This window comes from Gracilinanus agilis, chromosome 4 (assembly GCF_016433145.1).
Source record: "Gracilinanus agilis isolate LMUSP501 chromosome 4, AgileGrace, whole genome shotgun sequence".
NCBI classification, from domain to species: domain Eukaryota; kingdom Metazoa; phylum Chordata; class Mammalia; order Didelphimorphia; family Didelphidae; genus Gracilinanus; species Gracilinanus agilis.
In genome coordinates, this window is record NC_058133.1 from 230747464 (window position 1) to 230819552 (window position 72089).

The 72089-nt window shown below is 39.3% G+C and overlaps 2 protein-coding genes across 2 annotated transcripts in view; both read right to left on the reverse strand.

Moving 5' to 3' along the window:
* Positions 1-13729: 13729 nt before the first annotated feature.
* GAA (alpha glucosidase) lies at positions 13730-42187 on the reverse strand. Its single transcript, XM_044673405.1, is given in 19 exon segments — positions 13730-13789; positions 15325-15477; positions 15984-16148; positions 18530-18679; positions 19041-19182; positions 20409-20557; positions 21459-21610; positions 26595-26728; positions 27437-27554; positions 28804-28888; positions 29048-29161; positions 30209-30319; positions 35168-35299; positions 35466-35584; positions 37091-37210; positions 38246-38342; positions 40768-40933; positions 41331-41476; positions 41633-42187. Coding segments are annotated over 19 exon segments (2868 nt in total).
* Positions 42188-64112: 21925 nt separating this feature from the next.
* CCDC40 (coiled-coil domain containing 40) overlaps positions 64113-72089 on the reverse strand; it is a 101355-nt gene continuing 93378 nt past the window's right edge. Inside the window, exons 19-20 of the mRNA XM_044674330.1 lie at positions 67678-67836; positions 64113-64361 (exon numbers count right to left, since the gene is read on the reverse strand). Coding sequence (XP_044530265.1) covers positions 64113-64361; positions 67678-67836 — 408 coding nt within the window. The remainder of the gene's footprint in view (positions 64362-67677; positions 67837-72089) is intronic.

A 72089-nucleotide genomic window follows, 5' to 3' on the forward strand; every position in this document is an offset into this window, starting at 1 on the left:
GTATGAAAAATCAAGCCATTCCCCAATTGATAAATGGGCAAGAGATATGAATAGGCAATTTTCAGGCAAAGGAACCAAAAGTATCAATAAGCACATGAGAAAGTGTTCTAAATCTCTAATAATTAGAGAAATGCAAATCAAAACAACTCTGAGGTATCACCTCACACCTAGCAGATTGGCTAAAATGAAAGAAGGGGAGCGTAATGAATGCTGGAAGGGATGTGGCAAAATTGGGACATTAATGCATTGCTGGTGGAGTTGTGAACTGATTCAACCATTCTGGCTGGCAATTTGGAACTATGCTCAAAGGGCTATAAAAAAATGCCTGCCCTTTGATCCAGCCATACCATTGCTGGGTTTGTACCCCAAAGAGATCATAAACAGACTTGTATGAAAATATTTATAGCTGTGCTTTTTGTGGTGGCAAAGAACTGGAAAAGGAGGATATGTCCTTCAATTGGGGAATGGCTGAACAAATTGTGGTATATGCTGGTGATGGAATATTATTGTGCTCAAAGGAATAATAAACTGGAGGAATTCCATGTGAACTGGAAAGACCTCCAGGAACTGATGCAGAGCGAAAGGAGTAGAGCCAGAAGAACACTGTACACAGAGACTGATATACTATGGTAAAATCCAATGTAATGGACTTCTGTACCAGCAGAAAGCAATGACACAGGACAGCTCTGAGGGATTTATGGTAAAGAACGCTACCCACATTCAGAGGAAGTACTGCAGGAGAGGAAACATAGAAGTAAAACAACTGCTTGAACGCATGGGTTGAGGTGGACTTAATTGGGGATGTAGACTCGAAACTACCACACCAATGCAACTAACAACAATTTGGAAATAGGTCTTGATCAATGACACATATTAAAATCAGTGGAAATGTGCATCAGCCATGGGTAGGGGGAGTGCGGGGGGGGTGAAGGGAAAAGTAGGAGCATGAATCATGTAACCATGTTAAAAATGAATATTAATAAATGTTTAAAAAAGAGAATATTCATTTAATATCAGGAAAGAATAAATACAAAAGAAATGGAGGCACCATCAGACTGCTTTCCCTAGCATCTCCAAACAGTTCTTCCCACTTGTGAATCACCAGGGAAATGAGTGAGAGATCATCCCCTCAAGCCTCCCTGTTAGGCAGATATCTGAGGGCACAAATGTTTGGGCATTGTTCCCTCTAAGTCAGAAAAATGTTTGAATTAGAATTATGTCATAGAATATATTAATGATTAATATTAGTTAGAATTAATAAAATTGGTTTTCTGACACATTTGTGCCTATATTACAGAGTATGGCATTATTCTTTTTTCTTTGACACTATTAAATGATTAAAGTTAAAGCACAGGGGCAGCCAAGTGATTCAGTGGATAAAAGGCAGGCCCAGAAAAGGGAGGTCCTGGGCTCAAATGTGGCCTCAGATACTTCCTAGCTGTGTGACCCTGGGAAAATCACTTAACCTCAACTTTTGCTTAACCCTTACCACTCTTCTGCTTTGGAGCAGATTCTTTGTATTGATTCAAAGACAGAAGGTAAGGGTGAAAAAAAGGTTCTCTTTAGTAGGGGTAAACAAAAGTGGAAAAGGATAAGTGTTAAGGGCTATAATCACTTGTCTGATTGGGCCTTACTGTTTTGGGGAAATGTATTTTGTGGAGTGTAATGCAGGGTTGCTGCAAGAATCCCTTGCATTTGCAAAACTACCAGAAGCAACCCTGACAGTTAGGGAGATGGAGTGTTGACCCAGCCAGCCAGTAGTCTCACTGCAAAAAATCGTTGGAGCCTGGGACTATAAATATTCCTGGAGTATCATCCTAGGGGCTGATTTCCTTTGACCTGACCCAGACATCCTGCTATCCCCTGCATCTCCCCATTGGGCTCTGGGAGGAAGGAAATTTGGGGGGAGGAGAAAGTGGGAAATTAGTTTCCTTAGGCAGGCAGGGACAACCTTAAACCAAACCACCACCCTCATCTGTTAATCTGCTCAACCCTTCTACATCAGGACAGTGAAATTTATCCCTGGCTGAGGGCCTGGTTCCCTCAGCTAGACCCTACCTTCTGTGACCCTCCCCCAGCACTGGCTTCACCCTTAGCAATTAGTTTCCCTGACCTTAATCCTCTTCCCTCAGTTTACCCTTGGCTTAATAAACCCTAGGCCTTTATTCAAAGAGCTTCTGTTGATTTATTATACCATCAACTAGGGTCAAGGTTGAAGGGGAAAGATAACTTTCCTTTGTTTCCTGAGGGCTAAACCAGACATCCTTCTTGGCCAGGAAGGGAATCGGGTTCATTTCCTGTGGGCTTGAAGTTTCTCTCCTGAAGGGAGGGGCTTCTTACTCCTCCCTCAAGGGAGCCTAGTATCAGCAGGGAGGCGGACTAAACATCTCAGCCAGACCCACACAATCTCTGGCTGACCCAAATCTCCCTGTACAGGGGCAGCTGGGTAGCTCAGTGGAGTGAGAGTCAGGCCTAGAGACAGGAGGTCCTAGGTTCAAACCCGGCCTCAGCCACTTCCCAGCTGTGTGACCCTGGGCAAGTCACTTGACCCCCATTGCCCACCCTTACCAATCATCCACCTATGAGATAATACACCGAAGTACAAGGGTTTAAAAAAAAAAATTAAAAAAGAAAACAAAACAAATCTCCCTGTACAAAGTTATAGTCTCCTTGTTTAGAAAACCCAGCTGATACCACTCAGGCCCTCAAATACAAGCCTCTTATTAGCCTATTAACCATCTTTTTATTCCTTTATAACAGGAGGAACCGCTTAAGTATTTCTTGAGTAGAATCTGTCAATACAAAATACATTAATAAAAAAATATTTTTTAAACCCTTACCTTCTGTCCTAGAATTAATACCATGTATTGGTTTCAAGGTAGAAGAGTGGTAAGGGGTAGGCAATGGGGGTTAAGTGACTTGCTCAAGGTTACACATCTAGGAAGTTTCTGAGGCCACATTTGAACCCAGGACATCCTGTCTCTGGGCCTGGTTCTGTAAGGGGAAGAATATAAAGGGTTAAGATTAAAAGGGTTGGACTAAATTTATCATAGCATGGTTGCCAGGAATGATTATTTAATTCCAAATGACTTTTTAGTAATTTATTTATAAAATAGATGGAAAGAGTAAAAGCAGAGAAATGAGAGAGAGGGCAGAGTAAGAAATCTAGCTTAACAAGCTAGACCAGGGATGGGCAAACAAGGAAAGGAAATGCTCATCTGTCAGACTGTTTCTAAGGCAACTCTTTGGAAGTTTCATTGTATTGTATCCTACTCATTGTATTTGTCAGATTAGGAATAATGTCGAGAGGCCAGAAAGAACATTTCAGGGGGCTGCATCTGCCTGTGGGCTGTAGTTTGCCCATCACTGAGCTAGATTTTTGCTCAAGCCCTAGCTTCACTTCGGCAAGGCTCCAGAAGCCCCAGTAGGAAGGCCTAATGGTCAATCAATAAGGATTTTAGCCATGAGGCCTCCTCCCCGACAAGGCTAGTACCTCCAGGAAAGCCAAATGGTAGTCCTAATAGAAAGCAATCCTCAGCCAGAGTTCCTTCAGGGTCAAGTTCCAGGTGAAAGCCCTCTCACAGGAAGTTCTTGCCATCTAGACTGGAATGGGGAAAGAGACTGGAAGCACAATTTTGTGTACAAAAATGGTCAGATAGAAGTGAAAATTTCTCTGAATTATTGAATGTAGAGGAATAAATCTGAAGTTTGAAGAACTTTAATGGAAAACGAATAGAAATTGGAGGGAGCTATACAAACTGATTTGGAAGAAAATCCTTAAAAAATTATAGATACAGTATATTTTATTAGAAACATTTCTTTTTATGACAGTAATAGTTCAAGCAGTGATAGTAATGAGACCAAATGTCCGTAGAAATATTTAATAAATGTCCTTCCACTGTTTATTTTGTTCAGTGATGTTTATTATTGCATTTCTAAATCAATAATCTGAAGCAAAGAAAATAAATTTGTTTTAAAATTTAAAAATATGAATTGACAATTGGCAATAATCTAAGTGAAATGTGATGAATCCTTGAACCAAGGTGGCAGCTGTGTGATGGGAGAGAAAAGGTCAGTTGGGAGAAATATTGTGAAATAGCAAGAATTGACAGATTAGGTATATGAATGACAGGAATCCAGGACAATGATAAGCTTAGGAACCTGCTTGACTAGAAGGATTGGTAGTTGATAAAAATAAGGAAGTTTGGCAAAGGGAAGGGTTAAGGGAAAGAGAATGAGTTCAGTTTTGGATGTTGAGTTTGAGTTGTCTCTGGGATATCTAGTTTGAAATGTCCAATAAACTGTGGGTAATGTGGGACTGGAGCATGGGATCACACAGGGTTTGGATACATAGAGGATCCAGAGAGAACATGTAGGAGAAAAGAAGAAGGCCTAAGGAAAAGAACTTTGGAGGAGGCCCAGCTAGGAGGGGTTGATTTGGATGATGAGCCAGCAGAAACACCTGAGGAGGACCAGTCAGACAGGTATGATAAGAACCAGGAGAGAATAGTGTCAGGAAAATCCAGAGAAGAGAATATCCAGGAGGAGAAGGTGGAGAGCAATATCAAATGAAGCAGATGGTCAGGAAAAATGAGGACTGATAAAAGACTATCAGAGTTGGCAGTTAAGAGATCACTGGGGAAGGGGGGAGTTAGGTGACTCAGTGGATTGAATAGGCATAGAGAGATGAGAGGTCCCGGGTTCAAATCTGACTTCAGACACTTCCTAGCTGGGTGACCCTGGCCAAGGGTGATCCTCATTGACTAGCCCTTACCACTCTTGTACCTTGGAATCAACCTACTGTATTGATTCTAAGATAGAGGTAAGGGTTTAAAACAAGAGAGAGAGAGAGATCATTGGTCCCCATCTGAAAAAGGACCTGGAGAAGGAAATGGCAAACCACTCTAGTATCTTTGCCAAAAAAAATTCCAAATGGGATCACAAAGAGTTGGTCACAACTGAAATGACTGAAAAACAACAAACTCAACAAGGAATAAGGGTTGTAGAACTTCTTTTCAAAGGCATGAGGTAAAAAAAAAAAGATCATTAGTAATTTTCAAGAGAAAAGCTTCAGATGAATGATGAAGTCAGAAGCAGGATTTCAAGCAGGAACATGAGGAAGCAGATGTAGCAAGTGTAAACAGCTTTTTCTATGAGTTTGACTGGAAGAAGGGGAGATAGGACAATAGCTTGAGAAAATATTGGAGTCTAAAGAAGATTTTTTGTTTTTTAGGATAAAGCCAGTCAGGAAGGCATGAGGAGATGGAGAAGTCCAAGATTATTAAAGGCAATGACTGCAGATGAAACCTAAAGGTGAGAGAGAATGGGACCATGGGTATATGTAAAGGAGTGTACCTTGGCAAAGACAAGGAAGCAAAAATGGAAAGGAATTTTGAAATGAAAGAGAATGAGAGGAGAGGGAACTCAAATTGAATACTCTCAATTTTGATGGGGGAGGGTAATAAAAGGCAAGGTTCTCAGCTGAGAGGCGATTAGGGAGGTTTGGGGAAGTGTGAGAGACTTGAGGAGGGAAGAGAAAGTTTGTAATAGCTTTAGTGGAAAGTGAGGTAGCGAATCAATTAGGGAAGAATCAAAGGACTACTTTGCTGCAGAGGTTGGAAACATGATTGTAATGTGCTCAGACAGCACAGTTGTGTTTTCCTTTGTGTTCAGCAGCTTATGAGTAAAAATGGAAGATGTGGAAAGATGCTAGGAGTAATCAAGGGTTGAGGTTTGGCAAGAGAGGATTTGTAATAGGAAGAATCAGTAATAGGAAGAACCAGAGAAGAGATCAATGTAGGGCTAAAATAGCTAGCTCTTAGGTTAATATTAGAGAGGAGAGCAAATTAAGAGTAGGGGTATTGACATGAGAAAATACTGAAGGGTAGAGGGATTGGAGATCTTGATAAAGGTGGAAATTTAACACGTATACTATACCCTTTTGGGGCATGGCACCCCGAGACAACCTTTTGATTTTTTTTCATTTAATAATTTTTATTTTTTAGAAAAGTTAACATGGTTACATGATTCATGCTCTTACTTTCCCCTTCACTCCCAGACTTCCCCCCCCCCACCATAGCTGATGCACATTTCCACTGGTTTTAACATGTGTCATTGATCAAGACCTATTTCCAAATTGTCGATAGTTGCATTGGAGTGTTAGTTTCGAGTCTACATCCCCAATCATGTCCGCCTCAACCCATGTGTTCAAGCAGTTGCTTTTCTTCTGTGTTTCCACTCCTGCAGTTCTTCCTCTGAATGTAGGTGGCGTTCTTTACCATAAGTTCCTCAGAATTGTCCTGGGTCATTGCATTGCTGCTAGTACAGAAGTCCATTACATTCGATTTTACCACAATGTATTGGTCTCTGTGTACAAAGTTCTTCTGGCTCTGCTCCTTTTGCTCTGCATCAATTCCTGGAGGTCTTTCCAGTTCACATGGAATTCCTCCAGTTTATTATTCCTTTGAGCACAATAGTATTCCATCACCAGCATATACCACAATTTGTTAAGCCATTCCCCAATTGAAGGGCATACCCTCATTTTCCAGTTTTTTGCCACCACAAAAAGCGCAGCTATAAATATTTTCATACAAGTCTGTCTATCTATGATCTCTTTGGGGTACAGACCTAACAATGGTATGGTTGGATCAAAGGGCAGGCAATCTTTTATAGCCCTTTGAGCATAGTTCCAAATTGCCAGGGCTGGATGGATTCACAAATGAATTCATTAGACATTCAAAGAACAACTAATCCCAATACTATACAAATTATTTGGTATAATAAGCAAAGAAGGAGTCCTACCAGACTCCTTTTATGACACAAATATGGTACTGATTCCAAAGCCAGGTAGATCAAAAACAGAGAAAGAAAACTACAGACCAATTTCCCTAATGAACATAGATGCAAAAATCTTAAATAGAATACTAGCAAAGAGACTCCAGCAAGTAATTAAGATCATCCACCATGATCAGGTGGGATTTATACCAGGAATGCAAGGATGGTTCAACATTAGGAAAACCATCCACATAATTGACCATATCAACAGTCTAACAAACAAAAATCACATGATCATCTCAATAGATGCTGAAAAAGCCTTTGACAAAATACAACATCCATTCCTATTGAAAACACTGAAAAGTATAGGAATAGAAGGTCCTTTCCTTAAAATAATAAACAGTATATATCTAAAACCATCAACAAGCATCATATGCAATGGGGATAAATTAGAAGCCTTCCCAATAAGATCAGGAGTGAAACAAGGATGTCCATTATCACCTCTACTATTCAACATTGTACTAGAAACACTAGCAATAACAATTAGAGAAGAAAAAGAAATTGAAGGTATCAAAATAGGCAATGAGGAGACTAAGCTATCACTATTTGCAGATGATATGATGGTCTACTTAAAAAATCCCAGAGAATCAATTAAGAAGCTTGTAGAAATAATCAACAACTTTAGCAAAGTGGCAGGATACAACCTTTTGATTTTAAAGCCCATGAACCGTATCTCTCTGAAGTAATAAGTGGAGTCTTCCCTTATATGTTGAGAGACATTGTCCTGATGCTATGCAGTCATTCTAAGGATCACATAGTAACTCCTGGAATCTGGAAGATCCACCTCTTGTTGGGACTGAAGTCAAAGTCCTCCAAATCAGAGACTCAGAAAAGGGCCATTATAAGGAGCACAGATTGAAATAAGGGCATTTTCCCTTGGAATGACAGAGATGGATAGGTGTGATAAGAGAGTGTCAATATGGATGATGTGGCTTAGGGATGGCTAAGGGACTGCCAGCACATCCAAGTTCTGCCTCATAGCTGGCACAGCTGGCTAGGGAGGAGGCTGCTAAGGGAATGGCTGGCCACTCATGGCTGGTGCCTTTGCTTTCTCTGGCCAGCTTTCTATTATTTAATAATTATAAATTTGGATGTAGTCCTCAGAGAATTTTAATCTTAACAATTATAAACTCTGAACTAAATATTCATTGATGATCCCAGAGAACTGATGAACACTGGTCACCTCCTGACAGAGAGACGATGGACAGCAGAACAGGAAATTCATTTCTGGACATGACAAATGTAGAAATTTTTTTTTTGGCTTGACTATTTTTAGATGATAGAAGAGTTCTGTTTTTCCTCCTTTTCTTCCTCTTTTCTTTTAGAGAATCGGGGGAATTCTGAGAAGATGGTGGTGTAGAAGCAGCAAGGCTCTAGATCTCCGTAAAGCCCTACACCACCAATCAAGGACAAAGGACCCCAAGGGAACAGAAAACTAAATCTGACAACACAACAGAGCTGGGGGATCCTCCAGCTGAACCCAACTTAAAAGGTATGGGGGAGAAGAGAAAAAAAAGTCTGAATTCTTGGAACTCTTGGTTGGAAGGGGAAATAAAGGAGGAAGATCCCAGATCCCCTCCTCCACCTAATGTGCTGAATCTCCTGGAATCTCTGGGTGGGCTGGGCTGCTAGTCCGAGGGAATGCCTTGTTGGTCCAGGTGTGGCAAACTCAAGGCTCTGATCACAGACAGCAGGGAGGCTGCTGGGGGAGAAACCCAGAGAGGGTGAACATACCCCTCCATCTTGTGCTGGCCCCACCTTTTCTCTTGAGGTTTTGACCTCAAGGTACTTGGAGCTGTGCAGATCAACCCCACCTGGCTTAATCCTATCAGTACAGCAGACTAGAAGTCTTCAGAGTGCAGGGAAGCTTCAACACCCCTCCCCCACAGGTTTACAGGGAAAGGAGCCAAATTCACTTCTTTAGCTTTTACCACCAGCTGGGGAATATCTGGAATTAGGTCCCACTAACCTAATTAATCAGCAAGACAGAGAAGCCCTCCCAGGGCTAAATAGCCTAAACCCACAGATTAAAAAAAATGATCAGAGGATCAAGATTACAGCCAGTTACAGGGGAGAAAGAAGGAAAAAATATGAGGAAACAACAGAAAAAGAAAAAAGAAACCACAACTGACAACTACTATCCAGAAATTGAACAAAGAGCAAACGGATCAGAAGAAGATAAAGGAACACCAAGAAAAAACAGAAACTTCAGTGAAATGGACAAAGGCTTTGGAAGAACTTAAAATTCAATTTACTCAAGAACTTAAAATTCAATGAACTCAAGAACTCAAAACTCAAATAAATCAAGAACTCAGAAAACAATCAACAGAGGCTGAAGACAATTGGGAAAAGGAAATACATGACCTAAAACAAGAAAATAATGTCTTAAAAGCCTAAATTGACCAGCTGAAAAATAAAGCAAAGAAGGTGAAAGATGATCTACAAAGAAAATCAGACCAGAAGGAGAAGGATGAGCAAAAAGCCAGGGATGAAATTCAGTCTTTAAAAATTAGAATTCAACAACTAGAAGCAAATTACTTCACAAGGCAGTAAGAATATATAAAACAAAATTTAAAAAATGAAAAATTTGAGGAAACTATGAAACACCTCATTGACACAACCACAGATCTGGAAAACAGATCTCAAAGAGACAACTTCAGGATTTTTGGACTGCCAGAACATCACGACAAAAGGAAAAGTTTGGACATCATCCTGCAGGAAATTATACAAATTATACAAGAAATTATACAAGAATGTCCTGACATTCTAGAACAAGGGGGAAAAGTGGAAATTCAAAGAATCCACAGATCACCGCCTACATTTAATTCACAACTGAAAACTTCCAGGAATATTATAGCCAAATTCAAAAACTACCAGACCAAGGAAAAAATATTACAAGCTGCTAAGAAGAAGTCATTCAGATACCAGGGAACCACAGTTAGGATAACACAGGATCTGGCTGCATCTACAATGAAGGGCCAGAAGGCATGGAATATAATATTCCAGAAAGCAAGAGAGGTAGGTCTACAACCAAGAATTAACTATCCAGCAAAACTGACTATATTCTTGCAGGAGAAAAGTATGGTCATTCAACAAAATCGAAGACTTCCAAACATTCATAAAGAAAAAACTGGACTTAAAAAGAGAGTTTACTGCTCAAACATAGAACTCAAGAGAATCACCATAAGGTAATTGAGAGAGTGGGGAAAAAAAAATAAACACAAAAAACCTTTTTCTTTAAGGAACCCAATAAGCTCAATTGACATATCCCTATAAGAAAAGAAGATATTGATAACACTTAAAAAGTGTTATTATCAACAGGGTAGATAGAAGAATTATACTTAGAGGGAACAGGGACAAACATGAAATGTCAAGATATATGTAAGTATATATGTATATATAAAACTAGAGGTAAAAAAGGAGATAATATTAAGAGAAAGGGGAAAACAGACAAAATGGAGTAAATTTATATTTCATAAAGAAGCTCATGGGGCAAACAGGGGAGAACACCAATACAATGGAAGAGCAAAGAGGTTGGAGAAAGGAAATACTTAATTTTAAGTGCATTGAAATTAACTTAAAGAGGGAAGAACAATAAGAACCATTAGGGCAGAGAATTGATTCATGCCCTATAGAAAAGTAGAAGGGCAACAAAACAGTAGGTGGAGAGGAAAGCAATACAAGGGGGGGGGTGTAGCTTTAAAGAACAATAAAAGGGGAATAAGAAGGGAGGGGGGAGAAAGGGAAGTACAATAAGGGAGAGGATTAGGGGAACTGATTAAAAACAAAACACTGGTATAGAAGGAAATAGTGAAAGAAGAAAGGGCAGGACAGGGAGAGGGAATCAAAATGTCTGGGAACACACAGTTGATAATTATAACTCTGAATGTGAATGGGATGAACTCACCCATAAAAGGGGAAGCAAATAACAGAGAGGATTAGAAACCAAAATTTTACCATATGTTGTCTACAAGAAACACACATGAGAGAGGTAGAGGTACATAGAGTAAAAATAAAAAGTTGGAGCAAAATCTCTTGGGCTTCAACTGAGAAAAAGAAGGCAGGAGTTGCAATCATGATTTCTGACAAAGTCAAAGTAAAAATAGATCTGGTTAAAAGAGATAGGGAAGGTAATTATATCCTGATAAAAGGCAGTATAAGCAATAAAAAAAATAGCAGTACTCAACATGTATGCACCAAATGGTATAGCATCTAAATTTCTAAAGGAGAAACTGGCAGAGCTCAAGGAGGAAATAAATAATAAAACTGTACTAGTAGGAGACCTGAACTTCCCCTATCAGATCTAGATAAATCAAACCAAAAAATAAATAAGAAAGAGATGAGAGGTAAATGAAACCTTTTCTTTTAATTTATTTTTCCCTAACAAGTAGAAAGAGAAAAAAATGTTAGATAATTTAAAAAAAATTTTAAAGAATAGGTTTAGAGGAGGTGAAATAAATTATAATCAGAAAGAGGAATGTCATAATTTCTAATTAGGGAAATGGAAATCTTGTAGGTAATAAGGAAATATAGTATATTCATCCCTATGTATTGCTAAGGTGAAGATGGCTAAGAAATTGGGAGTTCAGGGAATCTGAGGGAGCAGCTTTATGAATATTAAAGTCACCTAATATTACAGAGAACAGATAGGTGGTACAGGATAGAGTGTTGGTCAAGTTAGGAAGCCTGAAATCTTCCTAAGTTCACATCTAATGTCAGGCATTACCCAGCTGTGTGAACCTGGGCAAGTCACTTAATTTTGTTTGCCTCAGTTTCTTCATTTGTAAAATGAACTGGAGAAGAAAATGGCAAACCACTCTATTATTTTTTTAAAACTCTTAACTTATGTGTATTGGCTTATAGGTGGAAGGGGGGTAAGGATGGGCAATGGGGTTCAAGTGACTTGCCCAGGGTTACATAGCTAAGAAGTGTCTGAGGCCAGATTTGAACCAAGACCTCCCGTCTTTAGACCTGACTCTCAATTCACTGAGCTACCCAGCTCCCCCTGCTCTATTATCTTTGCCAAGAAAACCCCCAAATGGGGTCATGAAGAGGCAGATATGATTGAAATGACTGAACAACAACAATCCTATATTATACTTGTCAAACATCAGACCAACTCAGTTATGGAAGCCAACATATTTTGCACTTTTAAACATGGAGAAATAGTCAGATTGCTCTGAGCACTGTTCCAATTTGACTTGGCAATCTTTACATTTTTATGGGTTTAAAGAGGGAATGGATTAAGCAATAAAGTTAAAATGTCATAGGATTTATAACATTTTTAGTTTTTGTGTTTATGTTCTAAAAGTGACATCTGTTTTATGTGCTTAGACATTTTCCCTCATATGTGTATCTTTGTGATTTCATAAAAATGTACCTATAGGGGGCAGCTGGGTAGCTCAGTGGATTGAGAGCCAGGTCTAGAGACAGGAGGTCTTGGTTCAAATCTGGCCTCAGACACTTTTTAGCTGTGTGACCCTGGGCAAGTCACTTAACCCTCATTGCCTAGCCCTTACCACTCTTCTGCCTTGAAGTCAATACACAGTATTGACTCTAAGACGGGATGTAAGGGATTAAAAAAAAACAACAAAACCCAACATACTTATCATATTGGTTCTAATTATCCAGTTGCTCTAAGATGGGGTCAGTCTTAGTTGTCTCATTCATATTTACCTATTTACATGCCTTGTTTCCCTGGTAAACTATAAACTCTTTAAGGGTAGGGGCTGTTTGTTATTTATTTTTTTAAATTTTTGTATCCGCAGAGCTTAACAATCTTGCAAATAGTAGTGCTTACTTTTTGCTGAATGAGCAAATGTTAGAAAAGGCCTACTGCTTTTTGATTATGCCTTATGTGGAACAGGTATGAAACAGTTAATAGGAATCCCCATCCATAATACTAGGATAAAATCTCCCTTCCCTCAGTCACAAATAACAACAGTAGAAATGCAATTCAAAATATCTTTTATTAGAAACAAATAAACTTCAAGACAATTGATTTCCATGATTTTATAAACTAACCTGAATTCCCCGAGCTCCAAGGACTGGATAAAAGCAGCTGTTTAGAGTCAGAGCCCAACTAATAGCTGGAAGAACCACTACCACTACCACTACCACTACCACTGTGGCCAAATTTCACGGCTGTCGTAACCTCTGTGACACTAGAGAATAGTTGGCAAAAGGAATGTCCATCCAACTTATGCCCTTTAGTATATGTAATGGTCAAACTTCTGGCACCACTTCAGATCTGAAGACAAAAACGTGAGATCTCAGAGCACTGCCCTTTCTGCTAATCATGTCTGCTTTAACTATAATATGCTATGCCAAGCTAGTGATGTTGGGTGCAGGATAAGGGATTTACTTATAGGTGGGCAATTCTTTACTCTCAAAGACATTAGTCAAATAGTGTCAAAAAGTAAAACCTGGGATCATGCTACTAAACCACCACATTATAGAAAAAAAACCATTCACAGAGGATGGATGCTGAAGAATGCTACCCACAGCTAGTCAGAGGATGATGGATTGACTTCTTATGCAGAATAGGAGGCATTTTGGACGTGGCCAATATGGGAATTTGTTTTGCTTGACTATGCATATTTGTTATGAAAGCTTTCTTTTCCTTCTTTCTTTCTATGGGAAAGGTGAGGTGGAAGGAAGAGAAAATAAATGCTTTTTAATTGAAAAACACTGATTAAAAGAAAGAAATCTGAGTCATCATCAAAAGGCTAAGCTGAACTTCAAAAATAGAGTAACCTGCCTTATCTCCCTAAGCAGCAACACAACTATCCAAGTACAGGACATCTACTGGTCCAGCTGGAAAAATGGATTTCTTTATGAGTTTTCTTCTGCCTCAAAAAGGGAAAAGATTTAAAACAGACCAGTGTCCTTCTAGTTAGGACCAGCTGATAAGAAACTGCTCTGCCACTGACAATGACACAGGGATGTCCAGGATCTGAAAAAGAATACAATTAAGATCAGAAATAAGGAATCCTAACATAACAATTAAGAGAAGACAGTACTTGGACCCTTTTTGATGAAGACACCAACACTGGGGGACCCCTACTTAAGGCTATTTGGAGGATGGGATAAAAACCAAACTCCTTACTGACCATGGTGCTTCAGTTTCCTCATCAATTCAAAAGGGTATCACTTCTCCTTTTAAAAAACTCCAATAAGAAACAAGTGGTTTCACAGGTGTTGTGATAATGAAATTAAACCTACCCTGCCCATCTTTAAATTTAATCACCAAAGGTGAAAACATCTCCACTTAACTCACAAGTTGGGTGGTCTGTAACCCATGTGTGCTAGAATGAGTGACAAATCAGAATTTACTGCCTCCTGGGCAGTCCTAAGAAAAGTGTTTGTTGTGATTGGACATGTAAACTAAGAAGAAGGCATAGGAAGTGATGCAAAAGAGGCCCCTTTAAAAAGAGAGTTCAGTGAGCTGAGGGTTCTTCTGGTTCTTGCTTGGACATGGAGGAGCTCTGGACCTGGGACCCTGAGATCTTGGTGAGACTGCTCTTAAATCTCTCTCTTAGAACTACACATGGTGAGTGAAGAAGGCTGACTCCTTTAACCTCCCAGGAGGTACTAGCCTCCAGGAGGTTCCCTTGATTGGGAGAAGCCCTTGTGGCTAAAACCTTTGTTAATTGACTTTTAGGCTCTGGCTGAGCCTCTGGAGCCCTGCCAGAGTAAAGCCCAGACTTGAATACAAATTTCTTATTCTATCCTCTTCTCATCTCTCTACTTCCACTCTCTCCTATATTTTGTAAATAGACTTCCATAAGAGTCATTTTGACTTGAGGTTATTCTTTAATTGGGAAATGATATTCAATTCCCTGGTGACCTTTTAAAAATTCAACCAAAAGCTCCCCTTCCCCCCTTACATTGTGCGGGTCTTTTGGTAAGTAAACTTTCTCTACCAATGCAGATTATCACCTTCTCTGCAGCTCTGTGATCTCAGAGTTGCCTGGGCCACCAACAACTGAAGTGACTTGCCCAAGGTCACATGGCTAGTATGTGCCAGAGATGGAATTTTCAGGTCTTCCAGACTTCAAGGTCACCTTTCAAACCACAATGCTAATATGCCTCTAAGAATTTATTACTTTTAACTGTTTTACTGCTTTGAAAAATAAGGTGCTAACCATTTATAATTCTACAAAGAATCAGTGTCCTAATCTTGGGTATATATGGAAGCCTTATTTTCTTCGCTTCACCCCCAGAAGATGCAAATTGAATGTTTGCCCAATGCCTAGCAGGGCTTCTTGGTTGCCTCTTTGATAAAGTTTTAAAACTTTCACAGGCCTAGCTTAGCATATAAGAGTAGACACCCAGGATAACAATTTTCAGCTTTTTTTTAATCCTCCCTGGTCTTTCTGGTCTGATGGGAACTCAGAGCAAAATGTAAGCTTTTCTTCAACCCTTAGAAATCAACCCCTCTACAATTATTCCTTTTCCTGTTACTATTTAGACACTTAATTCTCTTACCTGAGTGTCAGCGTTGTAGGAAAAGTTGAAGATTAGGACACCATTAGAGAAGACCTGCTTGGGGTTGGTGGTCACCCCTAGAACTGTCACTTTTCTCAGTTTCAGACTAGTGCCCTCACTAGTCACTTGTACCAGATCATTCAGAATAACATTCTGTTTTAAGCAAAGGAGGAGGATGAAAGCACTGATGTTAAGGAGAGGTATTTGTAACCAGAGGCTTATGGGATCTGAGATTCAAACTAATGACAGTGGGCAAATCACTTAGTCTGCTTTCTCAACTAGATAAGAGGGATAACAATGTTTGCTGTTGTGGGGAAAATGCTTTGGAAAATATCTCAACCAAATGGTGGGAAAAATCTTCCAGGATGCTCAGCCACAAATCTGAGTATCCCAGGTTACTGGTACTTCCTCTTCTCTTTAGAAAAAGACAGGTTTTATCCTTTAGAAATATTTTCCATTTCCCTTTAGGGTAAACATCCACTGCTGCTACTAGTAAATAAGAAGCCCAATTCCAGACTCCTGAAGTCACTATTATTACGATGGATGGCTTCAGATACATATCACATCTGATCAATCAACCATATCCTAGATTTGAGATTAGTCCCCTACCCCTGGCCTCTATTTTAGCAACTTGCCTGCTCACAGGTTCAAGGACTTACATTGTTAGCTAAGAACATGATTTGGGTATAGTGACCCCATTCCAGTGTCCCAAGGGACTCTCCATCATCCCAGAATAGCTCCCCCTTGGCCATGCCACTTGGAGTTAAGGCCACAATCAAGGTCATTGGTTTACTTCGGGACTCCATGGTGGTGAATCCAGGATCCTGGTTATAGGGAATAAGAAAAAGATAATTCATGAGATGCCTAACACCCAGGGCAATACACCAGGACTCAATAGGGGACATCTAGAGGACATGCAAGTCTGGAAAGATTACTTTTTGTGGTGGCAAAGAACTGGAAACTAAAGGGATGTCCCTCAATTGGGGAATGGCTGAACAAATTGTGGTATAAGATGGTGATGGAATACTATTGTGCTATAAGGAATAATGAAGAGAATGATTCAGAAAGAGCTTGAAAGACCTGTGTGAAATGATGCAAAGTGAAATAAGTGGAACTAGGAAAACACTGTATACAGTAATAGCAATATAGTAGAATGACTGAATGTTAGGCTTTGCTACTAACAGCAACACAATGATCTAGAATGATTCTGAGGGACTTATGAAAAAGAATGCTATCCACTCCCAGAGAAAGAAGTTTTGGGAGTAAGAATGCAGATGGAAGCATACTTGTTTATTTGGGCATATATTCTGGGATTTGGATTTTATAAGATTATTCATTTACAAAAATGTATAACCTGGAAATATGTTTTGTGCAATAATACATATATAACTCAGATTGAATATCTTGCCAGGTCAGGGAGCAGGAAGGGAAGAAGGGAGGAAGAGAATTTGGATCATATAACTTAAGAAAACTTATGTGAAAATTTGTTATCAAAAAATAAATAAATTTTAAAAAAAGACAGGAGAGATTAGACTTGTTCTGACTGAACACAAAAAGCCTAAGTAGGATTAATGGGTAGAGTTATATTAATTTAGGAATAACCTTTCTAACAAGTATAATGGCCTTCTCAAAGTAGAACATGATGCCTTGGGAAACAGTGGGTTCCACTTAACTACCTTCTTAGGAAAATTGTGTATTATAGAGAGGATTCTTCCCTCAGTATTACACAAGATGGCTTCTGAAGTCCTTTTCATTTCTAAGATACTAGCAGAATTAGATATGCAAAATGGGAGGCAGCTGGGTGGCTCAGTGGATTGAGAGCCAGGCCTAAAGACGGGAGGTCCTAGGTTCAAATCTGGCCTCAGACACTTCTTAGCTGTGTGACCATGGGCAAGTCACTTAAGCCCCATTGACTAGCCCATACCACTCTTCTGCCTTGGAACCAATACACAGTATTGACTCCAAGATGGAAGGTAAGGGTTAAAAAAAAAAGATATGCAAAATGCCTGCCTGGCAGATAGTAGATACCTAATGATTTAGTACAGTAATGGGCAGACTTTTTAAAGAAGGGGCCAAAGGAAAAGAAATGCTCACCTGTCAGTCTGTTTCTAAGGCAACTCTTTGGAAGTTTCATTGTATTGTATCCTTCTCATTGTATTCGTCAGATTAGGAATAATGCTGTGGGGCTGGATAGAACATTTGGGGGGGGGGCGCATTTGGCCCTCGGGCTGTAGTTTGCCCATCACTGATTTAGTAGATACATAATGATTTATTATTTTTTTATTTGGTCTTGAGATTTTCCTCATCTCTGCTTCTATCTCCTATCTATGCTTCCTACAAATTAGGTTGGGGAGATTCTAACAGTGTTGGTGAACTTATGGCATGTGCCAAAAAGGGCACACAGAGCCCACCCTGTGAGCATGCCTGCAGTCGCCTACCAGAGTTCTCTACTAGAAAGCCAGAGGGACTTGGGGAAGAACTGTTCCCCTTCCCCTCTCCATGTGCCTGAGGACATTCCTCACTTCTCCTGCCCCTCTGCCCAGCCGCCCTGCGGTAAGGGGATGTTCACATGCTGTGTGAGGGTACAGCACAAATGGCAGTCTGTTCAGTCTGTGGCAAAGGAGATTCCCATGGTGGGGTTGGAGAGGTGCTAGGTTTGAGGGGAGTATGGCTCACAGCAAGGCACATAACTAGAGGGGAGCAATGGGCTGTGGCCACTCTCCTCCCCTTGTGTCTCTCATCAACTGCTTCCCTGCCCAGCAGCCCAGTGGGAGTGCTTCTTCCCTCCCCTGTAAGGGGGGTGGAGGGGAATGAGGGCAGGGCTAGGTACTTGGTCTGGGGGTGGGGCCAGGCACTAAAAGATTCATCATCACTGCTCTATAAGACAAATAGCATCCAAGTACTTGGGCTCCTGCTAGTTCCTTCCTTCTTTCCCATTCCAGAAAAATTCAGTTCTCCTATGACTAAGTGCTGTCTGGTCTAGTCTCACCTTGAATTGGCCATGATATCTTCCACCAGTGAAATTAGCTTGAAATCACATGAAAGACAAGGCCTTACATCATCAGGAGGTGGGGAATAGGGGAAGCACCATTAGCTGAACACAATTCTGAGTTTGATTTCTTGGGCAAGGTGGAGGTGAAAAGTGATTTCATAGAAATTGTGGAGATGGATAAATAGACCCAACCACTTAAAGCTCCTTCTGTACCTGTAGTAGAAGAATGTAACCAGCCCGAAGGTGAATATTGATCACTTCTAGTGGTGCAGACAGGGTGAACCACTCTCCTTTGCTGTGGATGACAGAGCTATGGAGAGCAGGAGATGAAGGTGACAGGTCAATAAGAGGCTCCATTGGTACCTAGGAAAAGAGGGATTAAGTCAACAAGGGATTTAAGCATTGAGAAAGTCCCTAACTCTATCAGGAACCTGTCTGCTTATCTCCCTGCCTCTGTGGGGAGAGACAAAATATATAGTTTCTAAATCCAGAATGGGATGTGAGGACAAAGGATTCTAATAGAAGCTATGTTTACTATAGTATTCTAGGTCAAGACTTCAGTAATGGGGTACAAAGGAACAATATGCCCTTCTAAAAGTAGAGGGAAATGCTAATAACTCATCTTCTCAGGGACCTCATTGCCTATCTGGCAGGTGTGATAGTGTATGCCATCTGAATCCTCTTTCTGATTTGTGAGTATGATACAAGTTTTTAAAGGATTCACCTCCAAAAGGGGGTACCATGTGCCTGAGGGAAAGTAGCCATTCACGTCAATCTTGCCAACTTCAAGTACTGGAGTAATGAGGAGGGCTTCTCCCCAAAGGAACTGACGGTCCAGTGTCCAGGTGTTGCTGTCCAAGGGAAACCTACAAAAACATGTCCTATTGGCATATTGGGGAAAAGAAGTATTATATGAGCCGGGGAAGCTATGAGTTTTGCTCACTGGGTAGTACATGCTTACCAATATTTTACAAATGAGGAAACTGGGTCTCAAACAAGGTTAATTACTTGTCCATATTTGCCTGGTGAGTTAGTGGCAAGCTTGAACATGAATTTCTTGACTCCTAATCTAGGGCTTTTTTTTTACTAAACCATCCTGGGTTTAAGAGTAAATCAATTTGGATTAAATTAGTTTAAAGTCTCCATTAGAGAAAAATTGAGACATGGAATGAGGGAGATGTAGAAATAGGTTTTTATAAGTTTTGGGGGCTGGGATAAAATGGCAGCATTGCATTTTGCTGACTGTAATGAGATGAGGAGAAAGATCCAGGGCCTAGAGGATAATAATCCTAGCTTATGGTAAGCTTCAGTGCACTGAGGGTAAATCCTATTTCTATCTAAGTATAAAAAGTCCTGAAAACAAAGAAACTGGGAAAACTTAAATGAAGGATGAAAAACAGAGAAGCAATCTAATATGATTATAAATATATAAGCAAAAACAATAACCAAATGTAACTGTGCCATACTGAGTGTCTTGACCAATCTTAAATCTTTAGGGAAACACATTTGTCTCCATTTGGTGGAGATATAAGACAGCAGGTGCACTGGTATATGCAATGTTGGATACAGTTGCTTCATTAGGTGGGTTTTAAAAATCTTTTTCTTTGTTACAAAGAAGGATTTTATGTAGGGAAGACATAATGGGGGATGATTGTAGTGCAAAAACAAACTCAAAGATATTAATCAAAATATAAAAGGAAGGGGTGCAAGGTATCACATATTTCTAGGAAGAGGCCAAAATTCTTAGAACAGAAATAAGGACTCTTGAATCCTTGCTTTTTGCAGCTTTTTTTTCCCTGTTTCACTGATTCTACTAAATAAATGTTTCTAAATTACATCTCATACCCATTACCTGCTCATTCAATGGTTTGTCAGTGATATCACTGAACACAGCCATCAACACCAGCTGCTTGCTATACCATGATCTGCCTTTTGATAGAGTTTCTAGGAACATGCTGTGCTGTAAAATGGCCATCGACAGACTAGACATGGGGAGGAACCTAAAATGGGATGGAGCTCCACAATGCAGTACTACCATGAAATCAGGGTCAGATATGGCCCATTTCCCACTCCCTCTCTTAGGAATACTTACTCCAAAAAGAGAGGTTGAGCCACAGTCTCTCCATGAGAATGGGCTTTGTGGAACAGGGTATAGAGATAGAGGAGGAGCATGTAGCGCAAAGTAAAGGCTCTCCTCATAGCTTGCTGCACCTCTTCACTGAACACATATGGCTCCTGGGGCTAAAAAGGAGAAAGCAGTGAGAGGCAGACAGGTACTACCCTCCTGGCCCCAAGTCTTAATGGCACATCTGTCCCAGATCTCCTCTCAGAGGCAGGGAGAATACCTTAAGGCAAGGCCTCAAACCTACCAGAGACAAGTTACTTAAAGAGCCTTAGGAGTCCCTGGAGGCGAGAAGAGTTGGTGGTCAAGCTAGGTTTACCTGTCTTTATTATTTTTTTTAATCTTACCTTCTGACAGAATTGATACTAAGTATTGGTTCTAAGGCAGAAGAGCAGTAAGAGTTAGGCAATGGGGTGAGCCCAGGGTCACATAGCTAGAAAGTATCTGAGGACAGGTTTGAGCCCAAGGCCTCCCATCTAGGTCCAGCTCTCTATCCACTGAACCACCTAGCTGCCCCTTATTTGTCTTTCTGTACCATTAATTCAGTACCTGTATCCTCTAGTTTCTTCAAATTGAGTTTTACTAGTAGAGAACCCTTACTTGAGAGCTAGAGGAGACTGCCATGTGCTATCACCAGTCATGATTCCCCCACTGCAGATGGGAAGCTAAGAACCATGTTCCCATAGCCAAATAGGGGGCCTTTCTTTCTGACTCCCAATATCTTTTGGATTTTCCAGACTACACTTTCAGGACTCAGGCAGAGATGGTGGAAAAGGACAGGAAGACATTTTTCAGTTGTGTCTGATACTTTGTGACCCCATTTGGGGTTTTCTTGGCAAAGATACTGGATATTTTACAGATGAGGAGACTGAGGCAAACAGGGTGAAGTGACTTGCCCAAAGTCACTCAGGCTAGAAAGAGTCTGAGGCCACATTTGAACTCAGGAAGTCTTTTGGTCTTTTTGACCCTAGGCCCAGTACTCCATCAACTGTCCCACCTAGTGGCCCCTAACCCCCTTACCTGGTTGTATTTGTCATTGTGGTTCCGCATGAAGGGATAGAAGGCCGCCAGCTGGGTCCATCGCACACACAGTTCCTCTGAAGTACTTCCTAAGAAGCCACAGATGTCTGCTCCCACCAAAGGTACCCCATACAAGTTAAAGAGTAGCACTTCTTTGAGGAATGAGAGGGAGAAAAAATCAAGGTTAAGGTTCCAAAATTGTTAAAGGGAAGAACTGACTCATCCCTAAGGATCCCTGTCTTAGGAGACTGCTACCCCTCTAACTCCCCATAGACATAGTAGACACTTAATGAATGTTTATCAAATGAACTAATCCTCACCGAGGCTGAAAAATGAACTAATCTCTATTGAGACCTGCAAAATGAATAAATTAATCCCCAATGAGACCTGCAAAAAAGCCAAAGTCTGTCTGTCTGTCTGTCTCTCTCCCCACTTCTCTCTCAAAACCTTTTACCAGGGATTAGTAAGAAGATATTTGGTCTTTTCAGGCAGACAGATCTCTTGCAATCAGTAGAACAGAAGACAGGATGGTCATTTTTCATCACAACTAGACTCCCCTGTGTACTCAGTTACTAGATGGATCATCAGGATGAGGAACAATCAGTTTGTTTATAGACAGTAAATATGAAGCTAACCCATTTAGAAATTACATTCATGACCCTGGGCTTATTAGTACAGATTTTCTTCCCTCCATGTTACTAAGAGCCAGTTGTTAGTTCTTGGGAGTTTAGGGTGTATCACAGTATAGTGATGATTTGGCTGGAAGGTGGGGAAGGGTAGGAGACCCATTACCCAGCTAGTGGAGGTCACCGTTCCAGTGCTGGATCTTTTCAGGGATCAGGTGTCATGAAATCTACTGTCTGCCTCAGTTTTTTCATACTTGTGAAGATTGCCTGTTTTGTCTTATGTCCTGAACCATCTAAGAAAACAAAATCACTTCAGCTGTTTATTACCACCAAATAGCCAAGTGGGTAGAACAATCTGCTTCTCAAGAACCAGGACCCCTTACTGTAAAGATGAGGCACCAGGGATGTTAATTATTATTATTAAAATGTAACTAAATGGTTTGTGGGTACACACTGGGTTGAAGGAGAGACAGGACCAACCAGGATTGGGAGACCAGGGTTCACTGCCAAGCTTTAGCTGACACAGGAATGGCAATTGGCCCAACGGTCAGCTCACCCTAGGCCAGGGTCTATGGAATCAGCAGGCAAAGGTAAAAGTTTATACAGTTTAATTGAGGGTAGCTAAATAAAGGATGGGATAGGGGATTCTACACTTAAAACCTAAGGGCAAACCACAGGGAGCAGGGAAGGACTTAACTACACTATACTATTGACCTAAGCCAGGCAGGGCCCAAAGGAAGCAGTACTGAAGTCACAGGGAAAGCTTCTTCAAACCTGGTTCCAGCCAGGTTTTGTCAGCTCAGCTAAAGGGCCTGAGGGTGGCTTTGGGGTCTCACGGTAATCCAAGGAGGGTCACAGGATGCCAAGAGCCAACTCCACCAGGTGATCCAAGGTACCCAGGTAGGGAGAGTGAGTTTGAAATGCTGTCCACCAGATCCCAAACCACTTCCCCACTTGGTGCTGCTCTGCAGGTCCGTTGTCCACTTGTTGAAAGCCTTCACCTCTCAGGATCCCAGGGAATCTGGATGCAGTTTTCCCCTAACTCTGAGATCTCTCAGGGTTAGCAACAGTTATGTCCCAACCACTAATGGAGTCTCTCTCAGAGCACAAGCACCACTTCCTGCTCCTTCATTCCATCTTGGAATCCTCCAGCCCTTCCTGCTAGGTCCAACACTATTACTAAATTAATTGCTAAATAAACCCTCACAACATTACCCGGCACAAAAGTGGCTTGGAACTCCCAGTCCTCTCTGACTGAGATCTACTCTACTCTGTGTCAACAAACCAACAGAGAAAAAAAAAAACCCTCAATTTTCCAGTACTGCTAAGTACCCAGAGAGGAGGCAGAATCTGTACTCTCTATTCTGCTTTACCAAAGTAGCTAAGAAAAAACACAGTATTTCACCCATCCATAACCATAATGGATCTTGACATCAGTCCTTTCACTGAAGAACCAGAACTATAGACTCAGACACCAGACCTGACCAGAAGCCAAGTTCGTACTTCATGTGGGGTCACTTTCTGGGTCCCTTACATAGTAAATGATTACAAAAACATTTGTTGAGTTGAATAGAACAGTTTAGCAGGATAAAGCTAGCTGGTAGTGATGCCAATTCCCTGTCTCTGAGGTACCAATAGTTATGGTTGAAAAATAAGATGTGTAAAAGGGAATTCTTAATCCTTTTCTCTAATTTAACTGGGGACCTGGAGGTCCTTTTACCATAGAGATGTGTAAAGATATACCAGCCCATAGTGAAAGTAAGTAGAAACCAGAGAGACAGGAAGTGAAGTAAGAAGGGGATATAAAAGGCTAGCATGAGGACTGAGAGGGGCTTTTTGACCTTTTTGGTTGGGAGGTGGTTGGTAGTTGGTCATTGGAGTTGGTTGCTGGTGGTGTGGGTTGGTGATTAGTTGTTGGTTGGGAGATATATAAATATTGATTCTGCCTGGTGAGCTGAGCTGAAGGGTGATCAACTGGACTTTCTCTAATAGCAGTTATAAGTAGTTATAGGGTAGCTAGTTAAATATTAGGCAATTTCTTTCTCTACCTCTTTCCTATATTTCTCTCCTTTACTATATTCATTTTACTATCTCTCTTATAATTAAACTAAATTGTTAATTGTTAAATGCTGCTGGAAGTTTTCTTTTCTCTGGTTTAAAGGGATAACATAAATTTACAATTCTATTATATTCTCATTAAAACTTAAGTTATTAAAAGCTGCTCTCTTATTTTGTCAAATTCCTAATTTAACCCTTACAGATAGAATGGACAAAAAGGAAATATCTAAGAAAAAAGGATTGATTTCTTCTCCCTTTACTTCTAGGAATTTGTCCAGCAGCAACAATTTGGAAGAAATAACTTCTGCTTAATTTGCTCTATTATAATCTCTAGGAATGGACTGAAGCAAAAAAGCTAAGTTCTCTTTTAGTTAGTTGGAAAATTCTATGCAAATTTTGATAAGGCTGGAATTCTTTGTTTTCATCATAAAATTATTATTATAGTGTATGAAGTAGTGGGCTAGGCATTACAAAGTATGAGTTAAAAGTTCTACTTAAAACAGTAACTAACTAATGACTTGGAGTAAATCATTTCATCTGTGGGCATTGATTTCCTTATTTGTAAAATGAGAGAGATAGACCAATTGAACTCTGATTTCCCTTCCAGATCTAACTTTCTATGAATCTGCCACAATAATGAGTAATGAGTAACATTTATATGACCTTCAGACTTTTTTATTCTCAATTTCCCTGGGTAGAGAAGGCAGCATAGAGCACTGGAGTTAGAGTTAGGAAGACTGAGTTAAAATCAAGACTTAGATACTAGCGGTGTAACTCTAGGTACCTCACTTTAATTCCATCTGCCTCTTTTTTCATCTATAAAATGGGAATAATAATAGCATCCACTTCCCAGGATTCTTGGCAAACCTTTTAGAGATCATGTGCCCAAATTGCACCTTCAAGCTGCCTGTGAGTCCCCCACATTACCACAGATAGCGGAGGGAGAAAGTGCTTGAATTGGGCTGCTGGGAGGAGAGGCAGAACATGAGAACAGTGTCCCCAGGCACTGTGGAGAGGGGGAACAGAGCAGCCCCTACCACCACATAGGGCATGTGTGCCATGCTTCATCAACATGTACCTATGAAGACCCATCTTGTGTGCTGCATACCACCCTCCCTCCCCCACCATGCATGTGCTGCTCCTCCCTCCCAGCTGATCTGAGACCACAGACCTCTGTGCTTCCCAGAGAACTGGCAGAAAACTCAAGATCCAGAGGAGCCATAGCAATTTTGTCCTACCTCTAACCCTCCTAATACCTCTGCTAGCTGCAAAGGATATCCTTCAACAGAGCTTTTAGGCCACAAATAGTCATGGCTTGTTTGCTTGTCTCTTTCTTTCCTTGGGATGGCAATAAGTGGACTGAAAAATCACTCATGTAGTGGGAAAATGCTACGAAATATAGGAAATAATGTAGACAAAAGAATCTAATTAATTGATCTTTCAATTATTATAGAGTAATCCTAACTCATCTTGTAAGGTAGGTACTATAGGTGTAACTGTCTCCAATTTACAGAGATGGAAAATGAGGCTCAGTAGGGTGCGTGCCTTGCCCAGAGTCTTGTTGTTTAGTTGTGCTTGACTCTTCATCACGGCTATCCACAGAGATTTCTTGGCAAGGATACTATAATGATTTGCCATTTCCTTCGCCATTTGATAAAGGTCAAGTGATTTGCCCAGTCACATAGCTAGGAAGCATCTGAGGCTGGATTTGCACTCAGGTCCTCCTGACTCCAGGCCTACTGCTCTTAACCACTGAGCCTCAGCTGCCATTTTTTTTTTTTTTTTTTTTTTTGCCTAGAGTGACATAGCTATTAAGTGCCTGAAGTGAGTTTTGAACACAGATCTTCTTAACTCTAACTTTAGCTTCTATGCCACAATGACTCTCAGGCTGGGCCAAACTTCTCCCCTACTAAAGTTAGATCCTTCTTTCTAAAGCTGAAGCATAATGGTTCCATCAGTAGCCCACAGCCAGACCTGTGTTTCAGCAGGTGCTGTAATTGTGGAAAGGCTTTTAGGTGGGTTAGCCCCTAGGGTGTGGAACTGGATTACTACGTGGGGATTAGGGTATGCTGCTGACCAGAGGCAAAGCCAGACCCCAAGAGCAAAAAGATTCATTTCAAGTATGCACTGGTTGTATTCTTGGTTGGGGGAATCCTTATTCAACATTTAAAGCCCCCACCAATCTGGCTGCCTTCCTCCTGCCTTGGCCCTGGCATATCCTTTCCTTTCTGTGTCTAAGATCTACTTACCTCTGCTCCAGCATTTGTCCTTGGGAGGAACCAAGGGAAAGACCAGAACTGTTAACGTGTATTCTTGCCCTATGCCTAACAATCTTTCCATACAAAGTAGAACTATTCTTTTACCCTTAAGTCAGTACCCCAAGACCTGAGGTTGGAAAGGCAGATGGCAACTTCCCACAAGAGCTCCCCAGGAGAGTCTGTTGGCCCCTTACCTGGCACAGAGTAGTACAACTGTTCCCAGGTGCTAGACACATCTCCTGTCCAGTGGCCAGCATAACGGCCATGGCCAGCAAAGGTAGATTGAGATATCACAAAGGGACGCTTCCCCCGAATCCTCACCAGGGCACTGGGAAAGGGAAAGCATATTTGAGAGTAGAATTCCACTTCTGCCCAGGACCTCCATCTGTGACCCTAAATATGACTCAGTTTACTTGAAATCTAAACTCTAGAACTTAGATATTAGAGGCTGACTCCCTGAAGACTCTTACCTTATCTTTCCTTATAATCCATTTCCAAATTCAGGATAACTCCACTGACAGAAATACATGTAGCCTTAGTGCAAGGTACACGGGTGGTGCATAGAATACAGGCATTTTTAGGGTTAAGTTACTTGTACCTAGGAGGGAGAGTGTTCTTCTTAATTTTCCCTATATATGTAGGATATGTTAAATTCAGTGTTGGAAGAGGTCATAAATATGATCCAGTTCATCCCCTAATACCCTGCATAATTCACCTTCTACAACACTCCTACATTTGCTCACTTGGTTAACATGGAGTCATCCCAACTCATGGTCTGATAAGACAGGCAGATCAATTTTTCAACCTTTTAGGAAAGAAAGACCTCTCACTTTCCCAAACAACCTGACAACACCACTGAACTAAGGCAGAACTTTCCAGCAGACTGGGGAAAGGTGGAAAGCACTGACCACTTCTCTTAAATCTCAGAATCATGTGGATGATCTTCCTCTAAGTCACTGGTATTAAAGAGTCAAGAAAGAAGCAAAAGGGGTGGGGAAAGGGTTGGGGGTCAGAGATGAGTATCCATTTCACTTACTCATGGGAGGCAATGGCTTCAGTCAGCCCATAGAGATTGTGCAGATTGTAGTGGGAAGACAAGTATTGCTGGCTAGAGGCACAAATGGTTACTGCCCTCAGGGCACCTCCAATCACACCTGGAATGAAAATGCTAAGATATTTCCATATTGCCTGTACCCCATAAATTGGGGCAACTCAAAACTCCTGACTATCTACCCTTGGCTCCTTTGGTTTTGGTAAAAGTTGAGCCTGAGTCCTCTTCCTATTCAGGAATTTTTGTTCAGTCATTTCAGTCATGTCCAATTCTTTGTATCTTTTTTAGGGTTTTCTTTTTCTTTTTTAAAAAAACTCTTACCTTCTATCTTATGATCAAGACTTAAGTATTGGTTCCAAATAAGAAGATCAATAAAGGCCAAGCAATTAAATGACTTGCCCAGGGTCACACAGCTAGGAAATGTCTGAGGTTGGATTTGCATTTGGGGTTTTCTTGACGAAGGTAGTGAAGTGGTTTGTCATTTCCTTCTCCAGATTATTTTATAGATGAGAAAACTGAGGCAAATAGGATGAAGTGATTTGCCCAGGGTCCCACAGATATTAAGTATCTGAGGCCAGATTTGAACTCAGTCTGCTTACTCTAGGCCTGGTACTCTGTCTTTGATGCCACCTAGCTGTCTTCATTCTGGAATTAATACCTACTAAAAATACTCTCTGTAAATGAGTAATTTAAAATTCACACCCATCTTTCCTAGCTCTCTCTCACCTTCCATGCTTCACTCATTCAAACTATTATCCAAAATTACCCAGTGTTAGGAATAAGGTTGGTAGCTAGGTAGAACAGTGGATAAGACCTGAGTTCAAATCCTACACTGGACACTACAACTGTGTGTAACCCTGGGCAAGTCACTTAACCTCTGCTTCAGTTTTCTCAAATGTAAAATGGGAATAATTATAGCACCTAGCCCCCAGAGTTGTTGTGAGGATCAAACGAGATAATATCTATAAGGTCTTAGCATAATGCCTGGCACAGGTAGGTACTATATAAATGCCTTTTCGCCATCTCTCTCTTCCAGCTACTTAAAAATTACCCTTTTAAGCTAATTTTGCATTGATCTGCATAAGCTCTGACTTAGTTGTACCCTCTAAAATCATCTTGATTACACTTTTTTCCTATGATTGTTTTTTTCTAAACTTTCCTATTTTCCTTCTCAGTCTTATTTAAGACACGCCCACTTTTAGAAAGCACTTTTCATCAGAAAATCTTTTGGTTTTCTGGAGTAAACCTCTGGCCCCACTGAATTTCAGGGTAAGGAGCCCCTTTGTATGGCAGATGGATAGGACTTAGGCACCTAAGGATCCTCAATTGGGGATGGGAGGGAAGATGATTACCTGGCACATAGGGAGGATTTTCTAGCTCATTGTTGGGGCAACCTTCCACAGAGCCTGTGACAAAGTTAGATGGCTCATTCATGTCCTGGAAAGGAAGAACAGCAACTTTAGGAAGCATCACAACAGCTACCCATGGACAGGGTTTTGGTGGAGAGGGTCAGGGCTAACTGATGTAGACCCTGATACAGTTACCAGCTGATGTCAATGAGGGAGATGGAAAAGGAGAAATGGTTGGGTCACTTACAATCCACATGCCATCAAAGGGTACTTGAGTGTGGAACTCCTCTACAATTTCATACCACCAATCCCAGGTATGTGGATTGGTGAAATCAGGGAAAGCTGTCGCCCTAGGCCAAACCTGAAAAGCAGAGAAGACAGAGAAAGAAGGAGGTGCTCCAAGTCTTAGTTCCTTTGACTGATCAGGCCAAAGTCTTCAACTGTATCTTGCTTTGGAGAAGTCTCATTCTTTCATTCCTAGGCAACATCTAAGACAGTCAGCATGGCACAGCTCAACCTCCAACCTGAGCAAGAAAAGCCTCAACAGCATCTGCCACAGTGCCTCCCATGTAAGAAGGGTCGATAAAGAGTTGTTGAATGAATAACTGCATGTCACAAGGGATAATATAATAATAGCCATAATGCTATTTTATATTATTGCTATATTATAAGCATAATGCACTTTTTGGCTTGTGAAACTCTATGTGCTATATCACTTAATTTGATCCTCAAAACAACCCTATGACAGAAGTGCTATTATGGTACCCATTTTACAGATAAGGAAACTGAGGTAGAGTGGTTAAGTGATTTGCCCAGGGTCACACAATACATGACTAAGTCAGAATTTGAACTCAGGTCTTTATGACTCTAACTCTGAACTCTGTCCACTGCCTAGAACTTGGCTAGATATTTGAAACGGGAATCCAAACTACGGGAAAGCTCCCACACTCTGCAATAATCATGACATCACTTCACCCATTGTGTGCCCTGGTTTCAAATTTATTTTGAACATGGTAGCTCACTTGGCCAGCTGACTGCTTGACATCATTAAAAGGCTAAACAGAATCCCTGAAAGGAAGGGACAAAGTTATACCAAGTGAGGTACTACAGGTCTGGGGCAGGCAGGCTCTTCATTCCAGGCATACCACAGAGACAAGAGATCTGTCCCTGGGCCTGAAATTAAAAGGCTCCCCCTTTTCCCAAATCTTTGCTCTTCAAGAAGTGAGTCCTTTGTCTTAGGAGGCTGGGGTTGTGTGCTAGTGCTGGTTCTGACTCATATATCCATTTGGCATTATGTTGATTGCAGGAATTAACATCTAAACATCTAAACATTCTGGCCTTCTTTCTGTACCATGGCCCTTCCCATTGGTCACATTCTGCCCCCCTGTTACCCTATGCTAGCTCTCACCTTCCCAATCAGAGGTTGCCCCTTCTCATTGGTGATGAACGCTCCTTTCCTCAGGCCTTCGTCATAGGGTCTGTAGCTCCCAGGGGGGCCAATGCTGCTGATGGCTGGATCCTGATGGGGATAGAAAGAGGAAAGCTCATTTCATATGGACATGATAGAGAACAGTCAGAAGATTTCACACTATTTATTCCCTTGGAGAACTGATCTCTCCAAACTGCTTTCCCTCCCTTCTGAAATGGCAGCCTTTGCCCAGTCAGAGCTCAGGGGGACTCAACACCATGACTTCTCTCCTGGTCCCAAAGTCCTTGAAAAATCTCATTCTTCCCAAGGAATCATCCAAGGCGAGATGCATTTATTCAAATACAAGCAGAGAGTAGTAACAGTGGTCGGACCTATAAGCAGCCTTCTCATTTGAGCAACAACTCTATTATTCCCATTTTACATATGAAAAAACTGAACAGGAAGGTGAAAATGACTTGTTCAGTCACAAAGCTAATCAACTGTCATTGTCAAGATTTGAACCCAGGTCTTCCTGACTCGAAGCCTAGCATTTTCTTCACTAATACTATCTTTCTTGTTCCACCAGACCAGAGAGAACAAATTAGTTATAACCATAATGAGAAACCTGAAGTCTGAAGCAGAGAGGTAATTCCAAGAATAGTCAGGGTCAGAATCCAAGGCCCTTGATACTAAGCCAGAGTTGAAATTTCTGGCTCTTAGTGACCCATCATCAGTTCTATTGCCCTGTCATCAAGACTATTACCAGTATATTTTGCTGGAGCAACTGGTAACAGCCTAAGCAGGTAGAGGGCAATTAAGGGGAAAGTTGATGGTATTTTGGACTCAGTGTCTCAACCAATTTCTTTCTTTTTATTCCTTTTAACCCTTATCTTCCATCTTAGAATCAATACTGAATAATTGGCAGAAGATTGATAAGGGCCAGGTAATGGAGATTAAGTGATTTGCCCAGGGTCACACAACTAGGAAGTATCTGAGACCAAATTTGATCTCAGAACCTTCCATCTCCAGGCCTGACTCTCAGTCCACTGAGCTACCTAGCTGCCCCCATCTCAATCAATTTCTGTATTATCCAGGGCTTAAAAGAAAATTATCTTTTTCTCCATTACTCATTGGTTATCTCCATTAGAGGGGAGGAAAGAGGAGTCCATGTTGAGTCTAGTGAAATTTTCTGATAAAAAGCTTGGTGTTGTGAAAAGACTGAAATGATTTGCTAACATGATATTTTGGAGAGACTAGAGATATCATCATTCTAGATAATCAAAAGTTGTATTACAAGCATACATTTACTTCACTTACACAACAGATGACTTCCTGAAAAGTTATGTGTAAAGTCAAGATACTGTAATTCAAAAAATATTTAGAGTGGAAAAGCTGATTATAAAAATACTGTGAACTTAATCAGTTTTATATGTAAGAAAGTACCCCATAGAACATTTCTTCCTTTGTCAAATGAAAGGATTAAAATAAATTATCTCTATGGTCCTTTCCAACTCTGAAATGCTATGATTCCTTGATCCCTCTCCTGATTTGTTAATAAAAATGCATTAATAGTTATATAATATGTATATTATATATAATGTGCATTATATATAATATGTTACAGTGCCTGCATATTATTTGTGATCATTTTCATTTAATATTACTGTGCATAAACAGAGTTTGCATAATTTGGCTTTTCAAAGTTGTATGAGTCTATTTTAGCAACATGCTCTAGTGTTTGCTTATCTATCCCTCTAATATTGGGCATTTGGATTATTTCCAATTTTTTGTTACTTTAAATAGTGGTATCATTTGCACTTTTGAATAAATTATGTTTTACTTTTTAGTTATTTCCTTTGAATTTACAGTGATTTAAGTATAAATATTTTTGATTTTCCTTAAAAGACTTGAAATAGCTTTATAGGGAATTGATTGATATTGAAAAGGAACACTATGAACTGATCCAACCTTTCTGGATGGCAATTTGGAACTATACCCAAAGGGCTTTAAAAGACTGCCTGCTCTTCAATCCAGCCATACCACTCATGGGTTTATACCCCAAAGAGATCATAGGGAAAAAGACTTGTACAAAAATATTTATAGCTGCGCTCTTTGTGGTGGCAAAAAACTGGAAAATGAGGGGATGCCCTTCAATTCAGGAATGGTTGAATAAATTGTGGTATTTTTTGGTGATGGAATACTATTGTGCTCAAAAGAATAATGAACTGGAGGAATTCCATGTGACCTGGAACAACCTCCAGTAATTGATGCAGAGTGAAAGGAACAGAACCAGGAGAACATTGTACACAGAGACTGATACACTGTGGTACAATCTAATGTAATGGATTTCTCTACTAACAGCAATGCAATGATCCAGGACAACTCTGAGGGACTTATGAGAAAGAACACTATGCACATCCAGAGAAAGAACTCTGGGATTAGAAACAAAGAACTGCTTGAACGTATGTATTGATGAGGATATGATTTGGGATGTAGACTTTAAATGACCACCTCAGTGCAATTATCAATAATATGGAATTAGGTCTTGATCAATGTAACATGTAAAACCCAGAGCAACTGCATGTCAGCTAAGGGGAGGGTGGGGAGAAGTTTGGGGAGGAAGGAAAGAACATGAATCATGTAACCATGGAAACATATTCTAAAAAATAAAAAACAGAAATACATATTAAAAAAAAAAGAACTGAATAAGAAAAGTAGTATAAAATATATCATCTAAGAAATACATTCCCCAAAAAGGAAAAAAAAAAAAAGAAAAGGAACACTATAACAAAATTTCCAACTAATTCACAAACGGAATCCCTAGATTTTTCATCCGGCATTTTTGCTTAAAGCGAGGCATGCCTGTACTATCTCTCTTTAAATCTACTGTGGTTCTCCATTATCAGATCTATTATTACTGTGATTATGGGAAGAAGCAGGTGAGTTCTGTGAAAGTTTACAGATTTCTGAATCTCTCTCTTTAAGATAGTGCTAGGCATGATGCAAAGTTTTGATCTCTGTTTTTGAGAAATTAATATTATAAAGAAGAGAGCTAGAACAATGTATCTCTGAAATGCTGTATACAAAATTTAAAAGGGCACATAATGGTGGGGAAAATTCTGCATTTTAGGGACCTGAATTCTAGTTCTACATTATAATATGTTGACTTGACATTAGGCAGATCGTTTAAACAGTCTGGTCCTCAAATTTCCTTATCTGTAAAATGAAGGGATTGGACTAATGACCTTTCTTTAAAGACCTTTCTATAGCTGAACTCTGATGTTTAATAAATGGCTTTCAGTGAAATTAGAGACATGGGAAATTAGAGATATAGGATAATTTTGGTAAAAGTTATGATAATATTTACATCTGCTAAGATGGTTTCTTGGGGTACTGATCCTCATGGGTCACAAGTGCAAATAATGATCCCAAAAGGCAGTTGTGCACAGTAAAGAAAGGTGTTGAATCTGCTTATTCCAATAGTTAGATAGCTTTCTGACTGCTAGTCGGTATTGCAGCTGGGAACTGAAGAATCAGCTGATTGGTGAACACAGCTGACCTGTTCTCCCTAAAGCCCTAAGTAACTATTGAAGATAAGAAGTATTCTCCTAATTACCAAGTTAATAGATTTGTGTTGCTAGATTAACAAAGCTAATTAGCCTAAGTATCTGTTTCTGACTGCGGATTAACTCAGAAGATTAGTATGAGAATTAATAATCTTCAAGTAATTTCCCCAACAACCAAGATGACGTCTTAACTGCCACCCTCTTTGGAATTTTGACAAACACCGACAGGTTAGCTGATGGCTTCTTTGCAAATGGGTTTAATGTTGGTAAAATAGCTGGAAAGTGGGAATAGGGTTTCTAAGATTAAGTCTAGATTGATAGATAGTTGTAAATACTCCCAGATAATTTAACTGATGTTAAAGAGCCTATGAATGGCTTGACAACCTGGTTAGGCCTGATGGCCTGACTTTGACTGAAGTTTTGTCCAGGAGATGTTGGCTTGGTTATTTGAACAAATTTTCTTGATGATGAAGATACCAGGGAACTGAGGTTGATGAAGTTGAATATATGTGTTGATAAAGGTTGAGCCTAATATCAAGATATGCTCTGCCCTAGCCTAGACCTAAACCAGCCATTTCCCTCCTTGCCCGATTGAATTCAGGATTGAGACAAAAGAGTTGGTTCAGATTTGCCCTTATATAGTCTGTTTCCAATTGTCCCTTGGCTTACACCAGGCTCATGCCACCTCTGGTTCATTCTGATTCTATTCAGGTAACTGGCAATCAAACTTGATCCAACATGGCTGCTGTTAAAATCCTTACACCTTTCTTAAAGAGGACAACTAGGAAGAATGGTGTGATATTGGAAATTTAGGAGTCCTTGAACTAATTTTGAGGTCCCTGATCTAAACTTCCTGTGGACATTTAGGGCTCTTTCAAACTACATTTCCCATGATTCCTGGCTTACGCAAATGACGTAGGCGATTACCTAATAATGTAAACAGAAGGTTAAATAGTAAGTGCCTGGGTTGGTATGCTCTTTTTTGTGATTATGGAGCAGGAGGATGGGAGGAGCAGGTAATGGCAGGTCCCTTTAAAATAACTCAACATAGGGGGTAGCTGGAGAGTCAGGCCTAGAGATGAGAGGTCCTAGGTTCAAATCTGACCTCAGACACTTCCCATCTGTGTGACCCTGGGCAAGTCACTTGACCCCCATTGCCCACCCTGACCACTCTTCCACCAAGGAGCCAATAAACAGAAGCTAAGGGCTCAAAACAAACAAACAAATAAATAAATGAAATAAAATAACTCAACAGGCACTGTGGCTTCATTTTTCTAAATGGCTTTCAATAAACCCATTGAAACCATGATATTTTTAAATTTATCACTCTATATTAATTTTATTTCTTACAATGGAAAGGAGAGGAGCTATGGGGAAAAGATATAGAACTCACCACTATCATGATGTACCGCCGGCCACTCTGATGAAATTCCTGTATCATGGCTGGATAATCTGAGAAGTTGTCCTTGTTGAAAGTAAAGTCCCTCCTGGCATCCATGTAATCTAGGTCATTCCACTGGACATCCTAGTGCAAAACCACAGTGGTCCAGTTTGCTGGGGGTGCTGATGAAACATCTTCCCAGTCCTGTATTGCCTCTACCACCACCAACCTAACTTTGGGGTCCCTATGGATTCCTTACCATCTTTTCCTTCTCCCCAAGACATGCCTGAGAACCCAACAATTGACTTACGAGGGGAAAGTTAGCTGCTGTCATGTTCTTTACCACCTGTCGGGTGATGGTGGTGGAGGAGTAGCCCCATCGGCACAGGTGGAAGCCCAGACCCCAGTAAGGTGGCATAAATGGATATCCTGCAAATCAATATCAAAACTTCACTGAAGGGGCAGCTAGGTGGCACAGTAGATAGAATTAGGCCTGGAGTTGTGAGGACCTGTGTTCAAATCTGGCTTCATATACTTCCTATGTGTGTGACCCTGGGCAAGTCATTTAACCCTGTTTGCCTAGCCCTTGCCCTTCTATCCTAGAGGTATTAATAGTATAGAAAGTAAGGATTTAAAAAATAGCAGCAACTTCACTGAGTCTGCATACTTAGGAGGTGAAAGAAGAGAGTATTAAGAGACTGAAGACTTCCCCTTCAAGTCTTCCCACTATGCTCTGTGTATCAACTTGAACATTCCATGAGCCTATTGCTTCAACTACATTTCATAGGTGGGACAACTTAGATGTGTACAGGAGACATGTTCTTGTCCTTTGATAGTCAAGAGGTAGAAGTTTAGTTTCTAGAATCCTTAGTGTGAAGACAGGATTAACTCTCCCCTTGGCTAATCAAATCAAGAACAAAGTACCCTTACTTACCATTAAGTACAGAGTTTACAAGTCACTACAGTAAGCTCATGCCTCCAAAGGCCACTGTCCCCCCCCCTTTCATTCCCCCCAGTGCTAGGCAAACTGAAAGACTGCAGTTAGTTCCTGTGAAGGGGGAGTGACAGGAAGTGATATGGAAAAAGGAGCATAAAAGAAGAGACCATCATGGTCTAGGGATGATTCTTTTCTTGGTGTTTGGAGTGAGTGGCTAAGATCCCTGCCTTGGCTTTGGAGGGGGCTGTGTTGGTGGAACTCTGCCTGAAGATACCACTGGAACTTCACTGGAGAAGGGCTGATAGGCTTCTTAGGAATTTGTCTCTCTATCTACATTTTACACTTTCACTCTTTGTAAATAAAGGCTGCTAAAAGTCATTTTGACTTAATCTATAATATTTTAAAATTGGTGACCACAATATTATTTTGTAATCTTAAAATTGGTGACCACAATATTATTTTGCAATTCTCATATCTAGTCATAAAACCTAAATTTAAATCTTACATTAGGCTATACTGAATGAACTCCAAGAAGATTATGTTTTCTTTGCTCTTGATGATGAATGGCAGTCAGAAACAAGTAGTCACTCCACAAGATCCTTATTTTCATTGTCTACCAGGTATAAAAAATAAAGGAACTAAAAATACCCTATGACCAGTGCTAGACCTCTTATGGATGCTGGAACCTCTCATCTATCTATAGTCTCCTGATGCTAATCTGTGCTGGAGAAGCTAGAAGACTTCCTACTAAGCTTTCATAAAAAAGATTGGGGAAGGGGCAGCTGGGTAGCTCAGTGGATTGAGAGCCAGGCCTAGAGACCCCGTCTTAGGTTCAAATCTGGCCTCAGACACTTCCCAGCTGTGTGACCCTGGGCAAGCCACTTAACCCCCATTGCCCACCCTTACCACTCTTCCACCAAGGAGCCAATACACAGAAGTTAAGGGTTTAAAAAAAAAAAAGATTGGGGAAGACAAGAAGCCCAGAGAGAAGGACCTACCAACAACTTCCAAGTACTGCTGAACCACACTCTTTGGCTCTAGTCCCAGGAAGACGTAGAAATCCAGTATGCCCCCTATTGCCCTCCAGGTCAGGGCAGGTCTTGGTTGTAATACCACATCTGTAAAGGAAAGCAATCATGATAATTTAGGAGGCACCTGGAGGTCACAGTCCCCTAGAGAAGAGTTTCTCCTTCACATGTTATACCTTAGGCTCCACACTTTATGGTGTCCCTGAAATCAGGGTTATATCACCTCCTCTACATTCTTACTCTCTTAAGAAGAAAACTGAAAAACTCTCGTGAGAAAGGTAGAAATACAGATAATGGAAGAACAAATGGGTGATTTGAATTTTGTTAGGAAAGGTGAATTTTTTACTCTCTTCCTGAATAAGATAAAGGAATGAACAGACCCTGAGCTTCTCCATCATATCCCAAACTCCATCTCCTAATAATGTCACAAGTGATGTCTCTGAACATTCTCTCTACTCCTAGGAAAAAGGTGATTCCTCATGCAGAATACACAAATGATACTGAGCAGCATGGTCCTGATCTTTAGGAAAAGGACCTTCTCTTAAATTCCCTGAAGCACTTCATAAATATACCCTTATTGATATTCAACATCTTAAGGTAACTAGCTGAGAATAAACAGAGAAGCTCATATCCAATTGACAAAAGAAAATGAGGAAGAGAGGAATAAGCTGGCCAACAAAAAACAAGCAGTGGAGTTAGGAAGAGAAGTCAAGAAATATTCCTCCTGCTCCAGTGCACCAGAAACACACTAAGAAATGAGTAGGCATACAATTTGACATTTTTCCTACTTAGAAATAGATAGGCGGTGTGGTACAATAGAAACAGTTTTGGCTTTGGAGTTAGAACCAAGTTTTGAGTCCCACCTCTGCTACTTAATGCCTATGTAATCTTGGACTAGTTATTTACCCTCCATGGGTCTTAGTTTCTTCTATAAAACTTGGTGGGAGGGAGTCAAACTAGATCAGTTCTTAACCCTTTTTTGGGTTGGCAATATAGTGAAACCTATGCACTCCTCTCCCAGAATGTTTTTTAAATGCGTAAAATTGTCAGATCATCTTTATCTTCAGTCTTCTCCAGTTCTAATGTATAATTCTCTCAGTAACTGAGAAGCTCTCAATCACTTACCCATGGCATTGCTGTTCAGTAGGAAGACCCCATGGGCCAAACCTCCATCCTCCAGGCATAGGTAGAAAGGATGTGAACCATACAGATTGGCCCCAGGCTAGGATGGAGAAGTTGACAATGTTAGTTCTCACTTAACAAAATTCTGTTTAAATCCTAAAACTGCATTTCATCAACTAATTAGGAATGTAAATGGGATCACTACATCACCAAATATATCTATATTCTCATGAGCTATGTGGACAATGTATGTACTTGCTTAATGGCAAGAAAGCAATGGGGACTTGGGTACATAGTATTTGTTACAGAATTCCTTCCTGATCTCTGCCAACTTACCACTAGTCTCTCATTTTCCCCAACTATATAACAAAGGTTTCTTGGTAGAGGTGAAAGTGATGATGTAAACCTTGCTTTCCGGCCACTGCTGTAGGTTCTTATTCTGAAGGTTGGAGTGATTTGACCTTACCACCTCTCAAATTCCAGTAGCATTTTTAAAGGGCCAAGGAGGAAATTTCCACTTATATTTTGGCTAAATATAGGATGTGGGAGACAGAGCTACATAACCATCTGCCTGGACATGTTCTGGGGGGTGTTATTGAAATATAAGTTGGATATGAATCAACAGTCTGACATGGCAGTCAGACCTCAATAAGATGACATAAATGGCTATCTTGCAAACCAACACCCAAAATTCTCTGAGTGTCTGGAGGAAAGAAAGAACAAAGAGATTGAAAGAGGTTATTTCCCTTACAAATCTTCTAAATAAATGCAGCATTAATAGATGCTTCTAGAAAAAGGGAACTGCTTGCTCCACTTTATCTGGTGTCAAATTAAATACTTACTATTTTACTTTCAGCTTCTATGTTCTTTGACTGCTATATTTAATTAAGGGCACCACATTTTGATAAGGATGTTGATTACACTGATTAGTAAATCCAGAGAAAGGTGACTGGGATGGCAAGGGAACTAGAGACTATGCTATATGAGAAATCTGTTGATAAGATAGAGCTCTTTGACCCAAGGAAAAAGAAGACTTCAGGCAGGGCAGGAGGAGACAAAAGAGGAATCTTAAAAGGCTGTCAGGTAGCAGAGGAATCAATAGCCTTGCTTTGCTTACTCCTAGATAGCTGAACTAGGACTTGCAGAAAGGCAGAGTTTAGAGTTAATTCCTGTGGTATGAAATGCACTGTGCTAGATCTTAAGATAGCAGGGCCCTGCTTACTTTTCAATAATTAGCACTAACTAAAAGTGAAATGTAGGGCCTTCAACAGGTGGTGGTTTTCCATCATCAGTGGACAGCCATTAGTGAAAAAACAACATAGAGATGATTTCTGCTCAGGAACAGCTGAGGCTAGATAACCTCCGAGATCCTTTCAAACTTTAACATTCTATTAACTTTGTAGACTAAGTGTCCAAAGAAACTCCAAGAAGTTCTAAGGAGCCCAACAGTCAGGAAGTAGAACCAGGCTCAAATCCTAGACTACAGCATGGAGCGGGAAAGACCAAACCTCAATTATTACAACAATTCTGTTGATCCAAATGATGATCTCTACTAATTATTCCCTTTTCATCAAAGATAACCTTATTTCTTATGCTTAGAACAAGAAAATATCATCTGGATCAAGGACTATGGATATGAGTCACAAACTCTATTTAGTTTTTGCTATGATTTGCTATGATTTTTGGTGGTTCATGAACTTGGTTAGAAAAAATTATGTATTTCTACAAATCTTTAACTGAAACTTAGGCAACTAAATGGTGCAGTGGATAAGTACACCAGGCCTGGAGTTAGGAAGACCTGGGTTCAAATCTGGCCTTAGACATTTCCTAGCTGTGTGAGCCTGGGCAAATTGCTTAATCCTGCTTGACTCAGTTCCTCATCTGTCAAATAAGCTGGAGAAGGAAATGGCAAAACACTCTAGTATTTTTGCCAAGAAAACTCCAAAGGGGGTTGTGAAGAGACACAAATGAAAGGAATAAACAACAAACCAAAGCTTAGAATTTCCTTCAATTATCAATTTAAAAAATTATCCTGAGGAATATGTTTTGCCAGATAAAGGAGTCCATGACAGACACAAAACCCCCTAGTTCTAGGGAAAGGAAGAGGTATTGCTTCTACTCAGTCATTTACATCTTGAACCACATCCAGCTATGTATTCTTGAGGGCTGGTATGAAAGCCTTGCCATTATCCTTTGGACTCCAGTCACTTTGTTAGGAGTCTAAGTGAAAATTGCCACTTAGATTTTACACAAACACTGGCTGGGGAAATGTGGGGCTACATAACAGCTCATGTGAAAAAGAGCAAAGTTTTTCAAAAATTGTAAACTCAATTTAAGACAATAGTGAGAAGTAATAACAACAAAAAAATGTGATCTTAGGTTTAGAGAAACACAGTGCTTACAAGCCATTGAGTAATGGACATTTTATCTTTTCCTCCATCCTATTTCTGGTCAAACTGAAAAAAAAGAAGAGAAAAAAAAAAGAAGAAAAAAAAACCTTTTCTTTTATGGCCCCTCCCATTTACCACAGGTGCTATGTCTCTGTTCTAGAAGGTGATCTTGGTCCAGTTGGTGCTGAGTATTAGGGGTGTCTGGTGTTCCCCAAGGCCAGTAATGTAGTGAGAGGGAAGGGAGGTAGTGATCTGGAGAAACTGGTCAGCAAAGAACAGGGGAGCAATGGTTGTATTTAACCTGTCAGAGAACGCAAGATTTCCTATTAAGTCATCTGATCCACAGAGAATCTCAAGGAAAACTGGGGAATCTGAAAATGATCTGCGCACATTGGAGGCTATGTTCCCAAAGGGACGAATTCAGGTGTGCATTAGGGCCTATAGAAGAACCATACTGTTTGTTCTTTTCTTAAAAATAAGAAAACACACCAATGCAACTATCAACAATTTGGAAATAGGTTTTGATCAATGACACATGATAAAACCAGTGGAAATGTGTGTTGGCCATGGGTGGGTGGGGTGCAGGGGATGAAGGGGAAAGTAGGAGCATGAATCATGTAACCATGTTAAAAATGAATATTAATAAATGTTTAAAAAAAAATAAGAAAACAGCAGTAGTCCAAGTTGTAAATACTCACAAGACCATTCCATTTGACTTCCTAAATATGACCAAACCAAAGGGGTTGGCCTCAAATGTCACACTGTAGAAAGGAGAAGGAGCCCTGGTATTGACTTTAGGGGTTTCCATGGGAACCTCATACCGCTGATTGGAAGGATCTTTGATCTGGGAGAAGAGGAGAGAGGAATTGTAAGTGTAAGTTATAGAGTAACTGATGAGTAGGGAGATGCATGGTGCTATCCCCAAAACCCATTCCCTAAACAATTACAACAGTCCATTTACCCTACCCCAACCTGGTCCTGGATTTGAGCTTCCACCTACTGTAAAATGCAGTCGGCTTTCTGTCTCCAAGTGCATCTCCAAATGCAGGGTTAGGATGTCCTTAGGGAAGAAGGTAGGCACTGCCCGAGTCAGAGTGGCAGTGTAGCCTGTCTTAGTGGTGGTGAGGTTCTCCAATTTGTAGCTTGGGTAACTGGGTGGGAAGAAGCACCGTGGTGTCCATATTTGGGAGAATCCCTGCTGAGCCACTGGAACATAGTAGCAGCCTCGGGCCTCGCACTGCTCCTGAGTGAGGGTCTTTTCTGGAGCACAGTCAAAGCGGTAATCAGGGGAGATGTTACAATACAAAGGAGCTCCAGTGGAGCTTTTATGAAACTCCTGATGGGGCTGAGCCCAGGACTTCCCTGTTGACTCCTTTTCAGCCCTATAGATGCCTTGCTGTGCTAAGGAGATGTCTCTGCATTCTCTTGGAACCACAACTGATACATGGAGAAAGGAGGCCCCCAGGAGAGTAAATATCATTAATACAGCAGTACCACAGCCTCCTAAAATCAGCCAATGCAAGCGCCAGGAACGTGGCATCCTTTCCACATCCATAACTTACATCTGAGATGGCTATGCTGTTCCTAGATTCAGGTGTAGCCTGTTGAGATAGGAAATGAATAAATATTTGATAAGAGCTAAGGCCAGCTCAAAGGAAAGTGTAAGCTTGATTTGATATTTAATAATCCACAGGCAATTTCTTGGCATCCAAATATCAACTTATTACAGTTCATAGAGAAAGATACTATTGGTTTTGACTTTCCATAATGGACAAATGAGAAACAGAGGCATTAAGTCAACATATGAGGTAGAATAGGGAAAGTAAAGAAGGCTATAAAGAAGAAAAGGTAAGGAAAGTAAGAAAGCCTACTAAAGGCTGATTACTTTGATATAGCAAGTCAAACTATGGGTGTGGTTAGGTGTAAAGAAGTTGATAGTCAATAAACATCTAATAATAATAATAGCTCAAATGTACATGAATATATTATAAATGTATTGTTTATTTTAATAACATTTACATAAATATGGTGTTTTAAAGTTTGCAAAAGTACTTACCTAATTTGGGTTTAACAATAACTCTCTGAGATGTGCATGATTTTTTTCTTAACAAATGAAGATGGTAAAACTCAAAAAGATTTTATTCTTGGTCATATAGCTTGTTAAAGAGTATTCTGACAATAATAAACATACTTAATAGGATTGTTATAAAACACTTTCTAAATCTTAAAGTACTATATAAATACAAGTTGTTGCTGCTGCTGCTACTACAACTATTACTGCTGCTACTGCTGTTGTTATTTTGACTCCTGAGCCTTTCCTTTACACACTCTCCAGAATCTTTTCTGTAAAAGGGTTTCTAAGATATAACATGCTTCTAAAATGATAACTGAAAGCAGTCCGACCAAGTTGGACTAAAGGAAGGAGGCCCAGAAAGGCAGAAGGAGGGCATTGTGTGAATGACAGTGGACTTGAGGTCAGAAGTTTTTGTTCAAATTTAGGCTTTGCCACTCTGGGACCTTGGGCAAAGGTCCCAGTTTATCTCATCTGTAAAATGGGGATAACATTTTACCTCATGGGGCCATGGTAAGAAAGGCACTTAGCCTTATTATAAACATGAACCACTTTAATTACTGTGTATGATGATAAAGGAGTGATTTAAGAGTCAGCTAGGTGCATACAGTGATAAAATTAGGAATGAGGAAGACTTGTGTTAAATCTAGCCCTAGACACATACTAGGTACGTGATCAGGTCAAGTCACTTAATCTGTTTCCCTCAGTTTCCTAACTTGTTTGTTATTCAGTTGTTTCAGTGCCCAATTCTTTGCAACCTCATTTGGTCTTCTCCAGCGCATTTTAAAAATGAAGAAATTGAGGCAAAAGACTTAAATGACTTGCCTTGGGTGTAATGGGGAGAATTTGAGGAAAGGTGTGTGGTAAAGGAGATTTTGAAGGGAGGTTGTCAGGGACTTGCTAGGAAAGTAATATGGGTTACAGGTAGGCTGGAATAGGGAGATTCAGGATATAATATGGGGCTGAAGTCAGGGAAAATAGCACTGAAGGGAACAAAGATCTTCAGGGAGAGGATGAATTAATCTAAACAGGCAAAGATAGCAGGGCTTATAGACTAGGACTTAGACTAAAGACAAACTGAGGGAAATAGACTGAACTAAAATTAACTACAGGCTTTAGTTAATTTCACAGGAAGGGACTTGTTTTGAAGTTACACCTTCCTTCAAGATGGATACCCCGGCTTCCCTTCAAGCCCCGAGTATGTTGGTTCTTTCCCTCTTCTTCCCTCTCTTACTAATTAACTGACAAAGTAACTAACAGGTCTGTTGAAACGCAACCTGTCTTCTCAGGTTGATTTGTCAGGAAAGTGGATTAAGGAAGCCCTAACAGTTGTTTACAGAAACCTCAGGTGGAGGAAGGGAGGCAGAGATGGAGTCTGAGCAAGGTCCTGCCTTAGCTCAGCTCTCAAGGTGCTCTTGATGGTTAAAGGGAATAAAATGATGACTAACTAACCTTTCTAGATAAGATACTGCCAAATTATAGTTAAACCCTCATGGATTTGAACTACTCTCTGATTCACTCTCCTTATTCAATCCACAGACATTTAAGGTAAGGGAAGGAAGGTAGGAAATGAGGTAGGGTATGGAGATTCAAAGGGTTTATCTAAACTAACAATTCTTAAACAAATATTCCATAGCTAGGCTAAATTTTCAATTCTTCAGATAGGCAATGAAGCAGCTCAGCTGGTCTGACTCTCTCTCCACGAGATCCCCAAACCAACTGAAACTTTCCTTCAAGATTCTAAACTCCTAACTGATTTCAGAACTCAGCCAAAGCTTGAAAAAAACTGTCATGACCCCCTCTCTCTGTACTACATGGGTCACATATTTTGCTAGTGTCTGAGGTCAGATTTGAACTCAGGAAGATGAGTCTTCCTGACTTTAGACCTAGTGCTCTATCCACTGTGCCATTTCACTGCCTCATTTGCAAAGGTGAGGATAACAGCATCTACTTCCCAGGGTTGTTGTGAGGACCAGATACAAGTAAGGTGGTATCTGGCACATGTTAAGTGTTATTTAAAATGTTAGCTATTATTAAAACAGTAGTCTGACCATATCCCTCTTCTGCTCAAAATTCTTCCTGTGGCTCCACATTACTACTAGGATGAAATACATTTAGCTTGGCATTTAAAGCTATCCAGTCTGGCTCCAGCTTACTTGTCCAGGGACATTTTTAATTATTCCCCTTCAGATACTCTGCATTCTAGCAAGTGTCCACTTGCAACCGTTCTCTGACCTCCACATTCCACATACCTCCCCCTTCCCCTTCCTACAAGCTATTTGTTCTATGTCTAGAAAGTACACTTCCATCTCACTTCTGCTTCTTAGAATTACTAGTTAGGAAACCAGATGCATAGCCTACAGAAGCTTTTCTTGATCCCCTTCTAAAATTATTTTGCATTTACTTTATCTGTGTACATGATATATGAAAGCCCCTTCCAGGACAGAAGCTATAATTTCCTTTTGATTATTTTTGCATCTATTCTGCCTAGGAAAGTGCTTTGCATACTGAACTGTTGAGCTGAATCTGTCTTATTCAAATCCATTCATTCTACAAGGATTTATTAAGTTTCTTATATGTGTCATGAATTGTGCTATGTACCACCTCAAACCTAGCAGACTGACTAAAACGACAGCAAAAGAAATTAATAAATGTTGGAGGGAATGTGGCAAAATTGGGACCTCCAACAATTCTGGATGGCAATTTGGAACTATGCCCAAAGGGCTTTAAAAGACTATCTGCCTTTTGATCCAGCCGGGTTTATACCCCAAAGAGATCATAAGGAAAAAGACTTGTACAAAAATGTTTATAGCCGTGCTCTTTGTAGTGGCAAAAAATTGGAAAATGAGGGGATGCCCTTCAATTGGGGAATGGCTAAACAAATTATAGAATCTGTTGGAGATGAAATACTATTGTGCTCAAAAGAATAATGAACTGGAGGAATTCCATGTGAACTGGAATGACCTCCAGGAATTGATGCAGAGTGAAAGGAGCAGAACCAGGAGAACCTTATACACAGAGACTAATCCAGGACAATTCTGAGGGACTTATGAGAAAGAATGCTATTCACATCCAGAGAAAGAAGTGTGGGAGTAAAAACACAGAAGAAAAACAACTGCTTGATCACATGGGTGGATGGGGATATGATTGGGGATGTAGGCTCTTAAGCGATCACCCTAATGCAAATATTAATAACATGGAAATAGGTCCAGATCAATGACACATGTAAAACCCAGTGGAATTGCTTGTTGGCTATGGGAGGCGGGGTGGGAGGAGGGGAGGGAAAGAATATGAATCATGTAACCATGGAAAAAGAAAAATATTCTAAATTAATTACATAAATAAAAATTTTCAAATCAAAAAAAGGAATTGTGCTAGGGAGACAGAGAGAAGAAAAGAATCTCTTACCCATATCTTGTATCATAATGGGGCTTAAACTATGTGGTGGTTGTTTCTCAGTCCTTTCAATCATGTCCAATTCCATTTACAGTTTTCAAGGCAAAGACACTAGAATGGTCTTGCCATTTCCTTCTCCAACTCATTTTACACATGAGGAAACATTGTTAAATGATTTGCCATGGGTCACCGAGCTTGTCTGAGGCCATATTGAACTCAAATCTTCTTGACCTCAGGCCTATTGAACCTATCCATTGAACCACCCAGTTGTCCTAACAAATATATACAAATGAGTAAGGAAAAAGAGGAAACAGAGAGGAAGGCACTAGAATTAAGTCCCAGGCATAGTAGGACAGTCAGAAAATGCCCTGAACCCAGAGACATAGCATCTTGTTGGTGGAATAGCCAAGAGGCCAGTGTCCCTGGATGGGAGAGTAAATGATAGAGAGTAAGGCCTAATTGGAGGAGCCTGGAGTGTGTTGAATGATATGGTTGTACATGCTTTTAGTAAAATCACTGTGGTGGTGGAATGGAGGATGAAGAGATATTAGGCAGCCAGAAAAAACCATTAGCAATACTCCAGGTATGAATAATGAGGGCCTAAACCAGTGGTGGCAGAAGAGAGAGGGGGTATTGAGAGATTTTGCAAAGGTGAAACTGACAGGTTTCAGTAAAGCTTAGATAATGAGGTGAAAGATAGTGAGGCATTGAGGACTGACTCCTGCATGGGGGGTGGGGAGGTTTAGTTCAATTTTGGACATACTGAGTTTCAGATATCTACTGGACATCCATTTCAAGAGGTCCCAAAGGCAGTCGGCAACGAGAGAGAGAGGTCAGTAGAGAATATGTGGCAGGAAAGGCACATATAGTCAGAGCCATATATTATTAATGTTATTTTGAAGGCAGCAGTTAGGCAGCATGGTGGATAGAAAGCCAAGCCACAAGTCTTGGGTTCAAATTCGACCTCAGACACTTCCTAGCTATGTGATCCTGGGAAAGTCACTTAACCCTAACTGCTTGACCCTTACTGCTCTTTTGCCTTGGAACAGATACTTAATATAGATTTTAAAAGAAGATTAAGGGAGAAAGGAATGGAAGGAAGAAATGAAAGAAAGATAGAAATAGCATTTGACTGTTAGGGATTTGGGGAGATAGGCAGGGAACCTGTTAGGAATCGGTGGCAGAAACATCTCCAAGCAATGGACAGTGGACAAGCAAGACAACTGGGGTAGCAATAAAGAAGTTTAGCGCAGGTGCCATTCTCTTCCACCTGCACCCCAGTGACCCCTACCCCAGCTCTTCATACCTGACTGGACCAGGAGCTCGGTAACCTGGGCCCTCCGGAGCTCCTCAAACCTCCCCTAGTACTTTGGCCCAGCCCACTCAGGAAAGTACAGCCCCGCCCATCTCGGGCGCTAGCCCACCACGTGACCCTGACAGGGCCGCTAACTCCTCTTCCTCCTTTCCCTCACCATCTCCCCCCAACCATCCCACTCACGTGACGTCTGGTCTGATCACGCGCAATCCGGACCACCGTGGAGACAGAGGCGTGGCCTTGGGCTCCTCTCCCGACCTCTTAGCTTACTCCCTGTCCTTGTGTTCTCCCTGAAGCTGACTATACAGGTCGCGGACGTGTGACTGAAATCCTTTCACCACCAACCTCTCTGTTAGTGCTGCCTACTCTGTTTCTCCCTGCCGCAGCACTTTTCCGAGGTCTCCACCCAAGGGATGTTGGTGTGGGTGCGGGCAGCCTAGGGCCTCCAAGCCTGGGCTTCTGAGACCTTTTCCTTCCCTGCCTCAGTTATTTCTAGATTTGTTTGCTTCTTCCTCTGGCTTTTCATAAGGGCTCGTGGCTCTGCAGATGAAAATAACTTGGGTTGGGGCGAATGGTATTTTTTTTGGAGAGGCGTGGTTTCCGGAGTTTCCAATTGTACCACAGCGGCTTTCTTACTTAAACCCCTAGTTGGGGATGTTAGGGTGGTAGTCCATAAATACTTCACTGATTCTTTAGACTTTAAAAGAGTGGACGTCAGCAACAATGTTTATCCAATAAAAGTTTATTATGTCCAATTCAGTGCTGTAGGTGTTAGTGAAAGTAAAAAAAAACACCCTTTCAGTTGTCAACCTTTTCTCAGACTGAATAATAAACTTTTAAGTACTCAATGATCTGTTTAGATAGAATTAGTAGATATAATAAAATCTTAAGTACCATTTTGTCTTAGAAGTTTCTCCCTTTGTTTGAGAGGCCTCTCCCAGGTAGTCTAGCCTGTGGCTGGAATCATCCTTTCCTAGTATCCATTCGCAAAGCATCAGCCTCTGCCAGGTAAGTCCACAGCTCCTAGCTGGACTCCTCCTTCCCTTGTGTCCATTGTAAAACCCATCAATTGAACCTTCCTGTCCTATTTCCGGAAAGGTATATAAGACCCCAAGTTCTTGAGCTCATTGGGGAAAACCTCTTGTCTAGGTGCTTTTTCCCCAGAAACGTTCCTAGAGACCCAGAGCCTTGTCTCTGTATAGTTTCTAGCGCTTTACTCTGTGTAGTGACTGATCTAAGCATTGTCTTCCTTGTTCTGATTAAAAACTTATTCTTTTTAACTACTTTGGTGGCTCTGTATTTTTCAAGGTTGATACAATAAAGGATCTTAAAATCTAGAGGAGATTTTTGGGAAGGAAGTCTGAGTCTTTTATTTCATTGGTGTCAGGAACTCTCAGATGTGAAAACTTTTGCCATCAATCAGCTATCTACCACCAGTGTCTATACCTTGAAAGTCCTGAAGAGTTGCAGAGGTTTAAAAGTTTAAATGCTTTACCCATGCTTTGTTTCAGAGAAATGCCTTCAAGTCAAAGGCCAGCCCTCTATGTTTTACAGGTAATTACCTCTTTTATCATTTAATGAGTTAAATTAAACATTTTGCATATTTTATCTCATTATTCCCCTTTTATGATCCATTGAAGTATGTACTGGGGTTATCCCTGCTTTACATATGAAGTTACAGATTGGATCAAGGTGTTAACTTGGCAAAAAACATAGAACTATTAAATAGTCTAAATAGCGCCTAAACTCACACAGAACCAAAAGCTCTGGCACTCTGGCAATAGTATCCCTGAGAGAAATTACTGTGCTAGATGATAGCTCCAACAAAAACAAGTTGGGGAACTTATATACCTGTTGGGGAACTGGAGACAAGGGATTGACTGGTTTTACAATGGCTACAAGGAAATAAGAAGTTCAAGACAGGATTATCAGGGAGAGAGTGATGCTTTACAATGGACACAAAAGGGAAAGATCCAGCCAAGGGCTGGGCTACCTGAGAAAGGATTTTGATACAATGGGAGAACCTAATAGGACAAAAAGGGTACTTTACATCTGATTGAGTCAGAAACTCCACCAGTACTTTAAGGTCTATTGTTAGTCTGAAATTTGTGAAGCTAGGATTTCCCTCAGAGATAAACGTGTGACAAGGTCAAAATTAGGGTCTTAAGACCTCACACTGCTACAAACTTGGGGTTTCTAGATTCCACATTGAAAGTCCATTGGACCTCAGTTTCTTCATGTAGAAAATAAAGGAGTTGGTGTGTAACCTCTAAGATTACCCAACATGTCTAGTGTTTGACGATATTTTTTCCATTCTTATTATTCTTGATCTTGTGAAAAGAAATTCTTTATTTTCTTTGTCTATTTTGAGTTAATCAACCAAAAACTTAAACACCTGTACTTAACACAAAGTAAAGGAGTTCACAAATCACTTACTTGAGGAGCTCCACCCTTTTAACTTAATCAATCAGAAACTTATGAATCTTTTGATAAGAGTTTATACCCTCAGAGGATGAGAGGTCACAACCCCAGAGGCAACTGCCCTGCCCCTGGGCAGTGCTAGGCAAATTTAAAGACTGCAAATGGTTCCCTTAAAGTGGAGGAAGGGATAGGAAATGACATGGAAAAAGGACTATAAAAAGTTCTGAACTTCCTGACTAAGGGGTCTACGGCTTGAATCTTTGGCTTGGAGCTTTGGCTGATGACTTGCCTCTTGGAGGTGACCTTGGCTTTTTGGACTGCTCCTGGATCTTCTCCTTTGGAGTCCATCTTGGGTGAGTGAGTAGCTGGCCTTCCTTTCTAGGCTTCTGGAGAGATTGGTTCCAGAGAGGCCATCCCCTCTTGGAAGAGGCCACATGAGTGGAACACCAGGTCCTCTAGTCAAGGGTTAACAAGACATGCCAGGCTGAGCTGGGCACTGGAGCAACATTTAGTGTGATAGGCTAGACATCTTTTCTACCCTCTTCTTACATTTCTCTTCTTTCACTCTTTGTAAATAAAGCTACTAAAAGTTATTTTGGCTTGAGCTATAATATTTTTAAATCGGTGACCACAATATGAGTTTAGAATTCTCATATATTTAGTCAAACCCTTAATTAAATTCCTTACAATCTCTGTAATATTTAAAATTTTTTAAACCCATAGCTTCTGTCTTCAAATCAGTACTGTGTTTTGGTTCCAAAGGAGAAGAGCACTAAGAGCAAGGCAATGGGGGTCAAGTGACTTGCTCAGGGTCACACAGCTAGGTAGTGTCTGAGGCCAGATTCGAATTTAGGACCTCCCATCTTTGGCCTGGCTCTCAGTCTACTGAGTCACCCAGCTTCCACCTGTAGTATTTGATTCTGTTGATCTTCCCCTCCCCTTTCTATATACTCTATTTCTTTTTCAACTTTCTTGTGTTTAATTATCATCGATACAAAAATTACTCCAAAGTCAATCCAGCATAGGCTTCTGTATCACCAATTGCCTATTGGGCATTTCTTCTTCTTTTTTTAAATTTTGTTAAAAATTTCCCAATTCCATGTTAAAATTTTTTTGATGTTAAAAAAATTTTTTTTTGAGTTCCAAATTGTCTCCTTTCCTCTGTCTTCTTACTTCCTTGAGATGAAAAGCAATTTTATCAATTATACATGTGAAATCATGCAAAACATATTAACCATGTAGCCGAAGAAAATATAAAATGCAACAATAAAAAGTTTAAACATTTAAAAGGTGTGTTTCAATTTGCATTCAGAGTTAATAAGTTCTCTTTCTCTAGAGATAGATAGCATTTTTTATTATGGGTCCTTGAGAATAGTTTTAGATCATTGTCTTGTTTGGGATAGCTAAGTCTTTCACAAACTTTCACCAAAACAACAAAACCGACGATCGCTAGAGGATTGCTCTCCAACAGAGTCCATGACGCGTGCTGGTGAAAGCCTCTGGGAAGCCAGCTCGCCAATAAATCTTCTGACGACCAAGGCAAAAACCAGAATAGCGACATGGAACATAAGAACATTATACGAATGCGGAAAACTAGCTCAGGTAGTAAATGAGATGAAAAGATACGACATCAGGGTCCTCGGTTTATGCGAGACCAGATGGAATGGAAGCGGCCAGACCAGTCTGATATCAGGCGAAACCATCATTTACTCTGGCCATGAAGACCCGGACCATTCCCACACCCAGGGAGTAGCGCTGCTCATGACACCTGAAGCAAGAAAGGCGCTGATAGGTTGGGAACCTATCTCGTCAAGGCTTATGTCAGCAAGGTTCAACTCAAAGGGGAAGAAGATCATCATCCAATGCTATGGACCCACCAATGCGGCAGAGGAAAAGGAAAAAGAAGAGTTTTACAGCTCCCTACAGGCAATACTTGACAGCACACCAAGAAGAGACCTGAAGATCGTTATGGGAGACTTGAATGCAAAGGTAGGAGAAGACAACACAGGAAAGGAAGTCATTATGGGAAAGCATGGAGTAGGCACCTGTAACGAAAATGGAGAGCTCTTTACGGATTTCTGCGCCTTCAACGATCTTGTTATTGGGGCACTATATTCCCACACAAGAAAATTCATAAGTCAACCTGGATTTCGCCTGATGGAAGGACAGAAAATCAGATAGATCACATCACAGTTTCCCGCAAGTGGAGAAGAAGCCTTCTAGATGTTAGAGCAAGACGTGGTGCAGATGTGGCCTCGGACCACCAACTCCTGGTGGCAACTTTTAGAACCAAGTTGAAATCATTCAACGACCTTTCAGGCAGATTATAGCATAAGTTCAACGTGCAAGACCTAAAGACCAGAGAGGAAAAAGAAGCATTCAATTGCGAAATCAAGAACAAGTTCGCGGCCTTGACAGGACTCATGAGAGAGACAGTCGAAGACCACTGGACCAAACTCCAGCAGACCTGGAAGACCACCTGCGCAGAAGTCCTGAGAAAGAGAGAGAGAAAGTGCAAGGAATGGTTAACACAAGAGACTTGGGCCAAGATACAACAGAGAAGAGATTTGAAACAGAAGATCAGCCAGTGCCAAGATCAACAGGAGAAAGAAGAACTTCGAGCACAGTACTGGGAAATTAACCGTCAAGTCAAGAAGAGCGCAAGATATGACAAGAGACGGTTCATTCACGATATGACCGAAGAAGCAGAAACAGCAGCTGGGCAGGGGAACATGAAGAGGCTATACGAAATAACAAGAACTCTATCGGAAAAGAACTACAACCCTAGCAAGCCAGTGAAGGACAAGACTGGCAAGACAATAACAAGTGATGCAGGGCAGAGAGCCCGATGGGCAGAGCATTTCAAAGAAATCCTGAACCGACCGCCTCCACCAACTGTTCTGGACATACCACCAGCCACCGAACTGCTTCAGGTGAACACGGGCCCACCTACCAAAGTTGAGATCATCAAAGCCATCAAGACCATGAAAAATGGTAAGGCTGCAGGTCCAGATGGCATCCCCGCTGAGGCACTCAAGGCAGACCCAGAAATGTCAGCGGAGATGCTACAACCCCTCCTGCAGAAGATCTGGGAACAGGAACAAGTCCCGACAGACTGGAAACTAGGCTACCTAGTGAAGCTACCCAAGAAAGGTGACCTATCCCAATGCAGCAACTGGTGAGGAATCATGCTTCTATCGGCTCCCAGCAAAATCCTGACCAGAGTCATCTTAGAAAGACTGAAGGAGGCCTTGGACAAGAAGCTGAGAATAGAACAAGCAGGGTTTCGTCAGCACAGATCGTGCACCGACCATATCGTCACCCTAAGAATCATCATCGAACAGTCCATCGAGTGGCAGTCCCCCCTCTACATGACTTTCGTGGATTTCGAGAAGACATTTGACAGCATAGACAGGAACATCATCTGGAGATTGATGCAGCATTACGGGATTCCCCCGAAGCTCATCAACATCATCCAGCAGTTATACGAAGACTTTACCTGCCAGGCCATCCATAATGGGAAACTGACGGCTCCCTTCACAGTGAAGACCGGAGTGAAGCAAGGCTGCATGCTTTCGCCCCTTATCTTCTTGATGGTCATAGATTGGACCATGAGAAGAATTACCAAGGACAACAATACGGGCATTCAATGGACTCACACCAAGCAGCTTGAGGACCTTGACTTCGCAGATGACATCTGCCTCCTTTCTCACAAGCAGCAGGATGCGCAAGCCAAACTTGCACGACTCTCTGAAGAAGCAGAGAAGACAGGTCTGAACATCAACAAGAGGAAGACCGAGGTGATCACAGTCAACAGCAGACAGGACCTGCCAATCCAACTACAGGGAGAAAACATCAAGGAGACGGACCACTTCACCTATTTGGGTAGCATAGTCAGTAAGGACGGCGGAGCAGATGAGGACATCAGAAACTGAATCAACAAAGCCAGACAGGCATTTAACACCCTGCGGTCTGTCTGGATCTCCAAAGCACTGTCCCTCATCACTAAGCTCCGAATCTTTAATACCAATGTAAAGGCCGTCCTCCTATATGGATCAGAAAGCTGGAGAGTGACGAGCGCTAACACCAACAAACTCCAGGTCTTTGTTAACAGATGTCTACGTCACATCTTGAACATCAGATGGCCTGAAAAGATCTCCAATGCTAGTCTCTGGGAAAGAACAATCCAGTACCCCATTAGTCAGGACATAAAGAAACGTAAGTGGAGATGGATAGGACATGCGCTACGAAAACCGGAAGACAACGTAGCCAGACAAGCATTGAGCTGGAACCCTTCAGGGAGGAGGAAAGTTGGAAGACCAAAACAGACCTGGCGAAGATCTGCTGAAAATGAAACAAAAACGGTCGGAATGACATGGGCCCAGCTGGGGGAAGTTGCCCAGAACAGAGTCCGTTGGCGTGAGATGGTTGCGGCCCTATGCTCCTAAGGAGTCAACAGGAATAATAATAATAATGATAATGATAATAATAATAATAATGTCTTTCACAAATTGATCATTCTTATAATATTGCTGTTACTGTATACAATATTCTAGTTCCACTCACTTAACTTTTTATTAGTTCGAGTAAGACTTTCCAGGTTTTTCTGAAAGCATTCTGCTCATCATTTTATAGTACAACAGTATCATACCACAACTTGTTTAGCTGTTCCTCAATTGATGGGCATCCCTTTGATTTTAATTCTTTGATAATACAAAAAGCTGCTGTAAATATATTTGTTTTTTAGATAGATAGATCCTTTTCCTTTTTCTTTGATCTCTTTGGGATCCAGACCTCCTAGGGATATTGCTGGGTCAAAGGGCATTCACAATTTTATATCCGCTTTGGTGGTAATTCCACATTGCTTTCCAGAATGGTTAGATTAGTTTGCAACTCCACTAGCAATGCATTAGTGTCCCAATTTTTCCACATTCTCTCTAGCATTTATCATTTTCCTTTTCTGTCATGTTAGCCAATCTGATAGGTATGACATGGTATACCAGAGTTGTTTTAATATGCATTTCTCTAATCAGTAGTGATTTAGAATATTATTTTCATATGCCTATTGATAGTTTTTGTCTTCTGAAAACTTGTCTATTCTACCCTTTGACCATTTATCTATAAGAGGAGAGCTTTTATTTTATAAATTTGGCTTTGTTCCCTAATACTTGAGGCCTTGACTGGAGAAATTTGCTGTAAATTTTTTTGCCCAGTTTCCTGTTTTCTTTCTAATTTTGACTGCATTAATTTTGTTTGTGCAAAAGCTTTAAAATTTCATGCCATTGAAATCATCCATTTTACTACCTGTAATCCTCTGTCTCTCTCTGTCTCTTGTTTGTTTGGTAATAAACTCTTCCCTTATCAATAGATATGATTATCTTGATATATAGTGTGAGATGTTTGTCTATGTCTAGTTTCTGCCAAACTACTATCTAGTTTTCACAGCAATTTTTGTCAAATGTTGAGTTCTTTCCCTCAAAACTAGGATCTTTGGATTTATCAATTTCAAGATTACTATGGTTATTTATTATTATGTGTTATGTACCTAATTTATTTCACTGATTCAGCATTCTATTTTTTAGCCAATATGAAATTGTTTTTATGATTACTGCTTTGTAATATAGTTTGAAATCTGGAACTGCTAGTCTTCTTTCCTTAATACTTAAAAAAAATTGATTCTCTTGATATTCTTGAACTTTTGTTCTTCCAGATGAATTTTGTTATTCTTTTTTCTAACTCAATAACATAGAAATGCTGATGATCTGTATTGGTTTATTTTATATCCTGCAACTTTACTGAAGTTAATTTTCAATTATTTTTTTTTACTTGATTCTCTAGAATTTTCTTAAATATACAATCATAACATCTGAAAGAATGATAATTTTATTTCCTCATTGCCTATTTTTATTTCTCTGATTTATTTTTCTTGTCATATTGCTATAGCTAGTGTTTCTAGTAAAATATTGAAAAAGAGTGGTGATTAAGGACATACTTGCTTCAACCTTGAACTTGTTGGGAAGATTTCAAGTTTATTCTCATTATGTTTGCTCTTGATTTTAGAAAGATCCTACTTATCATTTTAAGAAAGCATCCATTTATTTCTATACTTTATAGTCTATTTAATAGGAATAAGTATTATATTTTATCAAAGGCTTTTTCTGCATCTATTGATAAAATCTGAGAATTTTTGTTGTAACTATTATTGATATGGTCTATTATGCTGTTAGTTTTCCTAATACTGAATAATTTCTTCATTCAAATATACATCTCCCTATCATAGTGTATAATCTTTGTGATATATTGCTATAATATCCTTTTTAGTATTTTTATTTAAAATTTTTGCACTGGTAATCACTAAGGAAATTTCTTTCTCTGTTTTTGCTCTCTCTGGTTTAGGTGTCAAAACCATTATTTGTGTCACAAAAGGAGAAAGGTAAAATTCCTTTACCTATTTAAAAAATAATTTGTATAGTATTAATTATTCCTTTAATGTTCGGTTGAGTTGACTTGTGAATTCATCTAGTCAATGGGATTTTTTTCTTAGAGAGTTCATTGATGGCTTGTTCAAGCTTTTTCTGAGATAGGGTATTTAATTAAGTATTCTATTTCCTTTTCTGTTAAGCTGGGCAATTTATTTGTGAGTATTCATCCATTTCACTTAAACAATCACTTTCACTAGAATATAATTGGACAAAATAACTCCCAATAATTGCTTTAATTTAATCTTCATTGGTGTTGCATTCACATTTTTCATTTTTATAGTAATAATCTGATTTTCTACTTAAAAAAAATTACCCAATGGTTTATTTATTTTATTGTTATCCCCCTCCACCCCAGCTCCTACTTCATTTATTGGTTCAATGACTTTTTTTAACCTTTAATTTTATTAATCTCTCCTTTGATTTTCAGGATTCCATTTTCAGGATTTCCATTTTGTTGTTTAATTGGGAATTTTATTTTTAAACCCTTACCAATACTGTGTATTGGCTCCAAGGCAGAAGAGTGGTAAGGGTAGGCAATGGGGGTCAAGTGACTTGCCCAGGGTCACACAGCTGGGAAGTGTCTGAGGCCAGATTTGAACCTAGGACCTTCTGTCTCTAGGCCTGGCTCTCAATCCACTGAGCTACCCAGCTGCCCCCTTAATTGGGAATTTTAAATTTGTTCTTTTTCTATTTTTTTTTAGGTATATGCCCAATTAATTGATACATTCTCTCTCTTTTTTATTGATGTGCATATTTAAAGATGTAAATTTTCCTTTACTGCTTTGGCTATACCCCACACATTTTGGAATGTTGTCTGAGTTGTCATTCTCTTTAATGAAATTATTGATTGTTCCTATGATTTGTTCTTTGATCCACTAATTCTTTGGGATTATTTAGTTTCCAATTAACTTTTCATCTATATTTCCACTGTCCTTTATTAAATGTAATTTTTATGCATTATGGCTTGAAAAGTGTGCATTTAATATTTCTGCTTTTCTTTATTTGGCCGTTAGGTTTTTATGGCCTAATATATGGTCAATTTTTGTCAAGGTGCCATATATAGGTGAGAAAACATATACTCTTCTATTCCGATTTAGTTTTCTCCAGAGTGCTATCACATCTAACTTTTCCAAGATTCTATTAATCTCTTTGACTTCATTCTTCTTTATTTTATGGTGAAATTTATCTAAGGGGAAAGTTGAGATCCTTCAGTTTTTTTTTTTACAACCTGTTTCCTACTATAATTAATTAAAATTATAAATTAATTAAAATTTTTCTGTAAGAATCTGGATGCTATGCCATTTGGTGCATATATGTTTAGTATAGATTTTTACTTCATCATCTCTGGTGCCTCTTAGCAAAGATGTACTTTCTCTGTTTTCATTAGGTCTGTTTTTGCTTTTGCTTTGTCTGACAATGATTGATTGGTACTCTTGTCTTTTTTTTTTTTTTACCTGAAACATAATAGATTCTGTTCTAGCCCCTTATTTTAACTTTTGTGTCTCTGTTTTTCATGAGTGTTTCTTGTAAACAATGTATTGTTGCATTCTGCTTTCTAATCCATTCTGCTATCTTCTTCCATTTTATGGGTGATCTCATTCTCATTTGCAGTTTTGATTACTGTACATTTCCTTCCATCCTGTTTTTTCTTCTTTCTGTTTATCCTTCTCTCTCTCTTTTTATCCTGTCCCTTCTCTAAAGTCTGTTTTGCTTCTGACCACTGTCTTCTTTTATCTGCTTTCCCTTTTATCAACCATCCCCTTCCTTTTATCCCTTTCCTTTCCTACATCCTTGTCAAGTAAAATAGATTTCTGAAGTGGATTACCTCAGAAAATGAGTCCACATGTCCACTTTTTTGCCCCAAACTGAAATTACAATGCAGTTTTTATAGGGTTCAAGATACAAAGTTCATTACTGAGACATAACCTTGAAGCAAGAAAATTTTTGTCTGGAAGCTATTTTGGTTAGTAGTGCAGAGTCCGGGACTTTCTACTGTATATCTTATCCTGGACTGTGAGGAAGCTATAGAGAGTTACTTTCTCATGGATCCTGACTTGTTATTTTGAGCTGACTCACCTTTATAGAAAAGCTTATTTCTGATTTTTACTTTTCCCCAGGGAAAAACAGGTTTCCTGGACAATGACTTAGTTTACCTCACTTCATTTCTATTACCAATTGAGTATATATTTTTTCCCTCTTTGAACCAATTTAGATGTGAGTGATATCAGGGGTGAGGATATTAGAAGTTCATGGGTGTTCAAGTAGGACTAGATTTTCTGATGTGAGCACTTATGGAAATCTTTTCAGGGTTTCTCATCTACCTTTGGTGTCTACCTGACAACCAATTCTCACTTGTGGCTCCACAGCAATCACATGCCAGTAAATCATTTTGGCAGATGGGCTAAACCAGGTTGAGGATAATAGATGGGCCACAAAACTGTCAATGAATTAAGGTGTCTACTCCAAACATATGAAGACTTCCTCCAGTGGAATAGGTAAATGAGAACAATTTGTTATAGTAGCCATGAAGGTGCCTGATGTAGGTGCTGTGGGGTACTCAGAATCTGGTCAGACATTGAAGATGTCATTATCATCCACTAATATTATTAGTAATAATATTATAATATTATTTATTAAATAATAAAACGTGAGCCAGAGAAAGAAAAGGAATCAGCCAAGTGTATCCAGCAGCTCTCTTAACTGCCTCCCCACCATGAGCTAGCTTTAGCCCTGAAAGCACACCTACTCAGTTCAGGATTACAAGGTAAAAAAGGCCTATTTCCTCCTCACACTCTGATTTATGCTCTTTGTGATGTCCCTTTCCCAAGCCCTTTGATTGGAAGTCTCCAACCTCACTCTGGACAAGAGGTGGATCTTCCAGATTCCAGGAGTCACTTGACATTCAGAATAGCCACAAAGCCACATGTCCACTTTTTTCTGCCTGACTTTGCCTAGCTTACTTAGTTGCTTCACTTTCTAAGAGGCTTGTTTATAGATGAACAAAAAATTTGTCTCTGCCTTCATTAAGTAAGAGGGGAAGAAGCATTTTGTAATTTTAATCTTAAGATTAAATTTCTTCCCTTATAAAGTCTAAAAGGTTGTCTTAGGGTGCCAAAAAAGGGTACAGGTTAATATTAAATTTCCACAGTGGGTAGGTTATTCTTGGTTCTGATCCCAGGCTCTTTTGTTTTCCAGAATATCATATTGTGAGCCCTAAGACCCTTTAATGTGATAGTTATTAAATCTTATGTGATACTAACTGTGACTCCTAGGTATCTGAGTGGTTTCTGGCTGCTTGACATATATTTCTTTGACCTGGGAGCTTTAGAATTTGACTATAACATTCCTAGGAGTTTTCATTTTGGAATCTCTCTCAGGAAGTGATCAATGGGTTATTTCAATTTCTGTTTTACCCTTTGGTTCTAAGGACACCAGGGCAGTTTTCTGATAATTTCTTGCAATGTGATGTCTAGGCTCTTTCTTTAATCATGCCTTCAGGTAATTCCATACTTCTTAAAGTATTTCTCTTCAATCAATTTTTCAAGTCAGTTTTTTTTCACATTTTCTACTATTGTTTTCATTTTTAAATTTTGTTTTATTGTTTCTTGATGTCTCATGGAGTCATTAGCTTCCATTTGCTGAATTGTAATTTTTAAGAAAGTATTTTCTTCCATAAGATTTTATATCTCTTTTTCCATTTAGTCAATTCAATTTTTAAGGTGTTATTTTCTTCAGCATTTTTTTGCCTCTGTTAACTATCTTTTTATAATTTTATTCCTTTCATTTCTTTACCTAATTTATCTTCTATCATATTTATTTGGTTTTGAAAATCATTTTCTAGCTCTTCCAGGAATTCTTGTTGGGCTTGTGTCCAATTCACTTCCCCCTCCCCTGCATTTGAGGCTTTGCTTGTTGTTTTGACTTCATTGTCTTCTTTTGAGTTTGTGTCTTTGTTATGAATCATGGAGACTTAATACTAAATTTATAAGTGTTTATTAGTAAAAAAGAAAGATAGAAATTAGGTTTTCAGGTTTTCTAACTTAAAGTAAGTCCCCAGAAGAGTTACTTCTGCTCCATCAGGTCCATGGGCCCTGGTCTGTTTTACAAGCAGAGGTCAGGGTCCCAGTTACCCACATGGTTGGGACAGACAAATTAAGACCAGCCAAAGAGTGGACTTGAGTTCAGGAAGGGGACCATAGCCCAAGAGACTGAGTTCTTGGATTCCAGCCTGGCAGTCCTTGCCACACCACTTGCCAGAAATGGCTTACATAGATAAGCTAGATGGCTAAAAGAGAAGGGTCACAAGTCCAAAGGAATGGGTCTTTACTCAGCCTTTTTCCTGGTGCATGCCCTCATTGTCTCTTGCCTATACTAATTGGAAAAAAACAAAATTTTTTTTCCTCAAGGTTCCCTTTTCTAATCAATCCCCCAAACTGTTGCCAAAGTGATTTTACTAAAGCCAATATCTAACCAAGTCATTTTCTTGTTCTCTATTATCTCTAAGATCAGATATAAATTCCTCCATTTGGCATTTAAAGTACTTCAAAATTTGGTTTCAACCTACCTTTTCCCACTTATATATTTAATGCATTCTGTGATAAAGGCAAACTTTTAGCTTTATTGTCCTTCATACAGTACATTCCATTTAAAAATTTCCTTGTACTCTAAAAAATTAATTTCTAGGCACCTTATTCCCTCCTTTCCTTCCTTCCCCACACCATAAAAAGCATCAACAAACAAAACATTAGGTCTATAAATTAAGTCTTTTATGTTTCTATTTATCAATTCTTTCTCTGGAAGTAGATATTCACAAGTAATTCTTCAAATATTAATTCTGTAGTGGCATATAATGTTCTCTTGGTTCTACTAATTTCACTCTTCATTATTCATGTAGGTCTTTCCAAGTTTTTCTGGAATTAACTTGCTCATTCTTTTTCTTATGGTAAGGGCTAGGCAATAATGGTTAAGTGACTTGCTCAGGGTTACAGAGCTAGGAAATGTATGAGGATAGATTTGAACCAAGGACCTCTTATCTCTAGGCCTTGCTCTCAATCTACTGAGCCACCTGGTTGCCTCCATGCTGATTATTTTTTATGGTTAGTATCCCATCACAATCATAAACTACAATTCGTTCAGCCATTCTCCAATTGATGGAAATCCTCTTTATTTCTAGTGGTTTGGAGAGCTACTAAAATATTTTGGAACATATGGATTTTTTTTCTTTTCCCTTGATCTCCTTAGGAAACAGATCCAACAGTGATATTATTGGGTTGAAGGGTATACACAGTTTTATACCTCTCTGGGCATAATTACAAATTGCTCTTCCGAATGGTTGAATCAGTTCATAGTTCTACCAACAATATACTAGTGTTCCCATTTTTCTCCATCCCCTCCAACATTTATCATTTTAGCCAATCTAATATGTGTGAGATATCTCAGACTTGTTTGAATTTGCATTTCTCTTATCAGTAGTGATTTACAGAATTTTTTCTTATGCCTATATATGGCTTTGATTTTTTTATCCAAAAAGCTGTCTGTTCATATCTTTTGACCACTTATCAATTGGGGGATAGCTCTTATAAATTTGACAAAGTTTTCCTATAGATATGAGACCTCTAAGATGCAGTCTATAAAAAAATTTCCCACAATTTTCTACTTTCCTTTTAATATTGGTCACATTTTGTTTGGACAAAACTCTTTTAATATAATCAAAATTATCCATTTTATATTTTACAATGTTCTCTATCTCTTGCTTATTTTATTATTTTTTCCACAAATATGTTCCCTATCTTTCTAATTTGCTTATGATGCTCCCTTTATGTCTAAGTGTTGTATCTACTTTGATTTTTTTTATCTTGATACATGGTGTGAAATATCTAATTCATGTCAGAATATTTTCTAATTTTCCTAGTGAGTTTTACCAGTGAGTTTTTATCCCCAAAACTTGAATCTATACTTTGTCAAATATGAATTTATTGAAATCTTTTACTATAATCTTACACTCTTTTGTCCTGTTCCACTGATCTTTTTACTTAGTCAGGACCAGATAGTTGTTTTTTTTTGTCTTAGACACTACTCAAAGAAAGAAGAGTGACAAAAGCTAGGCAATTGGAGTTAAGTTACTTGCCTAGGGTCACATAGCTAGGATGTCTCTGAGGTCAGATTTGAACCCAGATCTTCCCAACTCCAGACACGTCTATCCACTGTGCCATCTAGTTGTCCTGGATAGTTTGGATAATTATTGATTTATGATAGTTTAAAATGTGGTACTGCTAGACCTCCTTCCTTTTAATTTTTTCATTAATTCCTTTGATATTCTTGATCTTTTGTTCCTCTTTGGGTTTCATTTAAGATGCAACTCAAAACCTACCTTCTATATGAAGTCCCTCTTGATCACTCAGCTTGTATTTATTTTGTGTCCATGTAGTGTATATACATATGTACAATAAATATATTGTATAAACCTATATATGCACATGTCTCCACTTATGGAACTGAGGACAGGGACTATTTTATTTCTGTAAAATAATTTTGTGCTATGTGTCAGAGTTTGATATAGTGTTGGGTTTGGGGGTCAGGAAGACCAGAGTTCATACCTAGCCTTAGACACTAGCTGTGTGACTCTAAATAGTATGACTCTGAGCAAGTCATTTAACCTCTGACTGCCTCAGTTTCCTCAATTCTAAAATGGGGATATAAATAGCAATTGCTTTTCAGGGCTATTGCAAGGATCAATTGAAATATTTGTAAAGTGGCACATAGTAGGTACTCTGTAAATGCCATCATTATTCTTAACATATTCCCAGCCCTAGCATAGAGCCTGGCATATAGTAGGTATTTAAAAATGTTTATTGATTTGCTGTTTCTTATATGCTGAAAATGACAAAGCCCAAAAGACAATTCTTAACATTAATTTGTTTTTATTTTGCTACTGAAAAAAAGTTTTAACAAAAAAAAAATTTACAGCATTTTCTTTTTGTGCTATACAAGGTTCATAGTAGAGGGAATTAGAAATTGAGAGGGGAGAAAAGCATCATAGCTTTTGATGTGTAGAAAATGAATCAGAATATATGGGTAAAATTCAACAAATATTTCAGTATTAAAAACTTTCTACAGTATTATTTTAGTTTTTATCTGTATTCATTAAATAATCACTATAAGTTTAATTATAACTTAACATTCAAGCTTGATGTGACAGAAGACTTCTTTCATTTCATATAGTTTTGTAGGAGCTTGATCTGTGGGAAGAAAGGATTTCTTAGATTTTTGTTCTATGGGCCCCCAAAGGGTAAAAATCATTGTCTCGGTTCATAAGAACGTGGATAAATCCCATGCTTTCTAATATCTTAAAGAAAGTTGCTTGATAAGGCAAAAGTTATGATTTCTCTGAATATAAGATATTCCTTTCTTTTTTATGCACCAAGTTTCTAAAATCTGTGACAACAGAAGGCTAGGTAACATTTCCTTGGGACCGTTCTTATAGAGAACCCTCCAAATAAATAAAACGATGATTTCCTTTATCTTAATTTGTACAACTTGGAAATTTTGGTTTATATTTAGGGGATATATATTTGGAAACAAAGGAGTAAAACATTTCATAGATTACTTGACTCAGGCTTTTTTAGGGGTATTTTATTTAAAAAATTTGCTGTTTGGCCTGGTCATTTTTCTTAGAATATCCTCACTATGCAAATGTACTCTTTGTTTATAGAGTGACAATTAAAATTGATTAGTGAAAATTTATAGATTTCCTCTCTGACATGCAACCTTCAGAAGATGTAGCCCATTCTGTCTTCTAAGAAGGAAGAGTAAATTGTGGCCTGGCTGATATTGTCTGGTTGAGCTTTTGAAGTGTTGCTTGGAAATGGGGATATTCTTTGTTAACATGATCAATAATGCTGCATATGATATTCATTCGGTCCTCCTGTTTCTTCCTTTCATTTTGCAGAGATTGTTTAGATCGGAACAAGCATACATATTTTCCTTCCTTTGCAGTGTGGAGAGACTTAATACGGTTCTGAAACATTACAAGTTCTGTAAAATTCTTAGAAAGGAAAAGAGAAAGATTATATTAGATTGGAAGCAAAATAAAATACAACACCTCATCAAAATGACAAAGATGAGAAGATTTAGTAACCAAAAGGAGTGGAAAATTCATGCTAATAATAATCGGCTATCATTTCAATACTGGCATAATTTTAGTTGCTTCTCACTTTTTATTTGTTTTTAATCCCTAAAACCAGCTCTAATTATATAATTCAAAGATAAGTATCTTTTTGGATCACAATGACCTCATAGAACCTGGGATATATATAGATGAGTTCCTCTAAATCACCTTCAGATTGTTTTCTCACCAGTTTTTAATTTTTTTAAATCATATTTTTTCAATTAGCACTTTCTATCCTTACCTCCTCTCCCTTCCCCAAATGTCCAAAGAAAATATGCTTCATTTTTCATTCTGAGCCCTGTACCTCTCTACAAAGAGCTAAGTAGTTTGTTTCATCATTAGTCTTCTGGAATCATGGTTGGTCATTACAATGATCAGAGTTCCTAATTCTTTGAAAGTTGTTTGTCTTTTACATATCATTATTGTTCTTTTAGTTCTGTTCACTTTACTCTGAATCAGTTCATTCAAGTCCTCTCAGGTTTCTCTGAAATTATCTCCTTCATAATTTCTTACAGAACAATAATAGTCCTTCCCATTCATATACCATAATTTGTTCAGCCATTCCCCATGGGTACCCCCGCAAGACTCACATTCTTTGCCACCTGAAAAAGAACTAGAAATATTTTTGTACATTCCTAGAGTTTGTTCTGTCTAGGACTAATCCATTACTTATCCTCTCTCTAATTCCCCCTTTTCCTTCTCCCTTTCCCCATCCATTTTCCTATTGAGTGAAATGTATTTTTGTACCCAACTATTTGTGTGCATATTTATGTGTATTTTTCATTGCAGATAGATTCAATGTGTCAGTTGTTTCCCTTACCTGCTCTAGCTTGTTTGTATAGATGTCTTCTTGCACACACCAATTATATGAGATAATTTTCTAACTTTCCTTTCTCTTTACTCCCTCACATGAACTTGCTAGGGGTAGGGGCCCTCTAGTCTCTTTTCATTAAGACCAATAAGACATAATAGAATTATTCCTAGGGCTTGGCTAATGATGCCCTCTGTGATCCCTGATGATAGGGTTCAGAGGGAACACTTCATCTCCCTCATATTTGAATGTAAGTAATTCATCCTGGTTTATTTAGTCCCTTCTGATTATTCATTTATATTTACCTTTTTTATGTTCTCCACTGTGTTTGAACTTCAGAATCTCTATGTAGCTTTGGTCATTTTAAAAGGAATGTTTGGAAATATTCATTTAATTAAAAATCCATCTTTTTCCTCTTTAGGATTATCTTCAATTTTGCTAGATGTTATTCTTGGCTATAAGCCTATGTCCTTTGCCTTCTGGAATATTATATTCCAAGCTCTATAATGGTGACTTTTAAATTGTGTGTGACCTTGAATGTGGCTTCTCAGTACTTGAATTCTTTCTTTCTAAAACTGTTTGCAATAGTTTTCCCTTAACCTGGGAGTTCTGGATTTTGGCTGTAATGCTCTGGGGAGTTTTCATTTTGAGGTTGTTTTTTTTGGAGGGGGGAAGGTGATCAGTGAAATCAATGGTTTTTATTTGGTCTATTCTAATTTTTAGGGAGTTTTGTTGCTTGGACAAGGTTTTGTACCATGTGCCAGGCTGTTAATTCCCTTTCTAATTCTTTCTTTCATAGTTCTCAATTATTTTCTAACTCTTTCCCCTCTTGCAATCTCATTTCTTTTATAAAAACATTATAAAACTCTTGCTTTATCTTAAGGGAATTCTAGTTGGATTTATGCCTGAGCTATGTTTTTCTTTAAGGCTTTTCTTACTGCAGATGTTTTGGAGTCATTTTCATCTTGGTTTGTGTCTTGAACATTCCTGTCACCAAAATAGATTTTAATGGTGTGTTTCCCCCTCCTCATTCTTCCAGACCATTTATTAAGTTTGTATTTGATTTAAAGAGGGAACGTCTTTGTTGGTCTTGTGCTTTCTTGGGGCATTTAATATTATTTCAGGATCTAAGGGACAGGCTGGACTAGGGAACTATAAGCTTTTAGCACTTCCAAAGTAGTTTGATCCAAGGCAAAATGATCAAACTCTGCAAGTTCTAATCAAGATTTAAGTCTAAGAAACAGTATATTATTGCTAGACTCAGTCACTATCAGCTAGATGGGAACCTCTGTTGGTTCAGAGTGACACTATCAGTGAAAGTGAAATCTGGTACTTCCAGGTCCCCTTCCAATTTTTTTTTCATTGATTCCCTTGGTATTATTGAACTTTTGTTCCTATTGATGAATTTTGTTATTATTTTATCTCTATAAATTAATTGATAGTTTGATTGGTATGGAATTAAGTAAATTAATTTAGGTATTATTATTTTTTTTATTATATTGGCTTAGCTTCCTATACACAATGTTTTTCTAGATGTTTAGACCTTTATTTTTATGAAAAGTATTTTGTAATTGTCTTCATATAATTCCTGTGTGTCTCTTGTCAGGTAGACTCCCAAGTATTTTATACTTTAAGTTATTTTAAATTAAATTTTTCTGTCTCTTCCTTCTGAATTTTATTGGTAATATACAGAAATGCTAATGATTAGTATGGGTGTTTTTTATATCCTGCAGTTTTGACTAGTATTTTACTTGACTTCCTAGAAATCTATTGATATAGTATTATGAATTTTGTTGTTTTATTGATAGGGTCAATTATGCTGATTAGTTTTCTTAATATTGAACCAATTTTGAATTCCAAGTGAAATCCCACCTGGTTATGATCTGTGTGATCTTGGAAGTTGCCACATCACCATCCCATATGGGGTGCAAATTTGGAGGACTGTGACACCTCCTAACATCACTAGCCTTCCTTTTGCTTCAGTCATATCTCCATTGGAAAATACAAATCTTCTTGTAAATTTTTTTCTTTTTCCTTCACTAATTCTGTGGGCACTGAGTTATCACATAATTACTCACTTGGAGAGGCCTTTTTTTTGCCAAATGTAGGAATTCAAACAAATGGGAGAAACTGATTGAGTCTCTTCTCTTTGTAAAATTATTAGAAGTTACATGCAGGTCCTCACTTTAATTGTCATTAGTCAGCAGCCCCAATTTATCTGGTAAGATGTTCTCATTGAATAAAAGCTTATAGAGATACAGCGCCTGATCCACATTAATATCTCAAAAAACAGGATTTGTGCTCTCACCATAGTGGGATTTGTTTTAGGCTCTCTTGACCTGTGTAGTTACTCTATTTGGCTGAACAAAAGAATCTATTTACCTGTCTCTTAAGATCTGTGAGCTGACTGATAGAATTTTCAAGTAGGTCAGTCTCTTTCTCCAGATTGGAAAGCTTTTCCTGCTTTTCTACAAGAGTCTCACTTAGGCATTTTTGAGTTTCCTCCATTTCAGAGATGCTTTGGTTGCAGTCTTCAGTGAACTATAGAAAGAAAATGAATTAATGGATGAAAACTATGAACAAAGCTCCTGTCAATTATAGGAAAGTAACATAATTGATATCCATGCTAAATATTATGTACACACTATGTGCCTGACATAGTGGCCTTGACGAGAATATATAATTCTAGGAATTGAAAGAGATACAAAGGATGTTATTAGGCAGTCCTTGCTCCCAGGGAGACAAAAGTAAGAAATGAAACTATGAGAGAACAAGTATAATTTTAGTCTATGTAGTATCAACTCTAAATGCAGTAGAAACTTCAAAGGAAAGAGAGATCCATGTAGGCTGGAAGAGTTGGAGAAAGCTTCTTCAAGGACTTGAGCTGTACCTTAAGACAAAGGTGTCAAAAAATGACCTTCATTGAGTCACAACTGTGAAAACAATTTTGATACCTCTATTCATTTTAATCAGTATTTATTCAGTTCACGGTCATTTCAGGGGGATTAAGTGATTGATGTTAGACTGGATAGAGTTAAGATTGATAGGTACACTATGTATTAGTGATATTATTTGTAGGTTAGAAGACAAAATCATATGACTGTCCATTAGAGAGAATTACATTAACCTTGTGATTGTAGCAACAACACTCGTCATCCCTATAAATCATTGTTGCTGCCTCATCTTGACCTTTCCTTTTGCCCACAAATTCCTTATTCCTTAGGATGCTGCTGACCAAACGCCACATGTTTGATTTCTTCTGAAAGCTTCTGCTGGAGTAGAAGGTGGTGAACCTCAGTTGAAGTGACCTGATGCCTGATAACTTTCGGAAACTCTTATGACAGGATATTAGTAAAGATATTAGTAATTGATGACCTGTGAAGAAGCCTGTTGATGAAGTGGTTATGATTGATGTGCATGCTTAGCCAAACATAGGATTTTCCCTGCTTCTAGAGATGACCAATCATGGAATTATGCCATTCCATTCCATTTTATTTCTGGTGACCTTCCAAATGCTATAAAACTCCTAGGGCCCTGAGGATAGAAGTCCTTGGCTGTGAGGAAGGTCTTGGACCCAGTGAATTAGGGACCACCTAATAAACTGATTGATAATGCTTGGAGCTCTATCTCAGTGATTTCTGTTACAGACTAAATATTTATGGCCCAACACAACACTCCCTGAGGGTGTCTAAACCAGATTAAAATGTAACTGTGAAACATTTAACAAAATGTAAAACTACAATAGAACAGAGATTATATTAATATGTAGTTTTCTTTTTTTCTTTTTTAAAAATAACCTTTACTTTCCCTCTTAGAATTGATACTAAATGTTGGTTCTAAGGCAGAAGAGTGGTAGGGATTGTTAAGTGACTTGCCCAGGGTCACATAGGTAGGAAGTATCTGTGGCCAGATTAGAATCTAGGTCCTCTTGACTCCAGGTCTGGCTCTGTATTCACCAAGCCACCTACCTGTCCCAATACATGGCTTTCTAAGTCAACATGTGGCTTAACAGGAACTGTATGTGCAGTTCAGTGGCCCCATTTCTTTTTGAATGGAATACTGATGAAGGATGGAGGACATATCTGTGCAGGAAGCAGCATAATCAAGTAACAAACAGTGTAAGGAAGTAGAAAATGTGTTGTAGAGACTCAAATTCTATCTATGTGACACTGAACAAATTACTTTTTTTTATTCTGAAACTGTTTCCTAATTTGTAAAATGGGAATAATGCAATAATCAACTGTATTTCTTGGGACTGTGGTGAGGATCATATGAGATAAATGAATGTAAAGAAAGCACTTTTCAAACCCTAAAGCACCATATAAATGCCAGTTATCTTGGCAAAAGCATGATAGTAGGAATATGGCATATGTGGAGGATAGCAAGAAAACTGGATTGGCTTTATAGAGTATTGTCATAGAGAAATGAGAAATAGGGTGACAGAGTAGATTCAATAATGGAAGAAACCTTGAAAACCAAGAGGAGTCTGGCCTTGACATAGGAAACCACTATATGCTCATCATTCAATTAATTCAACATGTTTCTAAAGGATTAGTTGCCAGAGGAGATATAATTAGAAAAGATAGTTTGATATAAAAAACAGCATAGAATTTGGCGTTATTCTGGGCTTAAATCATATCTTTAAAATTAGTTGTATGAATGTTACCTTTAATTCCTTTTTTAAAATTTTAATAAACCCTTCCCTTCTATCTTAGAATCAATACTAAATATTGATTCCAAGGCAGAAGAATAGTAAGGGCTAGTCACACAGTTAGAAAGTGTGTCTGAGGCCACATTTGAACTCAGGACCTCCTCTCTCCAGGCCTGGCTCTCTATCCACTAAGCCAACTAGCTGCCCCCTACCTTTAGATCTTACCTTATAAGGTTGTGAGGACTGAATGAAACAATATGAAATACTTTACAAATTTGTCATTATTGTTAAGACATTACCCTATCCTTATGGAATCTACAATCTGGGAAGAGAATAAGACATAAACACAGATAATTTCTGAAAGCAGAGACTCTGACCTTCCTTCTTTTCTCCAGGACTTAAGACAGTGCCTAGCACATAACAAGTACTAAATAAATGCTTATTATATAACTGAGTATAACACATGGTATTAATATAAATGTATTAAGGACTTGCTAAATAAAGGGCTATAGGAGTTTGAAGGAGGAGGAGCAATGATTTGCTGGGAGAACAGGAGAAAGAAGCAGCATTTGAGAAGGATTTCAAAGAATAAGGAGGAGAAAAAAAGGTGGGGGCAGGTAGCTTATAGCATTGATTGCTTATAGCATCAGACTTGAATATGGGAAGTTCTGGGTTCAAATCTGGTCACAGACACTTCCTAGTTGTGTGATCCTGGGCCAGTCACTTAACTCCCATTGCCTTAGCTCTTATTATTCTTCTGTCTTAGAATCTGTAAATTTAGGTGGGGCACCAGGGATGTTAACTATTATTATTAAAATGTAACCTAAATGGTTTGTGGGTTCACACTGGATTGAAGGAGAGACAGGACCAACCAGGATAGGGAGACCAGGGTTTACTGCCAAGCTGTTAACTGTCACAGGAATGGCAGTTAGGCTCAATAGTCACTCAGCTCTCCTAGGCTAGGGTCTATGGAACCAACAGGCAAAAAGGTAAAAGTTTTATAACAGTTTAATTGAGGGAAATAATAGTGAAGGATGGGAATAAGGGATTCTATACTTACAACCTAAGGGCAAACCACAGGGGCAAGGGAAGGACTTGACTATACTATTCTATTGACCTAAGCCAGGCAGGGCCAAAAGGAAGCAGTACTGAAGTCACAGGGAAAGCTCCTCCAAACCTGGTTCCAGCCAGGTTTGGTCACCTCAGCTAAAGGGCCTGAGGATGGCTTTCAATTGGGGTCTCACTGTAAATCCAAGGATGATCACAGGAAGCCAAGAGCCAAGGTGATCCAAGGTACCCAAGTAGGGAGAGAGAGTTTGCAATGCTTGTCCACCAGATCACAAACCACTTCCCCACTTGGTGCTGCTTTGCAGGTCTGTAGTCCACTGCTGAAAGCCTCTACCTCTCAGGATCCCAGGGAATCTGGATGCAGTTTTTCCCTAACTCTGAGATCTCCCAGTTAGCAACAGTTATGTTCCCAACCACTATGGAGTCTCTCTCAGAGTCCAAGCCCCCCCTTCCTGCTCCTTCATTCCATCTTGGAATCCTCCAGCCCTTCCTGCTAGGTCCAATACTAATACTAAATTAATCTTCCTCACAACAAACCAATATGTAGGGAGCCACTCAGAGAAATAGGGTGATAGGGCCTTTTTTTTTAATCTGGATCCCCATCAAGATCAATACAGCTGACAAGGCCTTGTGTTAATTCTGGTGGCCTGAGCCTGAAAGACCGGACTGTGAGGTGGATGGCTAATCCAAAAAATCTGACTTCTCTGTGGCTCTTTTCTGATCATCTCCTTTTATTATTGAAAGCATTATAATTTAGTTTTTTGAATAGCCTCAATGAAAAGCCTCCAAGTACCCTATAGTAAACTAGCAGTTAAGGAGTTAACAGTTTTTCCCCAAGCCAAGGATTTGGAAAGGTGCACAGAAAAAAAGAGCAGAAATTAGCAGAAGCTGCCCTGTATCTTCTTTCCAGACAGTCCAAGGACATTGTAGGCAGAGCCAGACAAATTTCATATTCATCTAGGTACTTTCCACCCTACAATCTTAAAGGCTCATTCTTAAAGATAGCTTTTGAAGTATAGAAGCTTTTTTTTTTTTACTAAAATAACTTTTAAAGTGAAACTCATTTTTAACCTTG